Genomic DNA, 62,920 nt, shown 5'->3' with positions numbered 1-62,920 from the left:
AGAAGACTTGGATATATATATGATGCAGAGACTTGGATACATACGTACGTGTGCATTGACCTAGACTGGCGACTCTGATCGACTCACAATACATACAATATATACAACAGCAAGCAGTCTCCACTCTCCACAGTCAGCAGCAAAGAGTTGGTAGTTACTGCACGGTCTAAATCTGCACAGTCAGCATCAATCGTACAGCAAGCAGTCTTCTTCCATCTCTCGGTCGTTGGTCCATCCCTCACACCTCTCTCAGAGACTATCGCTCTGTTCATTTGGGCTGGTTTGGCTTATAAGCCATGTCTGAAAGTACTGTTGACTGGTTTGGTGTGAGAGAAAAATACTGTTCGTTGGCTTATAAGCCAAATACGACCAAGTGAACAGGCTATATTTGTCTGAGCTGTAGCCTTTGGACTTTTGGGTAAAAGTTGATTTTTTTTCTAGGTTTTTACTTCTAGTTGTACGCACTAATTCTCCCATTCATCTGTACCTTACTCCCGCATCTCTTCTTCTATCTTTCATCGTGTGTTTCCACACTCCCACTATTCTCGTTTTATGGGTAACAAACATATAGTAGACCCACGACAAGAGTTTGACGCATATGTGGGTGGCAAACATACACCATGGCAAGAGTCTAAGACTTGGTAGATTATTGTAGCTTCTTACAGTTACAATTTGAAGCGGCAAAACCGCTTGAGAGACAAATCCCGTGCCACAACCGTGAGGCGTACAATTTACCTTCCACATTTTTTTAACCTCACAACTTGTGCACACAATATATAGCCACCTATTTAATCCAGGACAATCTCTACCCAACCAAGGCATGCAGATGCTATTCATATGACTATATGACTAAGTCATTAATTCTCCATTTGGGAACAACGGGCATGTCATGAATCAATTTTTTAACCAAACAATCTATTGATCGACTTTTTTTTTCTTCAGAAAGTCAACCTTCTGGATAGGCTCGATCAAGGAAACTGCAAAAGTGAAAAAAGTGAACGGAGACTAGCATTCTATACGTACATTAATTGGTACGTCTGGAAATTAAGGATGACATGTATGTAACCTCTTTGACTCCTTGTGGCAATTGGCATGTGAGAAGGAGAAATAATTAAAAGTGGCTAAACTGGACACAATTACACGAAGGTGCCACAATTTGTGTTTATAAACTCCCTCCGTCCCAAAATATCAGTCGTTTTCGCTTCCCGAAAAATAACTTTGATAAAATATATATTACAAAAATATTAATATTTATGGTACATAATTAGTATCATTGGAAAGATCTTTGAATCTAGTTTTTTAATAAATTTATTTGAAGATACAAATGTTGTACGTATTTTCTATAAATCGAGTCAAACTTGTGGCACGGAAATAAAAAACGACAGATAATATGGGACAGAGGGAGTATAAGAAAAGGAGAAGACATGCACTCCAATGTAGCTAGAAAACTGGACACACGCAGGAATCCAGTAGCCCAAAGACAACAAAAAACTTAGGCCCAATCCAAACGTCTAGATAGGCTAAAATAGAAAACAATGTCACTAAAGCAGACAAACCCAACTTTAACCAACTGGGCCGAAAACGAAAACAGAGACCATTTACTAAAAGGAATAATATATAGCACACGGCCACACAAGAGCTGCAACTCGAGCATCGGTGAACAATTAGGCTCGCAGAGCGATTACAAGATCTTTTTACATATTTATTTTGAAAATAAGTTTAGCTTCTTTTTTTTTGCAAAAATAGCAAAAGTATGCAGATTTAAAATAGCAAATATGTCTAGGTGATTGTCATGAAAAAAACATTTGGCTTTATTTCTTGGCAAACAAGAAAATCAGACCAATTATATTACAAAAATATAGCAAAACACACATGAAGTAGTGCAAATGAAACTCAATTCTAGTGCGCATTTGTCCATGCACAAATGAAACCAAATAATTGCATCCAGCTCTCGGCAAACTTTGAATTAGTGCTCCTTGTTATCTTCATACTGCTACAACTGCACCCAGTGTCATAACGAGTACGTTCTCTTGAACAAGACTTGCGAAACAAAAAGGTGTTGCTTACCAGACTCATTTTGGGAGATAGGCACGCCACGCCGATTTGCTCCTTTTTTTGATTTTCCATTCATTCATTAATTTATTTTGTTTATTATCTTTAGAAGGAATCGATTTATTTCCTAGGTGGGAAAAGGCCTACCTCTAGAAAAATTGATTTACAGGCACAACGAGCCTGATGGGCTTTCCAGCAGAGGCCGTGCTTGCAAAGGCCTATCATAGCTTCTTTGGGCCCAGGAAGCAGCAGCGTCTCTGCCTAGCGGTAGCCTGGAAGTAGCTTTGGTTGCTCCATCTCATGACAAGACAAGATGGTCAAAAGGATATTCATGTATTTTGGAATAATGGATACTACTAAAACTATATATTTTCCCTTCCATACCCAAAACCGAACTGACTGCTGTGAATCAAGAATCCCCAAAATCGAAGATGCACAGCTGATGGACACATTCATGCTGAACTCAGACAGATTTGAAGTTAGTATTACTGTACATTACAGGTAACATGACTTGTTGAAAAGATTTGGATAAGTACTTGTAATGATAGATTAATGGCGACACCTCCAAGCTGAACATTTCTCATGAAAGGGACAGGAAGGGTGGCGGCGTTGACCCAGTCCACTGCATCCCTTCCCCACTTGTATGCTCTGCCCAAATTTGCCTCCATGCCACCCTACTTCCATCTCCAACAGTCTAAAAACACTCAAGAAAAGAAAGTACAAATACTTTAAGGATTCAATCAAGCATTTTTTTGTGGAAGCCAATTAAATCAGACTAGTTATATCTGAGGAGATAATTATATTATCACTTCATGTGCATTTTGCAACCCACACTTGTTATATACTCCTATATCTAAGGTTGTTCCTTTAAAATATGTCTTAGGTGCTAATTATAATATTTTGTTATGTGACCCACATCTTTTTGACCTACCTCATGTCACGTGGTGCTTGCGAGAGTGGAAAACATTCCTGAAGTGTATAATAGTTTCTAGTCTTATAAAACCGTTCTGACCTTTTAGCGTCTTTTGGTTTATCCGATGAATAAGCACACTTACATAAACACTGTGTTATGTATTTTTTTCACCCACATTTTTTGAACCTACCTCACGTCACGTGGTGCTTTACGAAAGTGAAAAACATTCCCAATATGTATAAGAGTTAATAGTTATATAAAACTGTTTCATCCTTTTGACGCCTTTTGATATCTCCGATGAATAAACACACTTCCATAACAATAACAATACGTTATGAGTAGTTTTCCACCTACGTTTTTTCAACCTACCTCACGTCACGTGGTGCTGGCGAGGGTGAAAAACTATCTCCATATGTATAACGATTACCCGTCTTATAAAACCGCTCCGCCCCATGAATGAACACATGTATATGTAACCATACGTATATCTACATATGAAACTAATTGTACTCGGTAACACTGTAGCAGTACACACAAAAGACACCTGAATCACGCACGTTGTCATTCCACTTTTGTACATATACGGCCGCGATACACCACTTTCTACGTGTATACAGGCACAAATAGTAAATACACCTCCATTCCATCCTTCCCCCAACTCGGAGGCTTTTACCTGTGTACCCTTAAAAAAGATGACACACTTCTGCGTACCCCTCAAAAATTAGTCGTCACCTATATGCCCTCGCTCGAACTTTTCTTTTCCCTCACGCCATTCCGTCGGCATTCTGTTAGGTTTTGGCTGTTTAGCGGCTCTGACATGTGGGACCGGGCTAGAAAAATATCATTCTTGCCCTTCGGTTACTCTTACTCTTCTCTTCTTACAAAAAGGCAGCTGCTTGTTGTTGCTGCTGCCTCCGGGGCTCGCCTCCCACTCTGCCGCCGCGCGCCGTTGGTTGGTTGCTCGCTCGCTCCATGCTGCTGCCCATCGGCTGGTGGCCGGCGTCGGTGGTTACGCAGTCTGATCGAGGCCGGCCGGGGAGCGCGCGAGCGGCGATCGAGCAATGCACATTGGGACCTGCGTGTGGCAAGAGAAGGCGGCCGGCGGCATGGGGCGAGGAAGCCACACCTCGGGGCCGACCCCACCCCCAACAAGAAGGCCTCCTGCTTCGGCGGCGGGGGCGACCACCACCCCAAGAAGCCCGGCCCCTCCGCAGCCAAGCTCGCGCTCGCGTCCTTCCTCGCCGTCATCCTCCTCCTCGCCGCCGATGCCTCCCTTACCGGCACTGGCGCGCACCGCCGCCTGCGGCAGCAGTACCTGCATTACGTCGGCGTCGGCGTCGGCGTTGGCGGCGGAGGCGGAGGCGGCACCGACTCGCTCTCGTGGCTCTCCGTGCCGGACCGCCCCAACTTCACCGAAGACCTACTCGCGCGGTGGCTCGCACCTGGGGGCTCCCCGTGCCGGGACGCGCGCACGGCGAACATCTCCGTCGGGGTTCTCGACGACGCCGCGGCGAGGGGGGAGGCCACCACTCTCGGCGCGGGCCAGATCCACGAGGTCACGTTCTGGGCGCTGGACGAGGCCGGGCAGCGCCGCTGCCTCGGCGGGGACTACTTCGAGGTCGACCTCTCCGGGGACGCCTGGAAGTCGCGGCCCCCCATCGTGGACCACGGCGACAGCTCCTACTCCTTCCGCCTCCAGGTTGCGCTGCGCTTCGCCGTGGGGGAGTTCCGCCTCACCGTCGTCCTCCTCTTCCGCAGCTTCGAGGGGCTCAAGTTCTCCTCCTCGAGGTTCAAGTACCGCGCCGAGCTGCGCCGCATCCCCCTCCTGTTCCGACCGGACAAGAACGCTTCCCTGCCGGCGCTGGAGACGTGCCGCGCCGCGGACTTCTCTCGCGATGTCTGGTCGGGACGGTGGACGCAGCTTGCCAAGAACGACAACTGCGAGGACGTCGACGCCGCGGGGCGGTACCTGGAGCCGGACCACCCGTGCGAGGCACCGTGGTGCGATGGGCCGCTCGGCGCGCTGGAGAGCAACGGCTGGGTGTACTCGGCGCACTGCTCCTTCAAGCTCTTTGCGGCCGATGTGGCGTGGCGGTGCCTTGACGGCAAGTGGATCTTCTTCTGGGGCGACTCCAACCACGTCGACACCATCCGGAACCTCCTCACCTTCGTCCTCGGCATCACGGATACGTCTGCCGTGAAGCGCCGGTTCGATGCAGTGTTCACCAATCCCAGTGGCGGGGCAGAGACTGTGAGGATCACGAGCATCTTCAACGGCCACTGGAACATGAGCATGAACTATCTCGGCTTGCATTCCCTCCGGAACAGAGGGTTCCGGCAGCTCATCCGGTCCTACTTCATGTCGGGTGATCGTGTCCCAGACGTCGTGGTTCTGAACTCTGGCCTGCACGATGGCTGCTACTGGACCAGCGTCCGCGCCTACGCCCAGGGTGCGGATTCATGGACAAAGTCCGGGCTCGTGGGCATGCAGTGCCTAGGGTGTTCTACCGGACGACGATTGCCACTGGGGGCTATGCTAGGGACCTGGCATTCAATCCAAACAAGATGGAGGCGTTCAATGGTGTGCTCGTTGAGAAGATGAGGCAGTACGGGGTGCTCACTGGTGGAGTGATCGACAATTTTGACATGACATTCCCATGGCACTACGACAACCGTTGCAATGACGGTGTGCACTACGGGCGTGCACCAGCGAGGCTAGTGTGGCGGGATGGCAAGATCGGGCACCAGTACTTCCTGGACCTGATGCTGGGGCATGTGCTCCTCAATGCCATCTGCAATGGATGAGAATTGCTGGTTACATGTTCTGTAAGTTTCTGGTGCTCCAATTGTGTAAACTGAAATAGGATGGTTAGGGGACTCAATTTGTGGTGATGAGATATCGACACTTGGGTAGTGCAGTACGCGTGTAAATCTGATAGAGGCAGAGGGCGTGATTTAGCTGGAGCAATTTGTATGGTAAAACATTTGATCTCTCAGCTAAGTGTATTGGCCTCATCTTGCTCAAGCAAGGAAGATCGAGTCCGGTCAGAGCTAGTGATGAGTGAAAATCAGGCGCATGTAAATATATATAGCATGACTATTTGAGAACATTTAGTGCTGCACAAAATTATGTAGGTCCAGTTATATTGTTCAGTGCTAGTTTGCTTCCTTATTAATGTTCAGTTCTGTTCATGACTATTTGAGAAGGTTTGGGCTGGCAATGGCACAGGGGAAACAAAAAAGTTCAGACGCCCATACAAGCACAAGGGCAATTGAGTCATTCTCCAGAGCCGTTACCCACCGTTAGGAGCAAATGCCGACGGAATGGCATGAGGGAAAAGAAAAGTTCGAGCGAGAGCATGTAGGTGACGACCAACTTTTAAGGGATACGCAGGAGTGTGACATCTTTTTGAAGGGTACACAGGTAAAAGCCTCCCCAACTCGACCAAGAAAGAGGCTCCTCCCTTCTCCCTCTCCGCCCTCCCCACCTCGCCGTGCTTCCACCTCCTCCCCCTCTCCGCCGCTTCTCACTTCCCCTCCTCTCTCAAACATCCCAATCCGCAGCGCAGGAACTTGCGCCGACGTCTATCCTCCCAGCGGCACTCCTCATGCGCTGCATCCTCCGCCGCCTGCCGCCGGGTCCCCCACGCCACCGCGGCCGCGCCACGCCGTCCATGCCCGCCGTCCCGGCTTCCTGATTCATCCCGTACCTGCGTGCCTCCGGGTCGCTCCTCCCGATTCCTCACTAGCCAGCGCCATGCCGCCGCTGCGCGGGGCCAAGCGCCGGCGGAAGGCGGCGTTGGAGAAGATGGCGGCCGCGGCAGCAATGGCGGCTGCCGCCTCCGGCGAGCCGCCTGGCGACTGGTGGGACGCCTTCTGCATGCGGATGTCAGGTGCGTCTCCCTCCCCTCGTCGGTCTCTGCTTGCCTCCTGTGCTGGCTGGTGGCCGTGCGCCTGTCTCCGTTAAGATTTGTTTCCGATTGGTGCGGTGCTTGCTCCTCGGGCGTCCGGCGGCGATTGGTAGATCTGTGTCGCGTCAGGGAGGAATTGCGCCGTTAATCTTGCGGTTTTTGTCGATCGTGGTAGGGAGTAGGCGTGATTAGTGTGGTGGTAATGCTGGAGTTGGAGCAATGCCGCTGGCCTGAGTCGTGTTCAGCTTTAGTTGTGCACAGTGAACATTCCAGTTTTAGGTGTGATTCCGTTTTCGAATTGAACTAGGTTGCCAACAACAGAGCACTGGATTCTGTATCCGTGTTGTGATTACTATGCTGGCAGGATTGAAAAGTTCAGTTTTAGCTGAATGGCTAAAATTGCAGATGGTCTGAAATTGACACACCTTCAGTTCTGTGGTTTGACTATGGCAATGGTCTTGATCAGTCCATAGGACTGATAGCTACAACCTATGGATATGATAGCTATTTTCTTGCTCTCTAAGCACGGGGTATTAGCTTTGTGATTGAGTTTGCCATGCGATTCAGCCTTGTACTTGTAGCAGCACCTATATCAATCATTCTATTTTTGCATAGTACATTGGACTTCATTTTTGTTGCAATTAATTTCTCAGAGGTTGAAGGACTTCTCAAATCCTCATTTGGTGAAGCAGAAATAGAGCATGCTCGAAGTTGTACGTAAAGGGTAGTGATGCTCTTCCTGCGAATCTTTCAGGAATTAGGAGATGACCTCCTATTTAAACACAATCAACCCCAAAACTTATTTCTGAACTAGGAGTATTGTTCATAAGCTAATCGTCCCAGTTTTACTGCGTATCACCTCAAACAAGTATTTAAAAGGAACATTTTTTATTTATACGTGTCACATAGATAACTGAGGCGGTTTCAATATTACTGTTTTCCTTTGGTGCTTTACTACTCAACATTGAACTACTTAGCAATTATGAATTGTAAGGTTTGTTATGCCTATTTTGCTGATAATAACTTTCTGAATTGGTGCACTCTGGCATGATTGTAAATATCACAGGTTAGAGGTTACTGTGTCATTGATGGAAATTATGTAGATTGGAGTTTGGTCTGTACCAGACAAATACCTTGCTGTTAAGTTTAATAATGCTAGATAGAATGCTCTAGTGTAATTCATTTGTGATTTCTGTGGCATCTTTTTAACTCATTACATGAGAGCTCTTGCTTACTGCTTAGTAGTTATGGAAGTTATAATTAGTCTTATGTTTCCTTAGGAACCTTATCTTCTATCGAGGATGCACACAGATTCGAGTCTGTATTCAAAATGCCAAGAAGAGCTTTCGACTATGTCTGCGACTTGGTGAAAGATGAAATGATGGTGAGGTCCAGCAGCTATACCTTTCTTGATGGCACAATGCTGTGTTTGGAAGATCGAGTGGCCATTGCTCTACGGAGGCTGAACTCTGGTGGGTCACTGGTGACTGTAGGATCCTCTGTTGGAGTGAACCACTCAACCGTGTCGCTGATAACTTGGAGATTCATTGAGGCCATGGAGGAGCGAGCAAGCCACCACTTGCGCTGGCCAGACTCCAGCGAAATGGAGAAGATCAAGTCCAAGTTTGAGAAGATCCATGGTCTGCCAAACTGCTGCGGCGTTGTGGATACAACACACATCACAATGTGCCTTTCATCAGCTGAGCCAAACTGCAAGGTCTGGCTCGATCAGGAGAAGAATTACAGCATGGTATTGCAAGCTGTTGTTGATTTGGATACAAGGTTTACAGACATCGTGACTGGGTGGCCTGGAAGCATGAAAGAGTCCAGCATTTTGCACAGCTCTGGCCTTTTCAAGCTCTGCGAGAAAGGTGAGCGGCTGAATGGCAGCAAGCTGAAGGTATCAGATGGATCAGAGATCGGAGAATACTTGATCGGCGACTCCGGCTACCCCCTTCTTCCCTGGCTGCTCACACCTTACCAAGAGAAGGACCTCACAGAGTCCAGTGCTGAGTTCAACAGTAGGCACTCTGCAGCGAGAACAGTCGCTCCAAGGACACTGGCCATGTTCAAGGACACATGGAAGTTCCTGCAGGGTGAGATGTGGCGTCCGGACAAGCATAAGCTGCCCCGGATAATCCATGTCTGCTGCTTGCTGCACAACATAATCATAGACCTTCAGGAGACAGCCGTGGACGAGGCACCGGCGTGGTCGAGCGACCATGACGCTAAGTACAGGCAGCAGGTGTGCCAGTTAGCTGATGAGAATGGAGTCAGGGTGAGGGGCAAACTGTCCCAGCACCTGATTAGCAGGTGACCAAGTGGAAAGCTTATGGAACGAACGAACGAACGAGAGGAGTGCCATTTTCATCTGTTTCAGGCAGCTCTAAATCCTTTTTAATGTTCAGTTTTGCAGAGTTGTAACTGAGGCAGGTGAGGGCATCGGATCAAACTCACAGTAACCCTCTTAAAACTAAAGCTGTTGCAAACTTGTCAAATCGATCTGGCTCCTTTAGCTTATCGTGTTTGTGCCTTGGTGGTCCTGAAAATTTCATGATTGTTTTTTTTATAATTGCGTTGATGTAGTGTAGATGCACATCGACTTCAAATGTCGGATCTCTATTGGTTTTCATCTAGAGCTTCATCTTCTTTGAAACACCTAGAGCTCTGCTGGTTTCTAGAAGGTTGTAGAAGGTGTAATAATAGGTTCGCATTTGCTCCATTTAAAGAAAACCCTACAAAGTAGGATTAATTTAATTCTGTTAATGACTCTATGGAGATTTTTAGTCCTTGAGTATTATCGTGGAGAGTTGTTTTTATCGAAATACTAAGATAACAATACTAGTGGTGATTTATCAATGTGTAGAGCGATGCTGTGATTTTCTTTTCTAATTAACATGGTAGTTTCAAGATCTTGTAAAGGATTTTTTATTGGCTAAATACTAGGATTATAGAATATATTTTTCTTTATTTTGTTTTCCCCTACCTCTAACTAAACACTATAACACAGATGGGTACTATTTAATCAAAGCATTTTAAATTGTTTATTCTCAGTATACATGTATTGAATAAAGTGACAGCTACCTCTGTATCTCTTAGCCCTCATCTGTCTCTACATCCTTTGGAGTAGCATCACGCTTGCTAGATCCATATAAAGAATGCCCCATAGGCTAGTTACAAGCCTTGTAAAATTGCATGAATAGCCCGCCAGGCCCATAGGCTAGTTCACCAGCTGATCTCGTTGAGTAAGATTTTTGAAATCAAATCCGATAAAATCCTCAGAAAGTCTTCATAGCGCCGCATTGGGAACGCCGGCGAAAATTTCGTGTTGATTAAAAAGGTTCTAAATGAAAGAAAGAAATGTTCCATTAGTTTATGACGTTGATAAAAAAATTTCTAAATGGAAGAAAAATGTTCCATTACTTTATGATCTTCGAATATTTTTTAGAAGAAAAGTTTCTAAAGGAAAGAAAAATACTCCATTAGGTTAAAATTTGGTGAAAATGAAAAGGTTTGGTTCACGAGAAAATGTTCCAACATCACAAGAACAATGTTCCAATAAATGAATGAACATGTTCTAAATGAAAGGATTTTTTTTTAGATTAGAATTAGAATAATACTATAACACAAGTGTCCCAGTAGTTTATGACGTTGATCACTTGTATCCCAGAAAAAAAAAGATATATAGTTTTATTTGACAAATAATTGTTATTTGGAGCAACAAAAGTATATACATTCAGCAAAGAACAAAGGCGGCCCATGACTGAAAAATAAGGAGCGGATAAAACCAACGGCGACGTGCCGCACTGTAGTAGTAGAATTCTGAATTTAGAAAAAAAAAAAACATCGGGATAGTCGCCAGCCTGAGACTCTTTGCGACTGGACTGCCTCAGCTGTTCATCGCAGTGGTAGTAGAATTGAAGTTTAATGTGCGAAGAATGTGAGAATCCAATTGAAATGTTTGGCTAATAAGTTCAAGCAGGACGAAAGAGAACGCCGCTCTGGCCCCATGCGCGCAAGCCCACGCTGCCCACACTGCTAGTGGCGAATCTAGGATTTTGTCTAAAGATATGCTGCCTAAAAAATTTCATATACAGTTCGGTAAATCCATTTCAGCAATTCGATAATAATTGTAAAATTGACAACGAGATTCGGTATATATGCACTAAGTAACACAATAAGATTTAAATTCATAGATTAAGTTTAAACCATCCACTAAATATAGTATAAATAGTTCAAAAGCCATACCGATAATTGAAATACAGGCATAAAAGAGAACCGGAGACTTACAATGCTATTTTTCTGACTATTTTATTCGACGCTTTCAAAGGGACATAAATGCCTTGATTATATCATCTTCATCAATTTCAAAGAAAATATCCCGCTCAATGACTAGACAATCATCTAAAAGACTATCTCACATCTTATTTCTTAACTTTGTTTTCACTAAAACCATTGCAAAAAATACCCTTTCAACCCTTGCCGTTGCCACAAGTAGAAGCAATACCAATTTGAGGAGCTAATAAACCATATCATACACTTTGTGCCTCTTTGTTTGAACAAGCTTAACTGAGAGATCAATAATATTGTCTAGACCTTTGAAGCTATCATCCTGTCTCATGTCATCAATATAATTATGTAGCTACAATTCAAGTTTGAGCAAATTATTATTTGAGAACTCCTTTGGGTAGAACTCAGCTAGTCTACATAGCTTCTGTGCATCAAAAGAAGCAAATAAATTGGAAGGACTGAAGGCCGACATACAAGACAACAACTCCATATTAATCTCGTCAAATCGATTATCAAGTTCTTGACTTATTTGATCAATGACATCAATATATAATTCTCTTCTGAAGTAGTCATCATTGGTTTGCTTTTGGGCACGAGCTTTCCTTGCTGATTTTCCATAAGGAACATAATCATCATCCATAGCAGGAACTTCAACACCATGTTTATCGCAAAATGAAGTGACCCTCTCAAGAAATTTTTTCCAACCATCAGACCTCAATTCTTGCATTCTTGTCTTTGCCACATTAACAAGTGATATTGCATTAAGAATATATTGGTCCCTTCTTTGCAAACACTCAGATAACTCATTTGTATATCCAAGAATAATGTACATTAAGTGTGTAAAGAAAACAAACTCAAAGGTCTCAAACGCTCCAATCACAAAATGTATTTTGGTCCAATCATCCTTATATGAAGGATCATCCCCAAGATCAACCAGTACATCATGGATTGCTTCATACATAGTAATGATGTTGCATACCGTTTTGTAATGAGATCCCCATCAGTATCTCCAGGTCTAGGCAAACCCATCTCTTGATGTAATCCGGTTCCAAATTCAATTTCACCACAATCAAGTGCTTTCTTGACATTCTCAAGCCTAGCATTTCTAAGCATGTCACAACGCTTACAAGAAACTCCAATAATATTCAACAATATAGATATTTGATAAAAAAAGTCTTGCAATCAATATTTTCCTTGGCAACAGCAACAACAACCAATTGGAGTTGATGAGCAAAACAATGAATATAATAAGCAGAAGGTGATTCTTGCATGATCAATGTTTTCAACCATTTAATATCTCCTTTCATGTTGCTAGCCCCATCATATCCTTGCCCACGCATTTGAGTCATACTCAAGCCATGACTAACAAGTAAAGCTTCAATTGCATGCTTATGTGATAAAGAGGTAGTATCATCTACATGAACAACTCCAATAAAATGCTCACATGGTCTCCCCAATTTATCAACATAACACAAGCAAAGAGCTAGTTGTTCTTTATGTGATATATCACTAGACTCATCAGCTAAAATTGCATAGGGCTCATCACCAAGTTCTTCAATTATTTTCTTTCTAGTTTCTATGGCACAACGATGAATAATTTGCTTTTTGTATGTCTGAGCTAGTTAAGGTACAGTTACCTGGAGCATTGTCCCCTTCTTCACTATTTCCGGCAAGAAACTTCAAAAGTTCAATGAAGTTCCCTCTGTTGCTAGATTCTTCACTTTCATCATGTCCACGAAATGTCAACCCTTGATGCAAAAGAAACTTGATACACCTAAGTGAATAAGTCAACCTTTTTCTTATAAAGACGAAGATCCTCGTCACTTCACTTCTCAATATTATAATCATTTGCAACCTTGGGATTTTTAAAGCCAATGTATCTCTCTTGAGCTACAATATGTGCCTTAGAACCCACATGTTTGAGAAGTGCTTTCTCTTCTATGTTCCAATTCTTCCATCAACAGTAAATTTGTCTGACCTAGTACCCTTCTTGAAAAAGTAGCATATAAAGCAAAACACAACATTCTTCTTAATACTATACTCAAGCCAATCATGATTGTACATCCAACAATAATTGAATCCCCGATCCTTGCCTGAAATCCTTCTTTTTGGAAATCATGTGCAAAAGGTTTGAATGGACCTTTAATAATATATGCTCTTCGAATTATATCTTGATCATTAACCGGATAACTTAGAATGGGATGTCTTTCACCTAGATCATGTGGAAGGTGATTGATGTCATAAACTGGTGGCAGCGAAGACGGCGGTGGCTGTGGCTGGGGCTATGGCGGTGGCATAGGATTTCCAATTTCCTCAATTACTCTCTCATGATTATGCTCTTCCACCACTGGTTCAACTGGATCAGGTGAACAATTAGAAGGTTCAACCGGATCAGGGAAATGATTAGATGTAGCAGTAGCCGCCGCCGCCTTCTTTGCTGTGTGCTTTTGAAAAAGAGATGCAATATCCAAGTTTCTCTTCATATCTGCATAAATATTAAAACACATATTACCAAATAATTAAACAATTTATTATTTTTGATGTTAGCAAATAGCTATGGAAGTAGACAATAATTTTTTACAAAAAGATGAAAAGCAAAGATTAAATTTTACCTAAGCAAAATTGGGAATCAAGACGATAACCCCTGAGTCACTACGTCAAAAAGCATTTCTAGGGGTGGTTGTAGACCATTTGTAGGGGCGGTTTACCCAGCCGCCCCTACGCAAGGGTCTCTACAAATCATGCATTTGTAGGGGCGGTTCCCAGGCCGCCCCTACAAATCGATTTGTAGGGGCGGCTGGTGTTTCCAGCCGCCCCTACAAATCTATTTGTAGGGGCGGCTCTTATTACCAGCCGCCCCTAAAAATCAATTTGTAGGGGGCGGCTAGAAACACCAGCCGCCCCTACAAATCGATTTGTAGGGGCGGCTGTAGTACCAGCCGCCCCTACCAACGGGTATTTGTAGGGGCGGTTCAATCTAGAACTGCCCCTACAGTATGTTTTCCCGCAAAAAAAAATCAAATTTTCAATTCAAAATCGCTTTGCCGAACGTCCCACAACCAACGTTCCGAACCGCGTTCGCGTTGCCGAACGCCCCGTGACCAGCGTTCGCATTGCCGAACACCCCGCGACCGCGACTACAAACATAAGAGTATTCTATAAACTACAATTACAAGTCCATTTCACATGAATATATACAATCCATCATTAAATATACAAATTCCATACACATTGTTATCAACGTCCTAGAGCTAGCCTTTCTGTCTCACGAAGGTGTTGGTACTGAGGATTTGTACCTAACTCAGACTCTCGGTCATGGTAGGCGCCTCTGACGTGTACAATCTGGTCCAATATGAAGTTGCAAAGGTCGCCGACGAGCTCTAAGAGTTGGTCATCCTTGTATGGGTCTCTTTTCATTCCTTTCTCTTCTCTCCACTACAAGAAAACAAGTTTCGGTTTAGTATTTCATACCATTTATGAATTTTTTATACTATAGGTGAAGAGGTTCAAACTTACCCTTAAGGGGTGTCTCCTGTAGGCACCGGTGTTACCCATCATAGAACATATATAGTATCTACAATGTACACTCCCAGGCTTCTGCTTGGGGCACTGTGTGTTTTGCATATGAAAATGTTTAGTAATGCTTTTGACAGCCATGTAACGAAGTACAGCCATGTAAATGTTTAGTTACACTTATCGCACATAGTGTTTTTATAGCCAGCTTTTCCTTCCTTGCTGGATCATGCCTTCCATGATGATTAGTGACATAGAACCTAAATGCCCTGTTCGAATTATTTTAGCAAATACAACTTGTTAGTATCCAAAAGTGAACGTTACAAGTATGTATACAAACATATAAGCTAATGAGGATTGTCGATATGTATACGTCTTGAGAATCGATATGAAGTCTTTCTATGTCACCGTGTCCTTATCTAATGAATCAAAGACCCATGCCATGCTCCTCCCGACATCGACGGCTATACAAATCCAGTTGTTGCTGCATGGATTTAATCATAGAACTAGATAAGCCCTTTTGCATCGAATGAAATATATCGAACAAAGCTTTAAGTATAGAGTTGAGCTTACTCGAAGTTGTATGGTAGCCATATAGTAGAGTGGTGTTGGAGATTTTTGAAAGCCAAGGCAATGTATGCCGCAACCTTAAGGGACTCTTCCCTTAGCTTCGCACTACGGATGCGCTCTTTCTCCCGAAGAGTCTTTGTAGCTGCTAGCTCTTTGGCATCCAGTGTCCACCGTTTAGGGTAATTAAAATTTGTTTGGGCTATAGCTTGAGGGTCTACATACCCGGCTTTCACACTTGGCATTTGTTTGACAATGTGCACTTGCATTCTACAAATCACGGCGTGGGTTAGTTACAACATAATTCAAAGATTACATTCATATCATATCGGGAGGACAAGGACTTACAGGCACCATGTGCGAATTAGATTCATCTCCATTTCTCCTAGGTGAAAGCATGTGTGCATGTCATTGAAGTCAAAGACAATTTTCCTGGCTGGGCTTCCAAATGTGCCGGTGGGAAAGCATGCTTGTATGATATCTATGCTCGTTGGGAGAACACGCAAGTACCAATCATGGAACCTTCTCATTCCAAGTGGTAGGCGCTGGATGTCCCGGTTTGGTAGGAAGGGCTTGCCTCTTTCATATTTTTTCGGGCAATCCTTTGACCATTCGATGGCATCAACATTTGGATACTGCTTTGCAATTTGGTGGAGTTTGCTACTGATGGCCTCCTCAGAACCCCGTGATGGGACTTTTTTTAACTTGGTTTTCAGGCTTGAACTGATCATGGGAATACCACTTGGACACCGACGAGACGTCTTTGATCGGAACATAAACTGGCCTTATGTTGATTGGAATCTTCTTTCGGAGTTCCCATTCAGGCACGTCCTCATCTTGTTGTGCATCACCTTCTTCAGGAGGCACTCGTTGTTCATGTATCGGTTGTGCTTGTTGAGAAGACTGTGGCATCTCATGATGCACTTGCCCGGTACAAGCTGGAGAAGGTTGTGGCATCTCATCAGGCACATGCTCGATAGGAGGCGGGGAAGAATGTGGCATCTCAGGAATGTGGGGGTCACGAGACGGTGAAAATATCTCCCCGTCCTCAACAACTCGCTCCAAATTTGGGAGAGGGAGAGGCGGCGAAGAAGCAGTCAATATAATGTCCCGTTTGTGCCAAAGGATGAACTGCCCCATAACGTCTCCGAGTAACACCAGCCCCTCGGGAGTTGCGTAGTCTATCCTCCACTGCATGAACTCGGGCTTCACTGTATGCACCTCGACCCTAGTGTGGTCCGGCGGTATCTTATTATTGTGGTGTAAGCCACCTGGAGGATGTGCCACACCGTTGCCACCTCCATCACAGGGTTCTGCCGGCCGCTGAGAAACACCAAGGTGCAACTAGTAGGTTCCCGTATGAGATCGACTGGGCTTGTGGCTGCAGTGGAACCTTGGCTGCTAGGAACTTTCGGAGGGATGTCAGCTAATGCCAGTTCTCCCGGTGGCGTCACTAATATACGTGGCTCCGTAGACATTCCTTGCTCCTCCAGCGCCTTCGCAACTAGAGCCTTCACTTGGAGCTCAAGACTAGTCTCCCGGTCTCGGCCATGTTTCTTGTACATGTGCCTGTCCTCTTCGAATCCTTGCTTCCAGGTCATCCTTTTCCCTAGCCCCCTGGTGCGGCCTGTGTGCTCCTTGTTTCCCAAGCCAAGGCTAAGCTCGTCCCTCTCTCTAGAAGGATTGAATGAGCCTGTCTCTTTGTCTTCAGCATATTTCAGTATCCTTGATACTGCCTCTTGGGTCTCCGGCTTATCAAACTTAAGATTACTGCCGGATGGTTTTGTACTCCTCGCGTATATCCAGTTCCTTGAGCATACCTTCAAGTTCGTCACATCGATATTCCCAGCAGCTGCGGCCTCTTCATCCATCTTCCTAAATTGCTCTTCCTTGGCATAGTAGCCACCGGGGCCTAGATGATGGTGGTGTTTGTTCCTCTTCGCCAGCTCGGTGTTACGGGCACTAAGCTCCAATGCCTCCGCTGAAGTCTTCTGAGCCACAAGCTCCTCCCATTGACTAGGAGTTATTTTGCCAAACTCGTTGAAGGGAGTTAACCCCTTTTGGATATACTTCGTGTTGAGCTCCGACCTCCAACGTCGAAATGACTCTCCCATCATCCTGATAGTATTTTTTTTACCAATTCGTGCTTACCCTCCGGAAATCTAAAATTGACCTTTAGATGCCTATCCCATAGTGCATTCTTTATGTTCTCTGGTACCTCTTTCTAGTTAGGGATTGCTGGGTTCAATTTATCTCTTACTAGGGCCCCGGTCGCATTACGGAATCGTCCTCTTAATTCCTTTGGCTCAAGGATCTCTCCTACTGGCCCAACCTCCGTTATCACATAGCAAGCCTTATCTGGATATAGATTTCCTTTTCTATCCCCTCGTTTCCTCTTAGGCTTGGTAGTCATGGTTGTGTCTTGAGTTTGTTGAGCAGAGCCATCGTGATCCATCTCTGTGGTTGTTGCCTCTGCTCTCCTTTCCTCTACTCCGTCTTGTCCAGCGAGATGTCGCGGACGTCGACGTTGTCTTTTCTGAGTTTCAGGAGGGACCTGTATATAGGACAGGTCAAAGTGTTATCAGAGGTAACATAGCCAAAGCTTTAGCAAAATTTACATGCTAAGGCTTCTTCCCTACCTCCTCGTTTGGGTCAAAATCCTTGTCGAAATCTTCCTCCGTTGGCCTCCTTCTTGCTTCAGGTGGGAAAGGATCCTCGGGACTTTCATATCCCTCTTCTGACTCATCATCCTCTTCTTCTTCGCCTTCAGCAGCCTCTCCTTCGGGGCCTTCCTCCTCGTCACACTCCTCCTGAGTAAGCATCACTTCTAGATCCTTTTCTACCTCGTTATCAAACTGTTCCTGAGTAAGCTGGTCCTCTAGTGCTTGCTCCTCAAGGGTTGGCTGCTCATCATGCTTGGGGCATCGAGCTACACTGTCTGTTGTCCGCGACATTATTTCGAGCTTTGTTCTAAAAGATGCAAGAAAGTGTGCTTTAGGTACGCGAGAAGGTATAAGAAATCAAAAAGGTCTATAAACCAAAGTAGTCCTATAAAACAACAATATAAAAAATGAGAAGTAGCAGTGGTAGAGGCCTCAGAAACATGTCAATCATCATCTGATCTTGAACTTGGAGCATCAAGGCATCATAACAGAGAAGAGAGGAGAAGGTAATGTAGGGGCGGTTGCTAATGATGCCAAGTTCCTCACAAGTTCTTGATCATCAGCTCATATTCCATATAATGTATGGACTTGGACAATTTCATCATCGACAAAACAAAGGAGAGGAGAGGAGAGGGGAGATTTGGCAAAAAAAAAGCAACAGCTGCTTAACAAACATAGAGAGGAAAAGGTGTAAAAAAAAGCAGCTGCTGCTTCCCAAACATAGAGGATAGGAAAGGCGGCAAAAATAGAGGAGAGGGGAGATTTGGCAAAAAAAAGCAGGTGCTGCTTCCCAAAAAAGCAACAGCTGCCATACTGACTTTGCTCGATCACACATGAACATCATATGCTTAATATCTTCTGAACCTAATAGGCAGATTGGACAATCAGAAGTAGTAGACAGTAGTAGTAGGGAAGTAGTAGAATTAGTTGAGAGAAGTACAAGTAGTTGATAGAAGACAGAAGTAGAAGTAGTAAACAGTAGTATTAGGGAAGTAGTAGAGTAGTAGTAGAAGTAGCAAAAGCTGCTTAGGAGAGGAGAGGAGTAGAGTGGAGTAGAGGAGAGTATAGTAGTAGAGTAGTAGTAGGAGTAGCAAGTAGTAGTAATAGGAGTTGTAGGAGACCAACCAGCAGCCAGCAGCCAGTAGTAGTAATAGGAGTTGTAGGAGACCAACCAGCAGAGTAGTAGTAGAAGTAGCAAAAGCTGCTTAGGAGAGGAGAGGAGTAGAGTGGAGTAGAGGAGAGTATAGTAGTAGAGTAGTAGTAGGAGTAGCAAGTAGTAGTAATAGGAGTTGTAGGAGACCAGCCAGTAGCCAGCAGCCAGTAGTTGATAGAAGACAGAAGTAGAAGTAGTAAACAGTAGTATTAGGGAAGTAGTAGAGTAGTAGTAGAAGTAGCAAAAGCTGCTTAGGAGAGGAGAGGAGTAGAGTGGAGTAGAGGAGAGTATAGTAGTAGAGTAGTAGTAGGAGTAGCAAGTAGTAGTAATAGGAGTTGTAGGAGACCAACCAGCAGCCAGCAGCCACTGGTACCAGCCAGCAGCCAGCAGCCAGCAAGCACATTACCACCAACACAATTAATTTCTTATAGTGGCCGATCTCAGCCTGATACTGCCCAACTGTAGCTAGTAGTGGCTATAGTAGTAGCAGGTGCACTAGATGTGGTTACAACTTGTTTAGCAATGGAAAGTAGTTTAATATCATTGGGAAAAGCAGAGAAAGCGAAACTAACCTGCAATCTAAGAACAGAAAAAACAAAGAAAGATTATAGAAGAATGATGTAAAAATTGCCTAATAATTTGAATTATTTTGCCTTGATCTTGCCACAATATTGCCTGGTTAGAGTATATTTAGTTGCTTATTCCCAATGAAGCTCAGTAACTAATCAATGCACATGTACATTTAGTTGCTCTAAATGTTGATTATAGACACTCACACGCACTAGCATTCAGTTCATGAAAAACAACAGTGGAATGACTGTAGGCATTTAGATAACTCTCACATCAGGTAGCATTCAGGTATCAGGTATTAGGCAATAGCATTCAGGTATCAGGTAACTGGAATTTAACTGAAACTAAGACACATCAATGCAGTAACTAGTAGCATTCAGGTACCAGGTAGATCACAACATTAGGTAGATCACAGCATCAAGTAGTTCACATTCAGAAAATAGCACTGAAATTGAAACTGAAATGAGCACTAAAACTGAACTGAAATGAGCACTAAAACTGAACTGAAATGAGCACTGAAAATTAATTAAAATGAGCACTGAAACTTAACTGAAATGAGCACTGACACTTAGCTGAAATGACCACTATCCAGTTTTTAGAAATTTAATAGTACTGACACAACACTACAGACACTTAGCATAGTTACTTTCAGTACCAATGCATGAATAGACTTACTAGTGCCCTGTAATGCAGTTCAGAAAACAACACTAGGTAATGCATGAATAGACTAGTACCAATGCAGTTTCACTTCACACTAGATAATGCATGAATAGACTATTACCAACACGTCTGTGGGCTGCTGCTGCCATGCAGGAAGCCGATAGGCAAGTACTATCGGTAAGCCGATAGGCAAGTACTATCGGTAAGCCGATAAGCCAAGTAATTATGCAAATTACCAATAATTATGCAAATAGGTTAGCAAGGCTTTGATCAATACATCTGTAAAAACTTGTGATAGCAGTGTGGAACTGACATTGGCATCTGCTAATGACATTTCCTCTTCAATTTAGTGCTATTAATTAATCATTCTAGGTGCAGTCTAAAAACATGGAAATATATGTGATTGGTAATTGATTTTACTTCCATGTCTCATTCTTTTAACCAGCAAAAAATAATGAAGTCAATTTAATCTGATAGTACCATCCAAGAGCCACATGCACAAGCTAACAGTTTGTCTAGGTTCAGGTTTTCAGTATGTCTCAATTAGGTGGCAATAAGTAACCAACTGCAGCTTACCAGTTACTCGAGGCGAGTCAAGAAACTAGCTACAAGTCATCACAACAATAGACCATTATTTAGAACTTGAAATTCTAGAGCACAATACAAATGAGCACTAAAACTAGTTCACATTCAGAAAATAGCACTGAAATTGAAACTGAAATGAGCACTAAAACTGAACTGAAATGAGCACTGAAAAAAATGAGCACCGAAACACTACAAATAATAGTACTACAAAAATGAGCACCGAAACACTACAAAAAATGAGCACCAAAACTTAACTGAAATGAGCACTGACACTTAACCGAAACTTACATGATCGCAAATCTGTAATTATTATTTACACAATAATGGAGCTCGTGCTGAAACAAACGTAACTGTGAACAACGTTATGTGAATTCAGCCTCATAAGATCAGTTAACAGGTGTCAACTACATACCCGAGTTCCATGTGTTACATTGCACGATAAAGGAATCAGTGAGAACAGGCTAGCCAAATTTTGAACTTTGAAAAATAAAACAAGGTGTCTCGAGACAGCACATCTATTCTAAAATAGATAGATACCCACATAATTTGCAGAAGCGCGTTCAAAAGTTGCAAGGAACTGAAGACAAGAAGATATTGCAAGGACATCTATTCTAAAATAGATAGATACCCACATGACAGTGAAAAAATATTACAACTGAAGACAAGAAGAAGGTTCAAGGGACGGAACAAACCTGAGCCGAGGGCCGGGCGCGTGTCGTCGGCGTGCGGGGGCGGGCGCCGGGGGCCGGGTGCGGGACGCCGGAGGTCGGTGCGCGGGGGCGGGCGCCGGGTGCCGGGCGCGGGACGCCGGGGGTCGGTGCGCGGGGGCGGGCGCCGGGGACCGGGTGCGGGTGTCGGCGCGCGGGGGAGGGCGCCGGGGGCCGGGCGCGGAACGCCGGGGGTCGGCGCACGGGGGAGGGCGCCGGGGGCCGGGCGCGGGATGCCGGGGGTCGGCGCGCGGGGGAGGGCGCCGGGGGCCGGGGGCAGGACGCCGGGGGTCGGCACGTGGGGGAGGGCGCCGGGGGCCGGGCGCGGGACGCCGGGGGTCGGCGCGCGGGGGAGGGCGCCGGGGACCGGGTGCGGGTGTCGGCGGGCATGGGACCGGCGGTGGAAACCCTAGGCAGCCTGACGGCGTCGGAGGAAGAAGACAGCGCCCAAACGATGACTCCCGTGCGCTTCCCTCCTATTTATACTAGGTACCATTTGTAGGGGCGGTTCCTGATCCAGCCGCCCCTACAAATGCATTTGTAGGGGAGGTTCCTGATCCAGCCGCCCCTACAAATGAATTTTTAGGGCCGGTTCCTGATCCAACCGCCCCTACAAATATATTTTTTTAAATTATAAATTCTATATTTTTTATATCATAAAAACACAAAGTAATATAAAAAAATTGTGTATATACACAAATATAATATTTTTTATTATTCTATATATGAATAAATATATATATAAACAATTGTAGTCAAAACAATATAGAAAACAAAAAAACAAAAATTAAAAATTTGAATTTTAAAACTTCGAATACAATTTTATGACGTTAAATGAAATAAAATGAAAATGTTGTAAACATAAAAGTTCTATAACTCATCAACATGTACAACTTTTATTTTGGTCATCTTGTCATGTGACTTTGTTTGAACGATTCAAATTTTGAAATTCAAATAATTTCAACTTGAAACAATATTTTGAAAGAGTAAATGATTTCACATGAAAAACTCATGAATACCAAAGTTGTAGAACTCATCAATATGTACAACTTTTATTTTGATCATATTTTCATTTGACAAAATTTGAACAGTTCAAATTTTGAATTTCACTAAATGGCAACTTCAAACAAGATTTTGAAACCTTAAATGATTTCAACAATAAAAGTCGTGAACAAAAAAGTTGTTGAACTCCTCACTATCTACAACTTTTATTTTGGTCACTTTTTCATGTGACAAAGTTTTAGTAAACATTGTTCATAAATTCACATGACTCATAGTTTCATGAACTATACGAGAAACATGTTGATTTATGAACAATGTTTACTATCACTTTGTCAGATAAAGAAATGATCAAAATAAAAGTTATAGATCTTGATGAGTTATACAACTTTGGTATTCATCACTTTTTCAGCTCAAAAACATTTAGTGGTTGAAAATCTCATTTGAACTTGTCATTTTTTTAAATTTGACAATTTGAAGTGCTCAAACTTTGACAAATGAAATTTTGTAGTAATAAAGTGGATGTTCAAATAGAGTCATCTGGATGTTGCAAAGGGTAGTCTCACACACATGCATAAAATGTAGTCTCATACACATACAAAAATATGTAGTCTTACACACGTACATAAATATATAGTCTCACACGCATGCATAAATGAAGTCTTACAAACACACACTTACACAAACACTCCACGTTCAACAACTAGCTAGCCCGCTGTAATGACTTTCCATTTGACACCTTTTCGTTCCCATGGCATTATGTCTTTGGGGAGGTTCTTTTCGACAACACTGATCTTCTTAGGAAAGTCTGTGAATAGCGGCATCTCATCGTACTTATTGTAAGCTTCAACATCATCCACGCCATCGACTCTAATAATGTGTTGTTTCCCGGAGGCAACCACGTGCTTTGTCTTCTTCTTCGGGGGGAGGTTACTTTGTGGGTCAGACATATAGAAAACTTGTGCGACACGTGAAGCGAGCACCCAAGGGTCATCTTGGTAGCCTAGATTCTCAAGGTCCAGGACTCTCAATCCGATCTCGTTCAGTTGGTGTTGTTTGATCCAGCGGCATCGAAACAGGACCACCGTTATATCCCTTCCATAGTCAAGTTCCCATATCTCTTCAATGATGTCAAAGTATTGGATCTTTCGCCCTAATCCATCGAGAGCCTCTATTCGAACGCCGCTGTTTTGGTTCACATATTTACTATCCTTTGCGTGGGTATAGTACGTGTACCCATTGATGTCATAAGCATTCCAAGATGTCACTTGTCTCGATGGCCCATCCGCCAACCTACTGATGGTAATAGAGTCTATGGTTTCTTCAGGCGGTATGTTTTGGTCCTTCAACCATGTAGTTAGTCGTTGCTTGTGCTGTTTCATGACCCAATCATCCGAACGGCCATTTCTCTCTGCCATAATGATAGCCAAGTGTTCATCAATATACGGTTGCATCAGTTGTGTACTCTGCAAGACACTATAATGCGCCCGACTCACCTCTTTGTAATCATGGTCGATGAACACTTTTCTACCACTGGTGCCCTTCCCAGCCAGCCTACCCTTGTGACGAGAATCGGGTTTACCAATCCCTTTCTGTACTTTTAGGTACTCTTGACAGCACTCGACGACTTCTTCAGTACTGTAACCCTCTATCATGGAGCCCTCTAGGTATGCTCGATTATGCACGTATCGACTTAAAACCGACATGAACCGCTCATATGACCACATTTCATGCAAGTAGCAAGGGCCAAGCGCCTGTATCTGATGAACCATGTGAATCATGAGATGTGGCATTATATCAAAAAAAGCAGGAGGTAAACACATCTCCAGTTGGTTTTGTGTCTCCACCACAAATTCATATAGGTCACTCAGCTCTTCCTTGCCAATCGTCTTCTGTGAGATCTTCGAAAAGAAGTAGCACATGCGGGTGATGGCCATTTTCAAGAACTCTAGCTTTATAGCCCTGATTGCAATAGGTAGAAACACTGTCAGCATCACATGGCAATCGTGAGCCTTGCAGTGTGTTATTGACAAGTCCTTCATCGACACTAGCTTCTTCACATTTGCTGAAAACCCAGTCGGGACTTTGACCCCCCTCAGGAAAGTGCATATAGCTCTCTTCTCGTCTGGTGTTAGGTTGAAGCACACCGCGGGTAGAGTGTATTTTCCATTAGCCTCAGGTACCGGGTGAAGCTGTGGCATCACGTTTAGCTGCACCATGTCTTTCCGTGCTTTCAGACCATCCTTTGACTTGCCTATGTCCATCAAGGTAGCAATGAGACTCTCAAAGACATTCTTCTGCACGTGCATAGCATCAATGGCATGGGGGACCTCCAAGTCTGGCCAATAAGGCAGATACTGAAAGAAGATCGATTGTTTCTTGAAAGGTATGCCTTCGACAGGAGGTGTGCTTCTATCTCTGTTGGTCCCATCCGGATTCTTCTTTCCATAGACGACGCGTATGTTTTTCACCATTCTGTACACATGTTCTCCGTTATGACGTCTCTCCGGAGGGGGTTCAATCTCCGGGGCGTTGTCATAAAATCTAAAGAATAATTTGCTGCGGTACTTATCACTTGTCTTTAAGAAGCGTCGGTTCCTTAGGTAAACTATCTTCTTGGATGCATCCAGGTACACCCATGTAGTACCATCCAAGCAAACCAAGCATCCCGTCTTTCCTTTGATCTGTCCAGACAAAGCAAACAGCGCGGGGTAATCATTGGTAGTAACAAATATTATTGCTCTACATATGAAGTCCTCCTTTCGGAACGCATCATACATCTGCTCCCCATGCTTCCATAGCCTCTCCATTTCTTGCATCAAGGGCTCGAGGAACATGTCTATATCAATGCCTGGTTGTTTAGGGCCAGAAATAAGAATAGTAAGGAGAAGGTACTTTCTCTTCTGACACAACCATGTTGGAATGTTGTACATGGTCAAGATCACTGGCCATGTGCTGTGGTTGCTCATCCTCTCATTGAAGGGATTCATTCCATCGGTGCTCAGGCCAAACCGTACATTCCTTGGGTCATCGCTGAATTCTTTGTGCTTCTCATCAAACCTTTGCCACTGACTACAATCAGCCGGGTGTGCAATCTTATCATCATCCACCTTGCGCTCATCATCCCACCATGTCATGAGTGCGGCTTCTTTAGGGTTTAGGAACATACGTCTCAAGCGGTCGGTCACTGGCAGGTACCACATTACCAGGGCAGGAATTCTTCTCTGCTTTGCATCGTTGCCTAATGGAGTGTCCTCTAGGGGCTAAGATTCTTGTACCACCTTTTTTGTACCCTTCTTATTCCTCTTTTTCCCCGTGGATGGTTCGTCCCCACCGTAAAGGTCATTGTTCTTGTACCGGCTGGCCCCACACCGGGGACATTTATCTAATGACTTGAACGTTTCGCCACGAAAAAGTATACAGTGGTTGGGGCATGCATGTATTTTTTCAACCCCCATTGTCAATGGACTTATGACCTTCTTCGCTTGGTACGTGTTGGCGGGAACTGAGTTTGGTTGTGGTAGCACCCATGACAGGAGATGCAATAGATCATTGAAACTACAGTCTGACCAGCCGTACTTAGCCTTCAGGATGAGCAGCTCAAGCACAAAACGTAGTAATGTCCAATGTGTCGGACAACCCTTTTCAACACCATACACAGTCTCCTTTGATGCTTTTGTCACTCTTTCCAAATTTTCTAGACCTTTCGGGCTATTTAGTAAAATCTCTGGTCCAAGGGTTCGAATCATGTCATCTAAATCATCTTCAACTCCGACACGTGCTCCACCATCATTATTGGCACCACATTCGTCGTTACCATCCCAACCACTAGTATCACCACCTTGTTCATTGCCAAACTCAAAATCCATTCGTGCATCAAGCTCTGCTGAATATTGGGACATGGAATCTATGGTTTCGTCGTCGTATTCCTCCTCATCCTCGTCGTTAACAATAACCATTTCACCATGATGAATCCACACTGTGTAGTCATCAACAAATCCTCGCATAATCAAATGTGATATGATGATAGTCACATCTGTCCATGCCATACGGTTCTTGCAATCTTTACAGTGGCAAATAATTATATCCTTATTCTCTTTCAATGTCATTGCATGCTTCGTTGCGGCTTCAATAAATTTATCCACCTCTTCACGGAAACCTGTCTTGAACCTTAACGAACCATACATCCAAGAATTCCTATACTCCATCTTTTACAACAACAACAAAACAAACATTAAAGGACTACTTATTCAGATATATATAAAAATGAATCAAAGTAATAATTATTTGAGAATAATTGTATATACCTCAGATATATATGAATATAAATCTAATATAATTACATGAAGCATACAAACACACCATGGTAGAGAAAAATTAATTAATGGCCCATTTATCCATAAATAATTAAAATACATATTTATTGATTACAATAAACAATTTCAAAGACAACAATTAGCAATAATTATACTTTACCCAATATCTTTCATACAAACCCTAGTCCAATTTTATCAAACATAAATTTACAAAAACAAAATTAATAAAAAAACCAAACCCTAGATCTAGATCACATGCACATGAAACATCCATAAAACTAACTAATGGTTCACTAAAATCAAGAAACATGGACCAAATAAGGGTATGATCTTGTTCCCCTCCCTAATTTACCCTAGTACATTTAAAAGTTGGGTCTAATTTGCTCATAAATAGCTCAAGCACCATAGAAGAGAGAGAAAAACAAAACTCTAATTACTCACTAACCAACCATTAAAACTTCAAAAAAAAGTTTGGAATAGCATTTTCTTACCTTCTACAACCTCTCCACCAAAGGATTTGAGACCAAAACCTCCCCCCTTAGTAGAGCAATTTTTGGGAGGTGCCCAAGGCCTCCCCACCTTTTTTTCACGGGTTGGAGTGAGTGACCCGAGAAGGAAGAAGGAGCTGCATCTATTTTATATGGGGGGCATTTGTAGGGGCGGCTGGTGATTGAGCCGCCCCTACAAATCGGTGCTATAAATACGGGGCCATTTGTAGGGGCGGCTCAATCACCAGCCGCCCCTACAAATACCATTTCCAGGGGCGGCTGGTGATTGAGCCGCCCCTACAAATCAGACCCCATTTGTAGGGGCAGCTCGTAACACCAGCCGCCCCTGCTGTTCCATTTGTAGGGGCGGCTGGTGTCTGGGCACCCTAGCACGCCACTGTAGGGGCGGCTCCATCACCAGCCGCCGCTACAAAAAAATCGAACCGTTGCTAAAAATCGTTTTCTACGTAGTGAGTAGCGCGACCGACGAGACGTGCAAAATAGATAGCGATCCTCCGATTCAGAGCAGGGCGGAGAGCGGCAGCCGACAGCCGGCAGGGCACCAGGGGCTAGGGCAGGGCGTCACTCGGTCACCGACTCGACGCACTGGTCAAGCGCACAGGTGGCGTGTTCCTCTTGGCTCCGTACTCAGATTGGAAAATTGAAACATCGTGTACAGAGTTTGGAACGCAGCGCATATATTGGACGGACGGATGGGTTCACTTGCCACCTGGGCCACGTCGTATGGGCCTCCCGTCATCATGTGAGGGCGTCCAGGTATACTTTTTCTTTTTTTCCTTTTTACAAATACAGCGTATACACTATATATTATATAATATATATACTACTTGCCGCCGGTAGCTGATCCCCACTACCGAAACTGGCTATTTGCTGAGTGTTTTTATATTTGCCGAGTGCATTTCCTCGAGCACGCGGCAAACAAGCCCTTTGCCGAGTGCTGCGAAAAAACACTCAGCAAAATAAATGCACTTGGCAAACGATGCAAAAAACACTCGGCAAAGTTCGATACTCGGCAAACTAGAAAAAAAACACTCGGCAAAACTAGACACTCAGCAAAGAAATATGTTTGCCGAGTGTAATTGTCTAGCACTCGGCAAAGAAATATGTTTCCTGAGTGTAACTATTTGGCACTCGGCAAATAATTTTATTTTTTTTTCTCTTCTGACCTTGACACTTTTTCTACTCTCAACATACAACATGTGGTATTCTATGTTAAAATTTGGTATATTTGTGGATCTGGTTGCTATATTTAAATAATTTATTGTATTTCTAGGAATTTTTTGTATAAGTCAAATTTAAACTGTAAGTGATTCAAATAATAGAATAAAATGAGTAGAAAAATGATATTAATGTTATTGAGTCCAGTGTGAGGCCTTATTCGGGAAATGAAAAGAAACTTCAAACATCTTGTTCAGGAAACACGACCACGAACGTGTGGCCGAATGGGTTTTAAATTCTAAAAAAGGAAACGAAGTTTGAACATCATGAGATTTGTTATGATGTGATGATATCATACGTGGAGGCTATGGTAAAAAATTGAGAAGGTTTCGCACAATTTGTCACGTACGATGTGTACAAACCGAAGCATCTCAGAAGAAGAATCGTAGCGTTGAGAAGGAATCGGTAAGATTTGGTGTCAAAGTGACAGTCGAATTGGGTTTGACTTCAAAACTTTTTGTATAGGTAATAGAGAACATAGATTGTTTCATGTGAAATTTTGGTAAATTTTTGGATCCGTTTGATAATTTTAATTTATTAAGTGCAATTATAAAATTTTAATTGATATAAATTAAATTTGAGCAGTAACTGCATAAAATAATTGAATCATATTCGTAGAAAAATCATATATATATATTGTTGAGTCAATTTGACAAGGTTTTTTCAAAGTACATCGAACAAAAAAGGAAAAACACGTTATGGAAAACAAGGAAATAAAAAAATAAATAATATATTTGCCAAGTGCCCCAAACCCTAGACACTCGGCAAAGATTAGTTTGCCGAGTGCTGTGATCTGACACTCGGCAAAGCCAGCTTTGCCAATTGTCCTCGATCCGACACTCGACAAACTCGGCAGGTTATAAAAGCACCCGGCCGCCGCCCCTCCCTCTCCCGGTGCCGCCCCTCCCCTCCCTCTCCCGCCGCCACCCCCTCCCCTCCCTCCCCTCCCTCTCCCGGTGCCGCCCCCTCCCCTCCCTCCCAGCGCCGCCCCCTCCCCTCCCTCTCCCTCTGTTTTTTACACAGGTGGTGGTGGCGGCGACGGGCCAGGCGGGAAGCGGCGGGCGAGCAGCAGCAGGCGAGCCACGTGGTGGCGGTGGTGAGCAGCGGCGGGGCTTCCCGCGTGGTGCCAGCGGCGGGGCGAGCCGCGTGGTGGAGGTGGCGGCGGTTTTTTTTTATATATTTTTTGAATTTTTTTTGCCGAGTGTCGGTGCCTAAAAAACACTCGGCAAAGTCTTTGCCGAGCGCCAGATAAAAAACACTCGGTAAAGAAATATTTGCCGACTCTGTGTACGTCGAGTGCCGTTTGCCGAGTGTAACACTTGGCAAAGGCTTTATCGAGTGTTTTTTGGGCTTCGCCGTGTGCCGTGGGCACACGGCAAACTTCCTCATTCCGGTAGTGCCCATTGCCATTCTCTTAACACTGAACCAAACAGCATCTGGGAGTTCATTAGCTGGTCTGCTCATCGCGAAATATGTGACTCCAAGTCATCGCGAAATGAGCTGATACGGAAGAGAGCAAAGGACCACATGAGCACTCGGAATACCTATCAATATTATAGATAGATAGATTACTACTTTTTTCTAGATTGCCCACATGATCAGTCCAGGCAAAACCAGTTGAGCACGCACCATACATGCGCATGCCATGTGTATTCTTTATCAACTTTTCTTCACATCACATAAAAATATCGAGTTTCGAAGACTCCCTAGCACCTAATTAATCTGTGCAGTTCACTTATGGCTCGTGTTTGAATAACAAATTAATTTTGATTCTCGTGAATTCAACGAAATTTGTATTGTTCCAACGATAGACACCTACAACGCATGCACACTCATCTCTATTAACGCACGCACGCAAATCCTACCCCTATGAACCCGCAAAAAAAACCTACCCCTATGATGTGGGGTTACTCCTGGCCTCCCGTCCTCGCTAGAGGCTAGACGGGGGGAGGACGAGGGTTTCCCACAGGAGAAGAATAACGCGAAGTCTGGCGCTGAGGGCGGAGTGGTAGGGGACAAGATTAATTTCGGAGTAAATGCCCATTAATTCATAAAGATCTTGTCTAAAACAGTGCCCAAGGCAGTGTGAAATTATATAAGGGCTAACTGTGTGCAACTATTGGTGAACGCATAGGCAAGGGTACAACGGTAATTCCCCATCCGATGGCCAACCACTCCGAAACGACGCCGTCTGCCTCCGTCTTCTTGGTGCCCTCCTTGGGTTGCTCTGCGGCCGTCTCGTTGTGGGCCTCGATCGGCGAGGTTTCATGCAGGGTTTGTCGAGTGCCACGCGAACTCGCGCCACCAGGGAGGTCCGTGAAACCCACCCCGAACCCCCTTCCTGCCAAACAAATCACGCGAGGGTTATACCAGTGGCCAAGGGTCCGCCAAGGCGGCCTTCCGGGGGCACTTCCCCCAACATATGAACATTTCCGAAGACTAAGTCGGCAAATCCTCGAAATTGACGAAGTCACCACAGGCGCCTCGCTGTCGATAGAAACATCGCCTGCCACTGAATACACAACGCCGAAAAATCATGGAATATTTGATCAGCAACTTGATCTGGAAGATTAATGTGCCAGATCTAGAAATTGATAAAGCCATACTTTCAAAATTAAATGTTCAAAGTCATAATTCCAAAAGGTTAATTTCTTATTCACGAAGAAGATTACTTGTCTGCTATCATTTGATATGCACGAAATATACTCTTGTCTCGACCACTATATCCTGTATCGTAAAGACAACAGGACTTGGATCATACCATCCGCGATGTATCCTAGGTTCTTTTAGACCTCCTCCTTGTACTATGTTCCTAACTTAACGAAATTCTTTTCTCCTTCCCCTACAACTAAAAAGACTAAAAGTAAGATTATTTTTTGGTACGACCTTTTTTTGGCGTCGCTCCTCCCTTCCGGCCATGCGATACCCCACGCGATAGAAAAAGAAACTGTCATCCCTGCGATCCTCGCCTGCTTTGAAAGAAACAAATCGATCACCTGAGGCCACATGCATAGAAGGAAACAATAATTATGCATGGAAAGAAACAATTGGCAAAGATCAAGCAAGACTCATCCCTTTAGGCCATGCGATACCCCGCGCGATAGAAAAAGAAACTGCCATCCCTGCGATCCCCGCCTGCTTTGAAGGAAACAAATCGATCACCTGAAGCCACATGCATGGAAGGAAACAATAATCATGCATGGAAGGAAACAATTGGCAAAGATTAAGCAAGACGACTCAATGAGGTTGGCCCTTAATTTTAGTGTTTCCAGCATACAGACCTGAAATTAAAAAGTGGCTGCTCCTTGAGAACATTAGTGGTGCCAAATAAAAGACGTGCAGGTTATACATGGTGAGACTGGTGAACCTTCTACAATTTCCTAAACGAATATTCCCATCATTCGTATATAGGTCCATTCCCCTGTGTTTCTACGTGCTCCAATTAGCATATAATATGAAAGTATTGTTGTGTTCATCACGACTTCCAGTTGACTACTCCCATTAGCATATACTTTCTTTGCCCCAAAATATAAATAGTTATAGGATGTGTGCAGGTCAAACTTTCTCAACTTTGACTAGGTCAATTCCTGCAACATTTATATCTCCAAATAAGTTTATTATGAAAATATATTCAATGGTCTATGTAATGATACTAATTATGTATTATAAATATTAATATTCTTTTATATATAATTGGTCGAAGTTAAAAAAAAGTTGACTTCTCGGGAAGCGAGAATGAATTCTATTTTGGGACAGAGGGAGTATATGAAAGCAGTGTTGAAAATATTTTAACAATCAAGTTCGTCTCTGTCTGATTGGTAAGCTTAGACATCATAATGGCATCAAAAATTTCGAGTCTCATGGACACCCTCATGGATCAGTGCAAAGCATCCGAATCCTACAACATACACAAATGGTAACCTTAAAGTTATGATATTTTCAAAGGGTGGACAATAAATACCATCTTAAACGTTCTGGCATTAGAGTATATACGTGCAGACATATAGGCATGGTGGTGCAAGTGAGCAGCCAGCAGGAGTCGAGAGTTAGGGGGTGTTTGGATCCTAGGACTAAACTTTAGTCCCTGTCACATTGAATTTTTAGATATCAATTAGGAGGACTAAACATGAGCTAATTATAAAACTAATTACATAAGTTGTGGCTCATTCGCTTGCCAGCGCCGTGTACATGATGGTATGGAGATGTGGTGGAACTTATTCGTAGATTTGTTGGCGCACGAAAGAAATGGATATCAGAAATCTCTTCCTGCCAGTATAAAAATGATCTTAGCCGTATCACGGAAAGATCTACATAGTAGAGTTTGTGAGCCTGTGACGCCATGCTCTCTGTGACTGTGTAAATTTCACGAACTTAGCTTTTTGGATTAAATGTCACTTTAACGTTGGTCATATACTTTTACAGTATTGTTATCTTATCGTGCGATCCGTGTATATTTAGTACAAAAGTTTAGCTATCCCGTAGCAATGCACGGGCACGAACCTATTTACATATATACTCGAACCTGTGTGTACATGATTATATGAAGATGCAGTGGAACTTATTCATGGATTTATTGGCGCATGAAAGAAATGGATATCGTAGAATTCTTTCTGCCGATATAAAGTATTATCTTAGCCGTATCACGAAAAAGTCTATACAGTAGAGTTTATGAGCCTACGACGTCGCGCTCTCCGTGACTGTGTTAATTTTACGAACTTTGCTTTTTGAATTAAATGTCACTTTGACGTCAGTATTTAATTTAACAGTATTATTATCTTATCGTGCGATCCTTGTGTTTTTAGTACAAAAGATTTAGTTGTTCCGTAGCAACGTACGGGCACACTACCTATATATAAAAAAGAAAGACATGGATATATATGTGTATGGTGTGTTTGGTTGCCAGATGTTGATTGTATCGTATATCATGCACGAGTGGATGTAAGATGGGTGGGACCTATTTCTGAAAAGAAAGTATTTGATAATAAGGTTACCTAAGAGGATGTCAAAAACTAAAATATTGTTTGGTTGTATGTACAGTCTATTTAACCTCAGAGCTTTAGAGCAACTCCAAGAGGTTAGCTAAAAATATATATTCCAATATGCATGATTTAGCCATTCTCTAAAAATAAAATCTCTTAAAAAGATATGGGTTGTCCAACAGACTCTGTAAATTTTCTATTTTCCATATTCAAAACTTGCCACGTAGGCATCGAAGGCCACCCCGGCGACATCAACAGTGCATTAGTCCCTTGCTTCTTTCCAGCAGATTGTTGAAATGCTTGTGCTGGTTGGACAGAGGATAGCGGCACGGCTACTTTCACCGGAGTCAGAGCGTCGCCACAGCCACTGTCACCGTCGTCATTGGCGCTCTAGTAATCGTACGTTGAAGACGCTGATATATCACATTGAACGGTTATCGTCCTTGAGGCAGCCCGACCTCTCCGGATCTTTCCACTCGATGAAGTCTCTGAACCCCATGCGCCACGACTCAGCGCTGAAGAAGTGCGCCGCCATGGCGTGGCCGAAGACGTGCGCCACCATGGCACGGCCGGAGACGAGCGCAACCATAGAGCCATGCCGCACGTGCGAAGCTTTCTCGTGGGAAAAGACGCGTCAAACCCGTGAAATCGGTGAGGGAGGGTTGATGGCGAGCGCCCGTCTACTGGCTTTCTTTAGGGCAACTCCAACCAAACTCTCAAATTTTGCCCTCTATTCATTTAAATGAGAGTTCATCATCCATATTTCATCCCCTACTCCTTACCGCACTCCAACCGATCTCCTAATTTTTTCTACTTTACACTGTATTGACATGGACCCTGTTTATTGGTCCCACTTGTCAGTTTTATGAGAAGAGAGAAAGGAAGAATAGGGGAGAGGATGAGGGACTCCTACATCTAGGAGTTTAGGAAAGAGAAATGAGAGTCCCTCATCCATCGGGGTTTGAATAGGAGCACGGTTGAAGAGCTTTTTCATGAGTTTGAGCTCTCAAAATAGGATGAGGGCTCAAGTAGGAGTTTGGTTGGAGTTACCCTTAGCAAGCATAATAGATGGGATAACTCATTTGGTATTTTAGAAACTCAAATAAAATATGCGTTGGAGTCTATTTTATACCACAGATTGTCTAAAGAGTTAAATGCACCAGCGGCCCTCGAACTTGTAGGCGTGTGTCACATAGGTCCATGAACTTGGAAAATGCATTTCTGGGTCACTAAACTTGTTAAGTGGTGCACCGCAGGCCCATACCAGCCACGTACACATTTTTTGCTGACGTGGCAAGCTAGTATGACATATAAATGCACCAGCGGCCCTCGAACTTGTAGGCGTGTGTCACATAGGTCCATGAACTTAGAAAATGCATTTCTGGGTCACTAAACTTGTTAAGTGGTGCACCGCAGGCCCATACCAGCCACGTGCACATTTTTTGCTGACGTGGCATGCTAGTATGACATATAATTTTTATTTAACCCCTCATATCTATTTTTCTCATAAAAAATAGACCCCAGCGCCCACCCTGCTCACGAACACACCTAGCCGACGCAGACCACGGAGCCTCGCCTTCGTCGCGACTGCTCTGCCACCGTTCCCACGCTTGCTCCACTGTGCAGGTCTCTTCCTCCAGGGCGGCAAGCAGTTTTGACACGCGGGACTGCTCCGCCCCGCTCTCGCACTCGGACCAGGCGTGTGGCCCCGTGCACTGCTCCGTGGTCTGCGTCGGCTCGGTGTGTTCATGAGCAGGGTGGGCGCTGGGGTCTATTTTTATGAGAAAAATAGATATGATGGGTTAAATGAAAATTATATGTCATACTAGCATGCCACGTCAGCAAAAAATGTGCACGTGGCTGGTATGGGCCTGCGGTGCACCACTTAACAAGTTTAGTGACCCAGAAATGCATTTTCTAAGTTCATGGACCTATGTGACACATGCCTACAAATTCGAGGGCCGCTGGTGCATTTATATGTCATACTAGCATGCCACGTCAGCAAAAAATGTGCATGTGGCTGGTATGGGCCTGCGGTGCACCACTTAACAAGTTTAGTGACCCAGAAATGCACTTTCCAAGTTCATGGACCTATGTGACACACGCCTACAAGTTCGAGGGCCGCTGGTGTATTTAACTCTTGTCTAAATTAGACTCAAAATAAAAAATAGCATCTCCCTTGGTGTTGCTCTTACATGTGCACCCACGACTCCCATCCTGCATCGCTCGTTGTGGCCGAATGCACCCGGCCTGCATCCCACTGTATATCTACTTCCACCCATGTAAAGCAGGCAATCAATCAAACTTCTCCTCTAGCCTATATGCACACGGTAGAGTGCATACATTGTGGGATGCAAGGAACCAAATACATTATAGGGTGCAAGATGCTCCGATACAAGAAATTGATTTTGATGATAAAACGATGATGCATGCTTCCGCCAATGCATTAGGATAGTTCCATTCCAGAAACTACTCAATAGTTCCTATAGCCGCCAATGCATTAGTCAGCCCCAACAAACCCACCCACGAGCCCATGGTTTCGCGATTTCTCCCACGTAGTTGTTTTAAAGCCCTTCATTTTTTTTATATTGGAAAAAAGGAGCGGTTATAGATCAAAAGCAAAAATAGGCTTTTGCTAATAAGTCTATTTTTGCTTATTTGTGGCACATGTGTCCAAGTAGCCATTTTCCCCAATTATGTGTGGCACTGCAACCTTGGATTAGTGTTCGGGCAGAAAAGCAGGTGAGAATCTTTTCTTTAGTACCATCAGCTATTCATTTCTTCAATTCCCGCATAAGAGGAGCCAAATCTATATCTCTTATAAAGTTAATCCCTACTGCAAGTCTATCACAACATGCAAGCCATCAACATCATCCCTCACTAAGTATCCACATCACCTCTTATAATTGCAAGCTATCACATCATCGTTACTTAATTTCATTCCAAATTCCTTACAATCCGACAGCAATGCGCCATATCATTTTTACTTAATTTCAATCCAAATTCTTTGCAATCCCCACAGCAACACGCGGGATATCTTCTACTAGAACACCAATTTTTCATCCTTATATGGTCTCTTAATTCAAACACAAGGTTGACTTCTGTGTTTTTCAAGAAAAAAAAAGTACTACTCATCGAATTTCGTCCCCCTTTTTGTGTTAACATAACACGGTATATTATCACTAGTACATGAAGCATAATAGAGGTGGGCACTGTTAATGGCCCACTTACAAAGGTCATGTCCGCCTAAATTGAATAATAAAGACAAAATAAAAAAAATGAATGTCTTTTAGGATTCAAACCAATTACCTTCAACACAAACAATATTTTCCTACCAATGCACTACACAATCATTTATGAGTATACATAGGACACTATCCTTTGTTTTAAACATTTCATAATTTTGTATTGAATATTTTGGTCACTAAATGATCTCAAATAAAAAAACTTTCAACTATAAAGTTTTAAAATCCCATCAAGCACTATAAATTTGGTATAGGATGTGTCTCCATCAGCGATGATTTGAAAATTAAAAAAAAATTAAAATATCAAAATATGAGAACTTAAAACAAATATTTGAAACTCCAAAGATTTTCAATTAAAAAACTAATCAACTACAAACTTGTTGATCGGGTGACCACTACTACTTCGGTGTTAATAACAAGATGAACATTCAGGGTCGTTTGAAAATTCTAAATTCTGTTTTTTAGAATCTAAGAACTTAAACACATATTTAGGATTCTAAACAATAAACATCTTCAAATAAAAACATGTCACCTAAAAAAGTATGGACAATGTCAACATCCAGGTTGTTTGAAAATTCTGAATTTTAAATGCCAAAATTTAAGAACTGAAAATCAAAATTTTAGAACTTTAAATAGTTTTAAATAAAAAGTATCCACTATTATTGTTATGGTATAAAGTTCGTCTTTATCCAACTTCGTATAAAAAATTATGAATTATTTTTTATACAGCTATTTATAGAGACGGCCAGTTAAGAGTGCTTTCTCTGCTAATCGATTTCATGAGGCAGGCCCTTACAATATCTGCCACTGTTAATTAAATAGAGGCAAATGTCGTAAGATGATTGCCTCCATAAATGGTGTCTCTGTAGGATGGAACTAGTAGATGATTTACAGGGACGGGCATCTACCTGAGACCAGCGTCACCATTTACAGGGGCGGCTCCTAAAAATATCCACCTCTATTAATCATGAAGCATGTTTCTTTTTATAGCGGTGTATATAACTGTAACACCCTAAAATTTGCAATCTTTTAAAATAGTAAATTTGATTTATTTATGCAATTATGTGTGCATTAAAACATAGGAAAATAATATTTTTTGTGAAATTAAAATCAATCATAGGGATAGATACATGTTGATGCACTCATGCTGCAGCATTTTATTTAATATGTTGAGTGGTTTTGATTTAAACTTAAAAGGAATCAAAAATCAATTGGAAATAAATTTGGAAATTTTAATTTGGACACCCTTTATCTCTGGTGCCGTCTAATAACCTTTATATAGAGGAACGGTAAGTCCGGTACCGTATCTTGCGCTGCGGAAGTACCAAACATTACCTTGCTCAACAAATGATGTTATGTATCTATACCCGAGGTCAGCCTCCAAGATTCCGTCCATCCATGAAAAACAACGACCCTTGTGCGCCTCCGCGGCGGAAACCAGCGTTTCTAAGCAAAAACCTTGCAAAAGTAAGCTCGTTTGATTCTGATTTCCAAGCACGGTTGGTTGGATGGATGCCGAGGAATGGCTAGGACTCAAATCGAGCATGACGGATATGCCTGATGAGGTCACGGAAACGGGTCACGAGAGAAGGACAAGATGACATCGGGACGAAAATGTCTCATGCGAGGCGAAAACGGCTCACGACGGGCTAAGTACGGGCCATGCAAGGCCAAAATAGGCCCAAACCAGGTAACAGGAGGTGCAAACGGGTTATGAGAGGCCTACATGTAAGTAACTTTAATACATGGGAACGGTTATGAGTACAATCGTCCGTATGCACCAATACCTGCTTTAGAGACCTACGGTTACAACCTTTATCTCCGGTGTCGTCTAATAACCTTTATATAGAGGAACGGTAAGTCCGATACCGTATCTTGCGCTGCGGAAGTACCAAACATTACCGTGCTCAACAAATGATGTTATGTATCTATACCCGTGGTTAGCCTCCAAGATTCCATCCATCCATGAAATACAACGACCCTTGTGCGCCTCCAGGGCGGAAACCAGCGTTTCTGAGCAAAAACCTTGCAAAAGTAAGCTCGTTTGATTCTGATTTCCAAGCACAGTTTGTTGGATGGATGCCGAGGAATGGCTAGGACTCAAATCGAGCATGACGAATATGCCTGATGAGGTCATAGAAACGGGTCACAAGAGAAGGACAAGATGACATCGGGACGAAAATGTCTCACGCGAGGCGAAAACATCTCGCAACGGGCTAAGTACGGGCCATGCAAGGCCAAAACAGGCCCAAACCAGGTGACAGGAGGTGCAAACGGGGGATGAGAGGCCCCAAGGCATGGTTGGAATTGCACCTCCTGTCACCTAGTTACTTAGATGTAGGCCTCTCATCACCCGTTTGCACCTCCTGTCACCTAGTTTGGGCCTGTTTTGGCTTCGCACGACCTGTACTTAGCCCGTCACGAGCCGTTTTCACCTCGCATGAGACATTTTCATCCCGATGTCATCTTGTCCTTCTCTCCTGACCCGTTTCCGTGACCTCATCAGGCATATCCGTCATGCTCGATTTGAGTCCTAACCATTCCTCGGCATCCATCCAACCAACCGTGCTTGGAAATCAGAATCAAATGAGCTTACTTTTGCAAGGTTTTTGCTCAGAAACGCTGGTTTCCGCCCTGGAGGCGCACAAGGGTTGTTGTTTTTCATGGATGGACGGAATCTTGGAGGCTGACCTTGGGTATAGATACATAACATCATTTGTTGAGCAAGGTTTTTGCTCGGAAACGCTGGATTCCGCCCCGGAGGCGCACAAGGGTCGTTGTTTTTCATGGATGGGCCAAACCTTGGAGGTAGAGTCGTTGTTTTTCACGGATGGACCAAACTGTCGACAGAATATCGTCGGCAGTCTTCCGAGGGGTATCCCACGAAGGTAGATTGATCGGCGGAGGAGCATTAGATCAAGAACAAGAAGGCAATAGAGACACACGAGTTAGACAGGTTTAGGCTGTCAATATGACGTAATACCCTACTCCTGTGGTCTATTGGTTTGTATTAGCTATCGTATGATATTGCATGTGTTTGGAGGGGTCCCTGCCCGCCTTATATAGTCCGGGGAGCCGCTTACAAGTCAGTTATATCCGAGAGATAATCGGAAAGTAATAACTGATTACAGGAATCTTGGGATCATAGATATCCTAACAGATCTCGTAGTATCTTCTGGATATCTTCCAGATGTCTTGTGGAAGGCGCCGACCAGGATCATGCCCCGCAAGGCTTCGTCTTGTGGGCTGGGCCGCCCCTGAGGGCATAGCCCATGTGGTCTGCCGTGGGTATCTGGGGTCGTACCCCCCACAGCTAGTCCTTGAGCACCTTGTACCCATTGAACAATGCCGTCTTGTGCTTGTCCGAGCAGGTGCGAACAAAGCCGAGTAGTCAAACTCACAGTCCGACCACCATGACGAGTTGCCAAGCAGTTGCGAGCAGCGAGCACCACAGTCGAACAGCAAGATCTAAGCACGGCTTGCCATAAGGGTGTAAGGAGATCAAGTTTAGAATAGAAAATTTCCTCGCAGTGGACCAAGTGTGCCCACTTAGAGTCTGACCACAGGAGAAGGAGTCAATCTTCTTCAAGAGGCATGTAGTCTTCAAGAAAAAATCCTGCACATACACCGTGAGGTGAAGTGTGCCCACTTAGTCCCTGAGCCTGATAGTAGATGACGTAGTCATGTGGTGCCAGGGTCAGAAAGTAGAAGAATAGTACAAGACTAGTCGGGTAGGCAGCCAGTCCCCGGGCATGGCCCCAAAAAAGAAATAAAGCACATTCACCGCAAGGTGAAGTGTGCCCACTCAGTCCCTAAGCCTGATAGTAGGTGACGCAGTCACATGGTGCTAGGGTCAGAAACAGAGAAACAGTTAAAGACCAGTTGAGCAAGTAGCCAGTCCCCGAGCTGCAAGCGGAGATATCGAAGAAATCAAACCGTGGAGAAAAAACCGGAGTAATGGCTGTACAGTGACGGTTACTAAGACTCAATAAATGGCGAAGAAGTCGGCGATTATTCGGTGAGTAGCAATTGATGGCGGCGATAAATGGGCGACATGGGCTATGGTTGCGCAAAAGCCCAGGTTATGGCCCACCTTGCTGTTGCGGAGGATTCGGAGAGGCGCAAATCGCGGGAACGGTTCCCCAAAAACCCTCAACTACAAAGAGGTGGGGAAAGTGCTTTATAACTATGCCGTCGCATCCCAAGTTTCCACCTTTGCCACTTTGCCATTTCATCTTCCTCCGTAGTCCTCCCATTTCCAATTTCACATTCACACTTGCAGCCGCCGCCAAACCCTGATCGGATCTGAGAGATGGCGCCGAAGAAGGGAGCGGTCAAATCAAAGAAAACAAGCCCCAAGAAGGCGAGCGTTGGCGCCCGACGTGACGAAGAGTGGGTGCCATCGCGAATGGGAGAGGTGGAGCTGAACAGACTGGTGGAAGCTAGCGTTCTCCCTAACCATGCAACCGCCAGATGGCGGCTGACCCTCGGTGAGTCCTTTCTGACGCCTCATACTAACGAAGCAGTGGTATTCGAGGATTATTTCTGGCGTGGGTTGGGATTCCCTGTTCATCCATTCCTGAGGGATCTATTGGAGCTCTGGGTGGTTAGTGTATACAACCTCCATCCCAACACCATTCTTCATATCTCAATCTTCATCCATTTCTATGAGGCATATCTCAGAATCCTACTCCACTTCAACCTCTTCCGTCACCTGTTCTGGCTAAAGAAGAGAGGCGGCCCTGGTTCCAAAGTGGTCGGCGGGGTGTACCTCCAGTTGTGTGATGGGATGACGGGCGAGTACCTTACTATGCTGCTGAACACGTCACTAAAGGGTTGGAACGCCAGGTGGTTCTACATGAGACAAAGCTACCCCAGCAATCCGCTGCGACGCCGACCACATCCTGGAGAACCAGAGGAGTTGGTCGAAGACACCGAGCAGCGATGATATGGAGCAAGTGAAGGAACTCCTCGGCTTAATAAAGGGCGTAAGGACCAATGGTGGATTGGTAGCAGCGAGTTTCATAGTGTGCCGCGTTCAACCCTGTAAGGAGAGAGCGCACCCAGGCTTCGAGTTCAAAGGGGAGACCGATGATACCCAGGAAAGGCCAGAGATACTGTCGAGGAACGTTGTTGAAGAGCGGACTGCAGAGCTGTTCGCTCCGCTTGCCTCATTCAACTTGTCAGGGTATACAAAGCCCTTCAACTGCAAAAATCTACCTCCTCAGGTAAATATCGCAGCTGTGTGTTTTTGAGAAGCTTTTTTCTTTTGTCATTGCCAAGCAGTATACTGATTCACTCATGCGAAGATCCACTCGCAGGATAGGGCTGTGTACTTCTTGGGCGTGCCGAGAGGCGATTGGCCGCCAGCGGTGGATGCACGACCACCAGCTCAACCTGAAGAAAGTTCCGTTGGCGTTTGTTCGGAGTCTGGGGGTATGGATGTTGGTTGGACGGAGAGTCCTCCCCCGATGTCAGAGAAAACCTAGGGAAAGAGGCCAGCGGCAGACAAGCCGACTCGGAAGAAGAGGAAGACGGCGGCTATTGCTCCCCACAAACCAGGCAGCATCTCACTTGGCGATGATCTGACCACTTGAACACGAAGGACCGCAGTGTTCGATTGGTCTGACGATGATGAAGTTCTGACGGGCCCTCCACCGAGCATGAAGGAGCCTCCGCAAAGCACATGCGTGGGGAATCAATCAGGGGAAGGTGGAGAAGTCCCTGAACCGCTGATGAGGGGAGTCCCCGAGCAGCGGGTGAGGGAAGTTCCCGCACAGCAGATGACGGGAGTCCCCACAGGGCAGGCGACGGAAGTCCCCGGCAATAGGCGAAGGCAAACCCAGAGCAGCAGGCAGAGAGGGCCCCAGAGCGGCAGGCAGAAAAGAGGTCGACCGAGGAGGAGCCGAGACCTCCCCTGCAGAGCACGGGAGTCGACCCAACGGCTGGGCCTGGGGCTCAGGTAGGCACCGCCGGTTTAAGAAATTGAACCGGTAGACCAAGCCGTAAGTATCCTTGTATTGAAGTTACTTTGCTGTAGTTTCTTAACTTTTTGTGGTGACTGACGAACTGTTTTGATGCAGTGCAAGGCGAACGACGGATCCAACCTCGCCCATCCAGACTGAGCAGCAGCCGAAGGCTGGCCTCGGGATGGGGGAGATGCTGATGGACCCCATCCTGGAGTCCTCGGGTGCTCGGCAGCACGTGGGGGAGCCGATCGCTGCCGTTAGTAGACTTGGAGGCAGCGAACAGTTATCGCCAATGGCGAACGAGTCGGCGATAGCCCCCTCGACAACGGTGGGCACCACCGGGTCCTCGGGAGTAGAAGCTATAGTAACCGGCATCGCACCGGGATCTAGAGCGGAAAATCTTGCGACGCCAAAGGACCAGAGAGCACCCCCCGAGGCGTAAGAGGGCATGGTCAGACCCGCCATCCGACCACCGAGCCCCCAGGTAGTGCCTCCAGCTACAGCAGAAGATGACGAGGTGGAGGAGATCAAGCGTGAAGAACCTCGAGCTCAAGCTATCTGAATCCTCCGAAAGTGCGGCGACGATATAGTAAATGTCGAAGAGGAGGACACCACCAGGGAGTTCAGGAGACTGGAGACCTCCCTTACCGGGGTGATGAAGCAGATCAAGGTTAGTACTGTGTCTGGAGTGCTCCTCTTTGATGTTAGGAATTGGATTTCAACATTGTCATTGTGCATGCACAGGAGATAACTCGGATTGCCGAGTAGCGCCGCCAGATGATAAAGCGAATGGAGCCCCTTGCTGAGGGGAACAAAAAACTCAAAGAGGCGATGAACCTCTCGGAGAGAAATATCCAGAGGGCCCGACATGAACGAGACCTTGCAGAGTCCAACGCGCAGGACCTAGAATACCAGAAGGGGGTCCTAACCGAAAAACTGGCGGCTGTGTCCGAGTAGGTGCGGAGCCAGTCCGAGCAACTGGCCGTTGTCTTCGACCAACTGAAGAGTGCCTCCGAGCAATTGGAGAAGAAATCCGAATAGCTTAAAAGTGTATCCGAGCAGAAAGAGGTACAGTATATCGATGAATGTACTTTTGCATTACTGAACAGCCATATTTTTTTGTGTTAATTGTTGCGCTTGTAGAGCAAGATGCAGAGCTTGGCGAACTGCGCCAGGCCGTCGAACAACTTCACCAGGAGAAGGCGAAGGAGTCAAAGCGAGCAGACAAACTGGCTGAGGAGCTAAAAGGTGAATACCTCCTGGTCGGAATTACTGTTGAAGTAGCTTCCTTGTATGATGGAACATTGTAACACTTGCAGGCTACTGTCATAAAGCCAAGGCGCAGTTTGATGTGCTGGTGCAGGAGGCCAAGACCCAAAGGGAGAACTTCGACACTGTAGTTGCCGCAATTAAGCCAGTGCTTGACTGTGTCGACCTAGAAACGGCTACTCAGCCTGACGGCAGGCGGCAACGTTCGGACACCATCATCTAGAGGTGCAAGGCAGCGTGGGAGAACTTCAAGAGCTTCAACCGCGACGACATTGTGTTCGTTGCTACTCATGTCCTCGTGGTGGTTCGGTCCCATTACCCAACTATCGACTTTCAGTCGATAGGGGGCGGGTTCGCCGAAGGACTGAGAGATGCGGAGACCCAGCAGCTGGAGGATGAGGTGGAGGACGCAGCGAAGAAGCTAGCCGACGATATAGACTTGTTTGGTGAGACGGACGGCGAAAACGGTGCACGGTGACCTGCTCATAGATTATCATCTATAACATCTGGACGGTGTAGTTAGAACGCGTGAAAGCGCAAAAAACACTTATGTATATGATAAATGTTATAAGGTGCATGTGTATGCGGTTAAATTGTATTTCAGCGAAAAGATCTTCGTAGTTTTGAACATGACGTATTTATAGGGAGTGTAAGTGGAGTCCGAGCAATTAGTTCGCCACTGACCCCTATGGCCTCAGCTAGCCCATAGTCTATAATGTTGAGCGCGGAGCCTGTGCACATGTAGGAGGGACAGGCGTGACCAAGGAACCACAGCCGACCACCCATAACGTAGAGCGCAGAACCCATAGCATGTGTAGGGAGAGATCAGAGACTAGGTCTTCTCCAAACAGAACAGGGCGGGACATGTTCTGCTCGGCGGTTATCGAAATAACTTGGAGATATAGGTAGTATAAGCGGCATCCGAGCAATTAGTTATGTGCTGAGCTCTCGGCCTTGGCCAGCCCGTAGTCCATAACATCGAGCGTGGAGCCCATGGACGTGTAGGAGGAACGAGCATGACCAAGGGACCGTAGCTAACCACCCATAACGCAGAGAGCGGAGCCCATGGCACGTGTAGGGAGAGATCAGAGACTGGGTCTTCTCCGAAGAGAACAAAAAAGAAAGTATGCTGCTCATCGATCGACGAAATCTCTTTGTAGATTTGGAGTAAAGTGTTCGGCGTTTCAGGAGAGAACGTGTGGCGAAATACATTGGCGAGTTGGAGGAAATGTATTCGGCGCTTTGGAAAAAATGTGTTCGGCGATTTGGAGAAAATGTGTTGGGTGATTTTGGCGAAAACTTATCCGGCGATTTATCACATGTGTTCATCACAGAAGTTTCCATGATAAATACTTGTGATAATTTATCCACTTTATCTGACAGAAGCTTCATCTCACAACATCGACACACCCATTCCTCTGTGACAGGAACTTTAGCTTTTGAACGCATGTAGTCTCCAAGCATCGAATAAAACAAGCGTGTCATTGCTGGTATAGTGATTCCCTGATTCACCACATCAACACACCCATTCACAAAATGCTCAACCAAGAATTCAGGCCATGTTGGTGCCATGACCAACAAATGTTCCACGTCTAAAAGGGGAAAAAAATAATGTATCACTATTCCAGCAATGGCCAGAGAAGTGAAACACAAAATATTGGAACTATTATGCATGGACTGGGCAATTACTGATTATGTGATGAAACAAAGCTGGCACTCGATACGACTGTAGCAAGCAAACTGATACTTTAGATGTATCTGACAATCGACCCGGTAAAGACCGAGTCCAGGGAGATTTGACACCGGCGATGTGAAGAGGCGAAGAGGCACCACCAGTGTGGCAAGAGGATTTGCCGGCGATGTGCCGGTTGGAATAGCCACAGCCACAACTAGTTGGATCCCCTTCCATTTGATGGGGGAGAGAAATCGGAGCCTTCAATGCAGTGCTGTGGAAGGGAGGGAGAGGAATGACGATGGGCAGCGCCGCAGCGGTTCGTAGGAGTGAGAGGAGGGCTAGCTCTTCTTCCTTCAATGCGGGCACACTGGTAGCTGTGGTCAGTGCCTTGACAGCGGCGGCTCGTAGAGTCGTAGGGGTGAGTTTTTTTGAACCAGAGACGGCTCGGATCCCGAAAAATCTCCAATAGTCCGGTTACCTAGTTTTGGATGACAGATCTTGCTTTAGCTAGGGATTTGAATACACATTTTGCTCTGCCACTTTTGATGGAAGCATATCAAGAGTACCAGCAAATTTCAGTCCTCCTAGCTGAGTTAAATTTGGAAGCTGGGAACAATGATCACCGGTCGTTTGTTTGGGGAGATAAATACACACCGGCCCGGTTCTACAAATTCATGTTTGAACAGATGCCAAGAGATGCAGCCCTAAACAATATTTGGAAATCAAAATCACTGCCAAAACTGAAAGTCTTTTCCTAGTTGCTCATGCATGACCGACTGAATACTAGAGATCTGATGCTTCGCAAGAACTGGAACCTAGATTTAACAATTCTCCAAATCGAAAGCAAAATTAGCTGTTCAGGTACAACAATTACACAAATTCCATCTCAAATAGTTCAACACAGTACTCTCAAATAGTACACAAATTCAACAGAAATTAATGCTACCTCACCATTGTTCAACTAAAGAGCACAAATATTACATATTATAAATGCCACTGCAACGACCTTGGATAACCTGCCCTAGTTTTCTGCACAAAACAAAAAAAACAATGAATCCCGTTAGTAACATAATACCATGGAGCTGCTATGCTAGTGCACTTTAGCTAGTCAATAAGTGGATGTCTCTGGATGTTTTGGAAAGCAAGGAATGACATAATTTTTAACCACCAACATTGAGGCTAAATCAGGCGTCCACACTTAGCATCTGAAGCTGCTTCTTTTCTTTCTTTTTCTTCTTCTAATACTCTTTGTAGTTGTTGTAAATGTAAAAACCAAAAACAGGCCTTAAGCCCAAAATGAAGTATATAAGATAGAGAGTCCTTAAAAACTTAAAAAAGTGGATTGCAGAGGTTTCACTAAAATACTTCTTCTGCTCAGAAACTATAGCTGTGCTAACAGCCCAAGAACGCACGAGTCCATCGCAGGGCAAAAAATGAATCAATAGCATGTATGCTTGATTTACCATTTCAAAAAATAGGCTCAAACCTGAAGAATGAATGAACATGTCGGATAGATTAGGTTCGCTAATCAAATATTTACCTGAATTCAAGTGTCGCCTAGGATTACCCCTTTAAATTACCGAGGAATGCTTTCCTCTGATCAAATGTACTTAAAGCGAAAAACACATCCAGACCAGCAGGTTCTTTGTTTAGTTTCTTTGAGTACTCAAGAAGCTGCTCGCTGCTGGCATCATTGTCATGCATAAACCTCAGTGCTTCAACTACTGACAAGGGATCTTCGTGTTTCTTGCGGCGCTGCAGTGACTATGAACTGTGGCGCTGCACTGACTGTGAACTTGAGGCATCCTCACAGAGAACTGAACTCATTCTCACAGAATACTTTTGAATGAGACTAACGTCTGAAGTTCCCTGGGATGCTTTTTTTAGGGAAGTTCCCTGGGATGCTGAAGAGTTGTCTGCTCATTAGGGAGTTGCTCTAATTGCTGATGAATTACTGTCAATTTGGACTTGATCTTTTCAGCAGTCAAAGGAACATATTCAAAATTGTCGCGACCTATGAAATGGTTATTCATAGCCACTGCAACATCACGACAAAAATCCATTTTGTTCCTCTTAAACTGTTTTTCTTTCGAATCACTGCTGAATTGTTTCAACAGAATCTCTGTCTCTTCAGTCGTCCACATATGCGGTTTTCCTTCCATAAGCTGGTTTTCTTCCACAAGTTGTGCTGCGTTACTCTATATATCAAAACCAGAGTAAAATATTAGAGGCAATGCTTTGTTTTCTTTTAACAGAAAAACAGAGTATTTGCTGAATGATTCTATACCAGAGCACCAAGACCTCCTTCATCTTCCTGAGCTGAGTAATCTGGAATATTTGTTGGTCAACTCTATATATCAAAACCAGTCAATATTAGAGGCAATGCTTCTTTTAGCAAAAAAAATAGTAAAGTTGAAGAAAGGAACAAACCATGGGGTTCCTCAGCTGACCGGGGCTACAGGAAGAACAAGATGCGCCCACACTCCTTGGCTGAATCTGTTGCTTCAGCTATGTCAAGGACATTTCTTCATTAATATGAAAGCTTGCAGTGTATATGTATGTACTTTTGATTTTGATAGAGATGTCATTGAGATTTTAGGAAAAAAAATCAGAAAGCTGATCTGTAGTATGTAGCTCCATGTCTCCATAGCCGCTCCATACCTTACGGTGCAGTATTGACTAATGCCTAGTTGCCTACAAAAGTACATGATTTAGAATAGTTCGGTTAATAATAGGATTTGGTAAGTACAAAAAGTTTTTGGTCTCAGCTTATGTCAGTAGCACGCCTATTTATGAGCAGACATAGAAAAAATGTTGTTTCAGTGGATTCGTGGGGAGAAAACCTTAATTTGCACAACAAAGAATTACTTTGCCAAGTCAAAGAACAAAAGCTCTAGAATTCTCAATATTGAGCTGTCTTTATGCACCACATAATCTTTAAGCAGTCATCCTGCATGAATATCCTTCTCTTGGTTAGGAAGAGGTCTTTTATACAGCGTTTGCCTGGTTCATACTACATGCCTGGGGATCTATCTTGCATGCTCTGGATAGCACGTTTGTTGTTTCTATTTTCTTTTGCCTGAACTATCTGGTACTGAGTTAGGCGATATAGTCCTGGAGTTTAAACCTAGATAGATTGTTGTGTATTTCTCGAAGCATGGGAGTGCTGATCCATTTTATTTCCTCTCCTTGAAAAAATTATGGTCCTGAGACTAAATCCATAAAATGCTAAGTATATAGATCAGGGTGTTTTTTCTATACCTCTATCTAGGTCCGCCATGACAAAATTTTCAGAAAGATTGATCCTAATGGTTTATTTCTTTGGAAATGGACCCCTTCTGTCAGTAGGGCTGGAGGAATCCTTGTGGGAGTGAGACAAAAAACATTGGAAGTGCAAACGGTCAAGTTGGGTATATGGTGCAATTTAATTCGTGGGACAAGGCAAAAATGTGCCAATGGGCTTTGCTAACTGTTTATGGGGCTGCCCATTAAGAGTTTAAGGAAGAATTTCTTGCAGAATTTTAAACCAAGCAATGTTATCTATATTCCTTATATTGTTGGTGGGGATTTCAATATTTTGAGACATAGTAGTGAAAAAAACCTACCATTTTGTCTCATGCATCAACAATCTTTGATTCTATTATGCACACCCTTGGTTTGAGAGAGATCTATATGACTGGTGGTCTCTATACGTGGTCAAGTAATCAGAGTCCCCCTAAATTCGAAAATCTTGATAGAGTACTTATGTCCTCTTCGTCGGAAAACATTTTCCCACTTGTCACTGTGAGGAAAATTGTTAGAGAGTTGTCTGATCATAATATTTTGCTTTTGGATACTATGAGTGATGGTACACTAAAAGCAAAAATGAGTTTAGATTTGATATTGCTTGGTTTAAAAGTGAAGATTTTATTCCTACTGTGCAGAGATTGTGGAATAAATATATGGCTAGCTCTGATCCTATCGACATTATTAATATCAGGTTGAAAAGGTTTAAGAAACATTTTAAGGGCTGGGGGTGAATAAGTTTGGCCATATTAGAAAGAAGAAGGGATATTTGCAGAAATAGCTGGAATGTTTAGAAAATCTTGAGGAAAACTCAGAGTTATCATATGAACAATGGTTGAGAAAAAGTAATATTCAAGTTTGTTTGCTTGAATATTTCGCGATGAAGAGTTATATTGGCATCAACACTAAACCCTAACCCTAACCAAAGCATCCCCTCAAAATCAAACAGAAAACCGCAGGGAGGGAGAGGAAGACTGGAAGGGGAACAAACCTTGCTCCTTGGTCGCTTGATTTGTTCTGATTTCACCACGGATCTTGCTCCGTTTCTTTGGCGAGCCTTCCGCTTCGGTTGCTTACGAAGCTTCATCTGTGAGCTAGTAAGATTGGATGATATAGCAAGCCTTCTGCGCATTGGAGCAATGACGATTTGATAGACTTGACAGCCTTCCGCGCATCAGCGCTCGACACGAAAGGAGAGAAGAGGGTAGATAGAGCTTCATTACTGCCCTACGAGCCCTAACGAAGGTGACTTCAGCACTCCACCCCTGAGGAAGACGAGCACCTTCAGCTAACCAAGGGTGAGGATCAACTCCTGAAGGATCAAACGGATGCCAGTCTCTGTGTTAAGTTAAGTTGTCTTTTAGTTTCTCCCAAAAAGTATTTCGGTTTCCTAAAATGTATTTCTGTTTTTTAAATATGTATTTCATTTTTTAAGAATGTATTTCAGTGTTTTCCAAAGTGTCACTTGTCGTAAAATGTATTTCTCTTTCTCACAATGTATTTCGTTTTTCCTAAAATGTATTTCGGTTCATGAAGCAGTGCTAGAAGGAGCAACTTATGGATCACTTGGGCGTTGTGCTGTATGAGTACTTAGGAGAGGAGTATCCTGAGGTGCTGGGTTCAATTCTTGGAGCCTTGAAGGCTATCGTCAATGTTATTGGTATGTCCAAAATGACTCCTCCAATCAAGGATCTTCTTCCTCTTGTCCATCTACTGAACTATGTTTGTCCCAACATATTTGAGACTTCTCCCCACAGTTGGCTAACAGCCCTTCCTTGCTTCTACCAATCAGCTCACCACTCACCCGTACTTGCCCCAAGAAAGCTAAAGCTAGCAACTGATTGAGTGATTTCCTCTACTGCACTGCAGTAGCACGCACCTCTCCACCGCCGGTGAAATTGACACCACCTTCCTTCAATTCCCTGGTCCAATCCTCCTTTCTACTCCCAAATCTCAATCAGCAAGAAAACAGAGCACACATCTGCCTGCTCATGTGCACACGAACCTGCTCCATGAGCTCTCCTCTTCGTCGGAAGTCTCGAGCCACACAGACCTGTGCTGGCAGCAGCGACTCACCGTCAGCAGCCTCCGCCTTCTGCACCACCTAAATGCCCTTGGACCTCACCGCCGTCACAGCACCCAGGTCGCCTGTCGTCTTCACCTAAGCAGCTCACTGCTCTGCACCTCAAATCCCTTTGATTTCTCTCCGCTAGCGGCCAGTCGCCGGCGCCATCACTCCAACCAAGCAGGGGTCACCTCCATCGCCACTAGCACTGGCTCCGACACCATGTTTATATTTGGGGAAATTTCTAGAACTCTTGATTCTAGTCTTTGCTTAGGATTACATATATACATGGTACATAGGCCCATGGGCCTTTACACACTTATGCACAGATAAAGCCCAACAGTTTTGTTTGTTAACTTGAACTGAAACTTTGCATCGCAGGGTACATCCTCGGGAACTCTCTTTGCTCAGCTTGGTATGGGATTCACAAGTTTAGTTTCAGTGGGTGCAAAGAAAAAGGAACCCACATGTCCCTTTGACTCAGAATCTGTACTAAAGTATTTGGTTGACAATGGGTGCCCTAACATTGAAAAGTCCAAGGTTCGGTCCATCCGTGAAAAACAACGACTGTCGGGTGCCTCCGAGGTGGAAACTAGCGTTTCTGTGCAAAAACCAGGCAAAACTACATATCACAAGGATTTCCTGAGGTCCTCCAAAATGCCTGAAGGAACCATACAGAAAATTGCCAAAACTCCTGGGGGCCTGGATGCCCCTCAGGTATATTAGGGGGAGAGGGTTCGGTTAGCAGAGACCTCAGGTAAAATGGTTTGAAACCACTAGTTTTTCGATGACCCGTTCATAAGGCTCCACCAGAATGTCGGTCACGCCCCCCGGCCTCCGTGGTTGGCCGATGGCCAGCCGTGGCCAGCTTCAGCTGGCTGCCGCATGCTGCTGGCTGGCCATGGCTAGCCAACGTGTGGGCTTTAGTGGCTGCACGCTATGTGACCGTACTAGGAGTTCAGTGTGACGTCCCTGGCTAGCTGGCTAGCTGGCTAGCTGGCTAGCTAGGGTGGCCAGCGTGTTGTTGACTCGTGGCCTCCCTAGCCAGTCAGTAGCCTACGGTGTCGTGCTTCAGCGGGTTGCTACGGGCTGCTAGCTGGGTAGGGTGGTTAGCTTTTTGTTTGAACTGTTTCGATGATGCTCGGCCTCCCTGGCTGGCCGGCAGCTTGCGGTGCCCTAGTTTGGCGGGCTGCTGTGGGTGGCTGGCTGGCTAGGGTGGCAAGCGTGTTGTTGGAACTATTTTGGTGACTCACGGTCTCTCTCGCTGCATAGTAGCATGCGGTGGCCTACTTCTGCGGGCACCTGACTGGCTTGGGAGGAGTACGTGTTGTTGGAACAGTTTTGGTTGCATGCTTTTGGCCTGTTGTTGGATAAGTTTCAGTTTTTGTCGTGCTCTATGGACTTTCAATTGTCATCCTCGCAAGCAGACTCACTGTGCCTAGTGCGGAGGGATGCTTTGGATGGCTAAACCATCGTGGATACGCTAGCACATGAGTTGTTTTAGACCTGTGACTGCTTGGAGGACCCCCACTGATGTGTGGCCGACTCTCGGCGCCAGTGTCCCTTCATTTGTGCGGGCACCTTTTGCTTGCTGCGTTGAAAAGTGCTTGTGAGATGCTACTTGTTGCATGGGAAGTTGCGAGGATAGAACATATTTATGTCGAGCACATCCTCTGGGTGTGGCTTGTCGGCTCCAGGGCACTTGTGGGGTTGCCTTGTGTTGTCGTCTACCTAGGTCGGCAAATCCATCTCTGGGAGAAGTAGCTCCCTGCTCCTTTAAGCTACCCCAAGAAGATTGTTGTCAAGGCATTCTTCCTGTTCATGGTAAGACTTTGTGTGCTCTTCTCCCTAGTTGTTGGATCGCTGAGATCAAACAAGATCTCTCTATGATAGTTGCAGTTAGTAGGTGTTGGGCTTGGCTCCCTGCTGTTAAATCAAACACAATCTCCTATGGGCCTAGTCCAGTTTATACAGGAAACCAAATAAGTGCAGTTTCACCACTTGGGATAGGCAGTGGCTAGCCTGGGCAAGTTATTGGGTTCTCTAAAGCTAGTTTTTTGAAGCACAAGAATTATGAGGAGGCAATGAGAGATTTCAATGCATCTCTGGGAGAAGCAGCTCCCCTCTCCTTTAAGCTGCCCCAAGAAGATTGTTGTCAAGGCATTCTTCCTATTCATGGTAAGACTTGTTGGAAAAATTTGGTAATCATCACACTTGTGATCATGGTGTTTGGACCATCGATGAGGGTGAGCAAGACTGGGCAGTGCAACTACCATACTTAGGCCTATGATGACACTAAAACTAGATGATGGATGAGATGGCTCACTTGGTTAATTGATTATTGTGTCTGAGGCTCTTAATTTCAACAACACTAATTGTATGTTGCAAGCTGTATTTTATTTGTAATGCAACACTAATTTATTTGTTCAATGAATTTATGTTACCTCTATGATATCTGTTGTTTCATTTGTGTGCTCTTCTCCCTAGTTGCTGGCCTCACTGAGATCAAACACGATGTCGCTATGATAGTTGTAGTTAGTTGGTGTTGGGCTTGGCTCCCTGTTGTTGAATCAAACACAATCTTCTATGGGCCTAGTCCAGTTTGTATAGGAAACCAAACAAGTGCAGTTTCACCACTTGGGACAGGTAGTGGCTGGCTTGGTCTCGGCCTGCGCGCCGAGCCGGCTTCAGGACAGATATCAAACATGCATGCCCTAGAGTGCTCAAAGCAAGCCATCGCTCTAGATACAAGAGAAACCCGACTTCTGGGAGGGGTGCATTTAGATAAAAGGCTGATGCAGGCTCTGCGTGCTGATTCGATCATTCATGATAACTTGACGGATCGCACAACCCTCGTGCTACAGATGCATCATTCAAATTTCTGCCCTATCAACTTTCAATGGTAGGATAGGGGCCTACCATAGCCCCTTGCTATGTGCTTTTCAATGGGAAGAAACCTAGGATTTATCATATACGGCATGAGTGCATTAAGCAAGTTCTTTGGTTCTCTCAATTTAGTTTTTTGAATTACAAGAATTATGAATAGATGCAGAGTGATTGAAAAATTGCATAGAATTCAATAAACTAGAAGAAAACCAAAAGGGGCCATATAGAAATGGCAATTAGCTGATTGTGGCATAGAGGAGTACTTGCTTTGTTATCGTTATTGGAGTTTATTTTCTCAAGAATTTTTTGACACCCTTTTTATATTTTGAATACCCAGTGTGAAAATCTTGGTCCCACAAATTCCGACGGTCACTTTTATAGGTGGTGGGTGTTCATTCTCACGCAAGTCTCGACTGGAGCAAGAGCGGCGAGAAAAACAATGGATCTAGACGCGTTTGAGTGCCCCATTTGCTTCTCCCTATTCCAAGGACCGATCTTCTAGGCAAACTCACATCTTTCAGCCTTTCATTCACTTTGCATTTTCAAATCAAACTGCGGGCATGTGCACTTGCGGCCGCGAGGATGATGCAGCCTGCAGTGGTGATCTGCTGTTGATTCATCGTGCGTTTGTTAGCCGGTGCAAGAATGAGCACGTCGTTGTTTATGAACTTGCAAGCACAGTCCGGATTGGACAGACCCGACCAGTAGTTGTTTACCAGCTCATTACAAAGTGTTCGGTTGTTTTGCCCTGCGGTACTTGGGTGTAATTTTCTTACATTAAAATAGTAAGCCCTGCTATCTCCATTGTATTCTCATAACTTCGTTATACAGGTAAGGTAAGTCCAGTACCGAATTTGTATTGAGGTACATGTAGGTAAGCCCTGCTATCCAGTTCAAACGGTTATTGCAACAATCTCCGATGTGGGCTCATAACTTCGTTAAGTCCCTCTGGTAAGGCCACTATGTAAAACGGTAAGCCCTGCTATCCAGTTCTCCCAACCACACCGGCGACGAGTGGCGAAGAAGAACACATGTTGTTGGCTGCTGCATACATAATGCCTTTTACACGACGAAGTAGAAGCAAACAGACATATCTGAACAAGGCGACACAACACGCAAAAGGCAGCGGCAAACAGACGCAATGTTTTTATCTCACAACAAATCGACCGTTTCAGCTTATCAACCGGCAATGGCGACAGTGATCGGTATCGTTCAATCCCTAACAAAAGGGCGAGGAAAGAAAATGCTCAAATGGAAGAGGTTCACTCAAGGCACTCTTTAAATCGCAGGCAAGATATAGACAGCTCATCAGTTTGTTTTAGACCTGTGACTGCTTGGAGGACCCCCGCCGATGTGTGGCCAACTCTCGGTGCCAATGTCCCTTAATTCGGGTGAGCACCTTTTGCCTGCTGCATTGAAGTGCTTGCGTGCTGCTACCTGTTTGTACATGTTGTTATGTCGAGCGCAACTTCTATGGGATGCTGCGGGCAGGTGGCTACCGTGGGTGGCCAGCATGCTACTAGAATAGCTTTGGTGACATGCGGTCTCCCTGGCTAACTAGCAGCCCACGGTGGCCTACTTCTGCGGGCTACTGTGGCAACTGGCTGGCTTGGGTGGGCAACGTGTTGTTGGAACGGTTGCATGCTACATTCGAACAATGGTGAACTTCCAGACATGGAGCCACGTCTGTGTGAGGATGCATGTTCGGATGGCCTCCTATGCCAGTAGGAATAACAGGATCTGCGCCCGGATCTCCTCTAGAAGGTTGCAGAGGCGGTCCTAGGGTCGATCAATACCACTAGAGGTGCCACTTGAGTTCATAAGCATAGTTTTCTAAATCTACCAAGCTTGTGAACTCAAGTGGCACCTCTAGTGGCAATGATCTACCCTATCGACCGTCTCAGCAAGCTTCCAGAGGAGATTCGGATGCAGATGCTATCGTTCCTGCCGACACAGGAGGCCGTCCATACGTGCGTCCTCCTATGGACTTGGATCCATGGCTGCAAGTTTACCATTGTTCGAATGTGCTATATCTATACCCGAGGCCAGCCTCCAAGGTTTGTCCATCTGCGAAAAATGACTCTACAAATGATGTTATGTATCTATACCCGAGGTCAGCCTATCCATGAAAAACAACGACCCTTGTGCGCCTCCGGGGAGGAAACCAGCATTTCTGAGCAAAAACCTTGCTCAACAAATGATGTTATGTATCTATACCCGAGGTCAGCCTCCAAGATTTCGTCCATCCATGAAAAACAATGACCCTTGTGCGCCTCCGGGGCGGAAACCAGCGTTTCTGAGCAAAAACCTTGCAAAAGTAAGCTCGTTTGATTCTGATTTCCAAGCACGGTTGGTTGGATGGATGCCGAGGAATGGCTAGGACTCAAATCGAGCATGATGGATATGACTGATGAGGTCACAGAAACGGGTCACGAGAGAAGGACAAGATGACATCGGGACGAAAATGTCTCACGCGAGGCGAAAACGGCTCGCGACGGGCTAAGTACGGGCCATGCAAGGCCAAAACAGGCCCAAACTAGGTGACAGGAGGTGCAAACAGGTGATGAGAGGCCCCAAGGCACAGTTGGAAATGCCTAAGTCGGTCTAAGTCAATGGCACGAAGAAAACGAGCCAAAACCGATGAAAACAAGCAAAAAACGGGTAATGCGATATCGTCGATAATGGTTATACGTGATATCGTCGATGCATCCTAATAACGTTTTTATATGGTGATGCTAAGTATAATACCGAATGTTGACTCACGGTACATGTAAGTTACTTTAATACATGGGAATGGTTATGAGTACAACCGTCCGTATGCACCAATACCTGCTTTAGAGACCTACGGTTACACCCTTTATCTCCGGTGCCGTCTAATAACCTTTATATAGAGGAACGGTAAGTCTGGTACCATATCTGCCTGATCAGGTCACAGAAACGGGTCACGAGAGATGGACAAGATGACATCGGGACGAAAATGTCTCATGCGAGGCGAAAACGACTCACGACAGGCTAAGTACGGGCCATGCAAGGCCTTAAAAGGCCCAAACCAGGTGACAAGAGGTGCAAACGGGTGATGAGAGGCCTACATGTAAGTAACTTTAATACATGGGAACGATTATGAGTACAATCGTCTGTATGCACCAATACCTGCTTTAGAGACCTACGGTTACAACCTTTATCTCCGGTGCCGTCTAATAACTTTTATATAGAGGAACGGTAAGTCCGATACCGTATCTTGCGCTGCGGAAGTACCAAACATTACCGTGCTCAACAAATGATGTTATGTATCTATACCCGTGGTCAGCCTCCAAGATTCCATCCATCCATGAAAAACAACGACCCTTGTGCGCCTCCAGGGCGGAAACCAGCGTTTCTGAGCAAAAACCTTGCAAAAGTAAGCTCGTTTGATTCTGATTTCCAAGCACGGTTGGTTGGATGGATGCTGAGGAATGGCTAAGACTCAAATCAAGCATGACGGATATGCCTGATGAGGTCACAGAAACAGGTCACGAGAGAAGGACAAGATGACATCGGGACGAAAATGTCTCACGCGAGGCGAAAAAGGCTCGCGATGGGCTAAGTACGGGCCATGCAAGGCCAAAACAGGCCCAAACTAGGTGACAGGAGGTGCAAACGGGTGATGAGAGGCCCCAAGGCACGGTTGGGATTGCCTAAGTCAGTCTAAGTCAATGGCACGAAGAAAACGAGCCAAAACCGACGAAAATGGGCCAAAACAGGTAATACGACGCGGAAACGAGTAAAATCGGGCCACTAAATGTGCATGAAAATGGCTAAGTCCGTCTAAGTGAAGGGACGGTGAAAACGAGCCAAAAACGGCCAAAAAATGGGCCACGGACGGGACAGAACGGGCCGTGGGTCCCAAGCCCACCGAGGTGGCCCACGGGGTCCAAGGGACCCACCCAAGGTGTCCCCACACGAAAAGTCCAAGGTTCGGTCCATACGGGAACAGTAAGTGGCATACCGAATGTTGACTCGTGGTACAAGTAAGTAACTTTCATACATCGCATCGGTTATACGAACTACCGTCTGTATGCACCCATACCTTCTTTAGACATGCACGGTAACAATTGATATCTCCGGTGTTTCCTCATAACTTTTGTATAATTTGACGGTAAGTCCAGTACCGTATCTTGCGCTACGGTACCTGAAAGTAATTTACGTACATGATAATGGTTATACGTGATATCGTCGGTGCATCCTAATAACGTTTTTATACGGTGACGGTAAGTATAATACCGAATGTTGACTCACGGTACATGTAAGTAACTTTAATACATGGGAACGGTTATGAGTACAACCATCCGTATGCACCAATACCTGCTTTAGAGACCTACGGTTACACCCTTTATCTCCGGTGCCGTCTAATAACCTTTACATAGAGGAACGGTAAGTCCGGTACTGTATCTTGCGCTGCGGAAGTACCAAACATTGCCTTGCTCAACAAATGATGTTATGTATCTATACCCGAGGTCAGCCTCCAAGATTCTATCCATCCATGAAAAACAACGACCCTTGTGCGCCTCCAGGGCAGAAACCAGCGTTTCTAAGCAAAAACCTTATAAAAGTAAGCTCCTTTGATTCTGATTTCCAAGCACAATTGGTTGGATGGATGCCGAGGAATGGCTAGGACTCAAATCGAGCATCACGGATGTGCCTGATGTTCTGCTCGGACCAAATAGAACATCCGAGCAATTAGTTCTGTGCTGAGCTCTCGGCCTTGGCCAGCCCGTAGTCCATAACATCGAGCGCGGAGCCCGTGGACGTGTAGGAGGAATGGGCATGACCAAGGGACCGTAGCTAACCACCCATAACGCAGAGCGCAGAGCCCATGGCATGTGTAGGGAGAGATCGGAGACTGGGTCTTCTCTGAAGAGAACAGAAAAGAAAGTGTGCTGCTCGCCGATCGGTGAAATCTCTTTGTAGATTTGGAGTAAAGTGTTCGGCGTTTTTGGAGAGAACGTGCGGAGAAATACGTTGGCGAGTTGGAGGAAATGTATTCGGCGCTTTGGAAAAAATGTGTTCGGCGATTTGGAGGAAACGTGTTCAGCGATTTTGGCGAAAACTTATTCGGCGATTTATCACATGTGTTCATCACAGAAGTTTCCGTGATAAATACTTGTGATAATTTATCCACTTTATCTGATAGAAGCTTCATCTCACCACCTTCTTTAGCTTCTTTTTGAGCAGCTATGTGTTCATCACAAAAGTTTTCGTGATAAATACTTGTGATAATTTATCCACTTTATCTGACAGAAGCTTCGCCTCACCACCTACTTTAGCTTCTTTTTCAGCAGCTATGTGTTCATCATAGAATTTTCCATGATAAATACTTGTGATAATTTATCCACTTTATCTGACAGAAGCTTCATATCACCACCTACGGATCCCCTTGGAATGGGGATCTATGAAGTACTGTAACCATCATACTTTGAACAAAATCCAAACATACATGATACTTATCTGACAGAAGCTTCATCTCACCACCTACTTTAGCTTCTTTTTCAGCAGCTAGGTGTTCATCACAGAAGTTTCTGATTACTTGTAACACTAATGTCCCCACTAGATCCAGTATTGTACATAAACGCACATATTGGTGTTGACTTCTGATAATGGCATGATGGAAATATATAGTTGAACTGATCCTCATATTTCAGGATATATTTGTATTTATTCAAATCAAGTTTTTTTCTGCAATGGAAACAATGGATAGCCTCAATTATTGGTTCAGTTATATAAATGGAGAAGGACAGTGAATGTTCAGGTGAGGTACATACAAGGTTTCTCATCATGGCATCCTTATTCTTAAGGTTCTTCGATTCCATGCTCTGCAATGGAAAGCAAGCCTCACTTAGTGGTTCAGTTCTATAAATAGAGAAAGAAAGTGAAATGTTCAGGTGATGCACATACACATCCGAGTGTCACCTACCACATATCTTTCTGGTAGTATCCCCATAATCTTCTGAAGTGCTAAAACTATGCGGTCAGATCCTCCTCTGTGACAGGAACTTTAGCTTTTGAACGCATGTAGTCTCCAAGCATTGAATAAAACAAGCGTGTCATTGCTGGTATAGTGATTCCCTGATTCACCACATCGACACACCCATTCACAAAATGCTCAACCAAGAATTCAGGCCATGTTGGTGCCTTGACCAACAAATGCTCCACGTCTAAAAGGGAAAAAACAATGTATCACTATTCCAGCAATGGACTACTCCAGCAATGGCTAGAGAAGTGAAACACAAAATATTGGAACTATTATGCATGGACTGGGCAATTACTGATTATGTGATGAAACAAAGCTGGCACTCGATACGACTGTAGCAAGCAAACCGATACTCTAGATGTACCTAACAATCGACCCGGTAAAGACCGAGTCCGGGGAGATCTGACACCGGCGATGTGAAGAGGCGAAGAGGCACCACCAGTGTGGCAAGAGGATTTGCCAGCGATGTGCCGGTTGGAACAGCCACAGCCACAACCAGTTGGATCCCCTTCCATTTGATGGGGGAGAGAAGTCGGAGCCTTCAATGCAGTGCTGTGGAAGGGAGGGAGAGGAATGACGATGGGCAGCGCCGCAGCGGTTCGTAGGAGTGAGAGGAAGGCTAGCTCTTCTTCCTTCAATGCGGGCACGCTGGAAGCTATGGTCAGTGCCTCGGCGGCGGCGGCTCGTAGAGTCATAGGGGTGAGTTTTTTTGAACCAGAGACGGCTCGGATCCTGAAAAATCTCCAATAGTCCGGTTACCTAGTTTTGGATGGCAGATCTTGCTTTAGCTAGGGATTTGACTACACATTTTACTCTGTCACTTTCGGTGGAAGCATATCAAGAGTACCAGCAAATTTCAGTCCTCCTAGCTGATGTCCATGTGGAAAATATGGTAATTTTTTATTTGACATCAGCTAGGAGGACTGAAATTTGCTGTACTCTTGATATGCTTCCACCAAAAGTGGCAGAGCAAAATGTGTATTCAAATCCCTAGCTAAAGCAAGATCTGCCATCCAAAACTAGGTAACCGGACTATTGGAGATTTTCAGGATCCGAGCCGTCTCTGGTTCAAAAAAAACTCACCCCTATGACTCTACGAGCCGCCGCTGCCGAGGCACTGACCATAGCTACCAGCGTGCCGGCATTGAAGGAAGAAGAGCTAGCCTTCCTCTCACTCCTACGAACCACTACGGCACTGCCCATCATCATTCCTCTCCCTCCCTTCCACAGCACTGCATTGAAGGCTCCGACTTCTCTCCCCCATCAAATGGAAGGGGATCCAACTGGTTGTGGCTGTGGCTGTTCCAATCGGCACATCGCCGGCAAATCCTCTTGCCACACTGGTGGTGCCTCTTCGCCTCTTCGCATCGCCGGTGTCAGATCTCCCCGGACTCGGTCTTTACCGGGTCGATTGCCAGGTACATCTAGAGTATCGGTTTGCTTGCTACAGTCGTATCGAGTGCCAGCTTTGTTTCATCACATAATCAGTAATTGCCCAGTCCATGCATAATAGTTCCAATATTTTGTGTTTCACTTCTCTGGCCATTGCTGGAATAGTCCATTGCTAGAATAGTGATACATTGTTTTTTCCCTTTTAGACGTGGAGCATTTGTTGGTCATGGCACCAACATGGCCTGAATTCTTGGTTGAGCATTTTGTGAATGGGTGTGTCGATATGGTGAATCAGGGAATCACTATACCAGCAATGACACGCTTGTTTTATTCGATGCTTGGAGACTACATGCGTTCAAAAGCTAAAGTTCCTATCACAGAGGAGGATCTGACTGCACAGTTTTAGCACTTCAGAAGATTATGGGGATACTACCAGAAAGATATGCGGTCGGTGACACTCGGATGTGTATGTACATCACCTGAACATTTCACTTTCTTTATCTATTTATAGAACTGAACCACTAAGTGAGGCTTGCTTTCCATTGCAGAGCATGGAATCGAAGAACCTTAAGAATAAGGATGCCACGGTGAGAAACCTTGTATGTACCTCACCTAAACATTCACTGTCCTTCTCCATTTATATAACTGAACCAATAATTGAGGCTATCCATTGCTTTCATTGCAGAAAAAAGAACTTGATTTGAATAAATACAAATATATCCTGAAATATGAGGATCAGTTCAACTATATATTTCCATCATGCCATTATCAGAAGTCAACACCAATACGTGCGTTTATGTACAATACTGGATCTAGTGGGGACATTAGTGTTACAAGTAATCGGAAACTTCTGTGATGAACACATAGCTGCTGAAAAAGAAGCTAAAGTAGGTGGTGAGATGAAGCTTCTGTCAGATAAAGTGGATAAATTATCACAAGTATTTATCACGGAAACTTCTGTGATGAACACATGATGGAGAATAGAAGCCGTGTAGAGGGACGCGCACGTCGGCCTCCAGCGCGGGCGCATACACACAGACGGCCCCCGGGTACTGCTCTAGTACGCCGTACTTCCTGCAGAAGGCGTCAAGGGACGTTTGGGTTTGGAAGGATGATGCGAAGCGCTCTGCCACTGACCTCGAGAGCGCGCCGCCGTCGCCTTCATCGTCCGTGTCATCGCCCTTGATGATGGGATTGTCATGGAGAGGCGAGGAGGAGCCGATGATGCAGAGGGAGGAAGAGGAGGAGGACATCGCGCATGGTTCAGTCTGGTGCTGGTGCAGAAGGCTTGCAGAAGAAGAGACGAGAGGATTCTAGTGATCTGGAAGCAATTTATCGGCAGTTTACCGTCACGGTAGATATGTGGCTCTTGGGGTTATCTTCCTCCACACGAGTGCGGGCCAAGGACCACAGGTCGGGTGGGGTCAGCCGTGGGAGCCTTTGTCGTCCATGTCGTCGCCCTTGATGATGGGATTATCACGGAGAGGCGAGGAGGAGACGATGATGCAGAGGGAGGAGGACA

At 44.8% G+C, this 62,920-nt stretch overlaps 2 protein-coding genes and 1 pseudogene across 2 annotated transcripts; 2 read left to right on the top strand and 1 right to left on the bottom strand.

Annotated features, from left to right (window-relative positions):
* Positions 1-3,782: 3,782 nt before the first annotated feature.
* LOC136480755 (uncharacterized) lies at positions 3,783-5,886 on the top strand (annotated as a pseudogene).
* A 596-nt stretch (positions 5,887-6,482) lies between these two features.
* LOC136482800 (protein ALP1-like) lies at positions 6,483-9,413 on the top strand. Its single transcript, XM_066479993.1, has 2 exons — positions 6,483-6,858; positions 8,157-9,413. Exons 1-2 carry the CDS (start codon positions 6,723-6,725, stop codon positions 9,191-9,193), a joined length of 1,173 nt encoding a protein of 390 aa, XP_066336090.1. The 5' UTR covers positions 6,483-6,722; the 3' UTR covers positions 9,194-9,413.
* A 2,105-nt stretch (positions 9,414-11,518) lies between these two features.
* LOC136480754 (uncharacterized) lies at positions 11,519-11,998 on the bottom strand. Its single transcript, XM_066478216.1, has one exon. It carries the CDS (start codon positions 11,996-11,998, stop codon positions 11,519-11,521), a length of 480 nt encoding a protein of 159 aa, XP_066334313.1.
* Positions 11,999-62,920: the final 50,922 nt, after the last annotated feature.

This window comes from Miscanthus floridulus, chromosome 9 (genome assembly GCF_019320115.1).
Source record: "Miscanthus floridulus cultivar M001 chromosome 9, ASM1932011v1, whole genome shotgun sequence".
Taxonomy (NCBI): domain Eukaryota; kingdom Viridiplantae; phylum Streptophyta; class Magnoliopsida; order Poales; family Poaceae; genus Miscanthus; species Miscanthus floridulus.
Note: the sequence above shows the minus strand (reverse complement) of the source record. Positions and strands in the feature narration are given on the sequence as shown.

Bases quoted from the DNA above. Each gene is read 5' to 3' on its own strand.
- LOC136482800 (XM_066479993.1), top strand. From the start codon at position 6,723: ATGCCGCCGCTGCGCGGGGCCAAGCGCCGGCGGAAGGCGGCGTTGGAG. The intron at 6,859-8,156 runs GTGCGTCTCCCT...ATGTTTCCTTAG, and splicing joins CTTCTGCATGCGGATGTCAG to GAACCTTATCTTCTATCGAG.
- LOC136480754 (XM_066478216.1), bottom strand. From the start codon at position 11,998: ATGTACATTATTCTTGGATATACAAATGAGTTATCTGAGTGTTTGCAA.